The sequence below is a fragment of the Pyrus communis genome, chromosome 13, assembly GCF_041283825.1.
Source record: "Pyrus communis isolate YQ-2024b chromosome 13, ASM4128382v1, whole genome shotgun sequence".
Taxonomy (NCBI): Eukaryota; Viridiplantae; Streptophyta; class Magnoliopsida; order Rosales; family Rosaceae; genus Pyrus; species Pyrus communis.
Window position 1 is genome coordinate 22,134,554 of NC_142577.1, and position 60,948 is coordinate 22,195,501.

Sequence of the window (60,948 nt, forward strand, 5' to 3'; positions counted from 1 at the left end):
AGGCTCATAATATAATTATGAGAGGTGATGGATTTGGATATGGCTACCCTAATTTAATTAGGTTGGATACTCAAGCCCACCCAGAGGGGGGGTTGTGTGAGCATTCAAGAGCTGGTGGAACAATGTATGAGATAGGAGCCCGCTACACTTGACAGACCCCAATTATGTGAGTCATCTTCATCTGGTGGCCAACATAGTAACCCAATAGTGCAGATGATCTTTATAGACCTATCCCCGAGTCTTGTAATCTCTAATATGGCTATTCCATGTAAGGTGGAGATAGCCCAAGGAAAGCCCAATATCTTTGAATAGATGGGTTTGAAGCAAAGCAATGACAATAAGTCTTATCTGGGAGTGCAATCTCCCAAGAAAAAAGCCAAAGCTGGGGAAGACATCATAATACATGGAAGAAGGAAAAAGAGTTATTTTGATGGTATGTTCCAGTAAGAACAATAGTCTGCAGTTGAGAATGCGATCCTTGTAAAGGAGGACCTGCAAGATGTCTCAGTGATAGAAGAAGACAATATCTAGAACTACCTTGACAGTATTGCTGAGGATGAAAGTCATGAGCGAAAGGCTGGAAAATAACCCCAAGGTGGAGGCGGCGGCTGGCCTCAAACAGCCGCAAAATCGATATGATGTGTCACATCCCAGCCTGGGCCCCCACCACATTTCGGGTTCAACTCCACCGTAGCACGATCTTGTCCACTTTGTACCCCAACCACGCCCTCATAGTTTTGTTTCTGGGAACTCACACGAGAACTTCCCAGTGGGTCACCCATCCTTGGGATGCTATCACGCGAACTCGCTTAACTTCGGAGTTCCTACAGAACTCGAAGCCAATGAGCCCCCAAAAGGCCTTGTGCTAGGTAGAGATGGGAATATATAAAGGATCCACTCCTCTGGGCGATGTGGGATGTTACAATCCACCCCCCCTTAGGGGCCCGACGTCCTCGTTGGCACACTTCCGACCAAGGATTGGCTCTGATACCAAATTATCACATCCCGGGCTCAACTCCACCGTAGCACGATATTGTCCACTTTGGGCCCCAACCACACCCTCATGGTTTTGTTTCTGGGAACTCACACGAGAACTTCTCAGTGGGTCACCCATCCTGGGAATGCTTTCGCACGAACTCGCTTAACTTCGGAGTTCCTATAAAACCCGAAGCCAGTGAGCTCCCAAAAGGCCTCGTGCTAGGTAGAGATGGGAATATACATATAACACATAGATGATCCACTCCCCTGGGCGATGTAGGATGTTACATGATGCACCTCTTATGGATAGTGGTTTAGGGTCGAACATGGTGGTTTGAGCCATTCACGAGCTCATACGGAAACATAGACCCTCTGTGGTATTTTTATTTGAAACCAAGAAGAAAAGCCATATATTACAAGGGATGAGAAGGAGAATGGGGTATACTCATGGATGGGATATTCCACTGGTGGAAACGATTGGTAGGTTGAGCCTCTGGTGGAACGATCATGTGGAAATTCATATCAAAGTTATGACTAAGAATTTGATCCATACCATGATACAAGAGAATGATCATTGTGATTGGTTTCAAGCCTCATGGATATATGGCACTTCTTATAGGGCAGATAAGAGGGAGTTCTGGGATTGGCTTACTAGGGTGCTGGAGCCCATTGCTGACCTTTGGTTTTGTGGATGAGACCTTAATGAGTTCTTATGGGAATTTGAGAAATCGGGCAGTAGGGAGGATTTCCACACAGAACCAAGATATCTTTAGAAGTTTATGTCTACTATGAGATTGATTGACTTAGGTTTTAGCGGCCCAAACTTCACGGGGCACAAGGAATAATACCCTGGTGCATAAACGTCTCAATTGGGGCCTAGTTAATGGAAGTTGGCAATCTCATTGCATAGTGCGTGGCTCAGACCACTATCCATTACTCTTGAGCACGGAGCCAGCTATTCCTAAATGAAAGAAACTTTTCAGATTTGAGGCATTTTGGCCTTAGGAGGATGAATGCAGGGTGGCGATTGAGAATAGTTGGAGTATCAGGGGTGGTCTAGGTGAGGTGGACCATTGGCTAAGGTGCATTAATTCTTACAAGGGGAATCTTCTGAACTAGAGTAAATCTCGTTTTAGGAAAAGGCAACAGGAGATTGGGATTCTTAGCCGCTATCTGGAATAGCTGCAATGTAGATGGAAAGACAATGAAGATGAGATTAAAGGTGTCACTGCTCGGATGGATAAATTGGAGGAAAAAGACGAGAATTTCTAGCATCAACAATCCCGTATCAAATGGCTGCAAGTGGGCAATTCGAACTCCTACTTTTTTCACCAAATTACTATCCAACGCCGCCGCTTTAATAAAATTGAGAAAATGTAGGATGCGCAAGGGAATTGGAAGAAGGGATCAGTCGATATCTAACGAAGTGGTCAATACGCATTTCAAGTGTCTCTTCACCTCTTGGGCAGTTGGGAGTGGGGATCGGTTTTGAATAGTGTGCAACCATCTGTCACTGAGGAGATGAACTCTCATTTTTCGAGCCCGATTGATGGCTGAAATCAAGGCGGTCATTTTTCAGATGGGTAGTCTGTGGGCCTCGAGCCACAATGGTTTCCAGGGGGTGCTTTTCCACTCCTACTGGGATATTATTCAAGGGGAGGTAAATGCAATGGTTCGTGCTTTTGCTAATGGTGATGACAGCCCAAGGAAACTTAATTCAACCCATATTGTTTTCAGTCCAAAAGTTGCAAACCCGATTTCGGTGGGACAATTCCATTCGATTAACCTCTGTAACTATTCGTATAAAATCTTTTCGAAGATCTTGGCTAATCGATTGAAGCCCTGGTTTCCATCCCTAATATCCTCGAGCCAGAATGCCTTTGTTGGGGGAAGACAAATTCATGATAATATTCTAGTAGCACACGAGGTCTTCCACTTTCTAAAACTCTGAAAAGTCAAGACGAAGTTTGAATTAGCAATGAAGATTGATATGAACAAGGCCTATGACAGGATAGAATGGGATTTTTTTTTAGAAGCAGTTATGCTCCATATGGGTTTTAGCCAGTGGTGGGTCAACATGGTGATAGGATGTGCATCCATGGTGGATTTTTCTGTCCTTATCAATGGGCAGCTAAGGAAGAAATTTAAACCGTCAAGGGGCCTCCGACAAAAGGGATCGTCTCTCACCATAGCTTTTCCTCATCATGAGTGACGTCTTGTCTAGGCTAATACAAGGGCGGTGAAGGATGACTTTTTGGAAGGAATTTGACTTAGTATGCACGGCCCCACCCTCTCCCACATATTCTTTGTCAATGATACCCTCATATTCTTGCAGCTTCGACACATAAATGCCAGAACATTGTGAGGATCCTCGACTCTTACTACTTAGCGTTGGGACATGAGGTTAGTATGCAAAAGTCATTTGCATTTTTTGGGGCCAACACCCCGCTCGCGACTCGGATGGAGTTATGTGGGGTTTTGGGTATGCAAATGGTGGAGGACCCTGGATTGTATATGGGTATGCTGACAATTTGGGGTAAATCTAATAGGTAGGATTTGGCGTTTATCAAGGATCGAGTTACGGCAAAAATCCAAGGTTAGAAGCAAAATTTCTTATCCCAAGTTGGCAAAGAGGTGTTAATTAAGGCTGTGACTCAAACCATTCCTACATATCCGATGAATGTATTCTACTTCCCTGAAAATTTGTGCAACGATATCGATTCGGTGGTTGCCAGGTTTTGGTGGGGCCAGAAGGAGAGGGAGCTCAAAATCCACTCGATGAGCTAGGCTTCTATGGGCTTGGAGAAAAGGAAAGGGGCATGGGTTTTAGGAAACTGCATGAGTTCAACCTCACCCTATTGGCAAAGCAATGTTGGCGTCTAATACATGAACCCAATTCTCTATGGGCTCGGGTGATCAAAGCAAGGTATTTCCCAGACTGTATAAGAGCTAATGCTAGAATAAGTTACATGCTACTTTAGGGTGTAAGTAATCTGTTGTGTGCTGTGTGTTAGACCACAAGGAAGGGGAAGCCTGGACCGAAAGTACATGGAGTAATGTGGAAGCAAGAATAATTCTTTCACTTTCTCCTCCTATAGTAATTTCATTGTTGTCTGTCCCGCTCAAGTGAAGAAAATGGCTCATGTTGGCCAAGAAGTTATGATCGTTGGGGGGTTCACATTCATTGCATCACCATGAGAAATTGCCTATTGCTGTTTCAAAAGCTATGCGAAGCCATTCGCTGCAAGAAACTAAGATTGATGGATGCTTCCATGTTGGTCAAATTCATTAGTCATGCTTCTTTCCTCGTCGTACCATCAGGGTGGAACTTGAATTAGTGAAGTTATATCTACATTCTAATTTTATTTTATTTTTTTCCGATTGGAAATGCTCATCCTAGGAGATGGAACGGAACGATCTGCTGATGTGCTTGCTGCTGGTTTACTTCAAGTGGCTGACCCATCTCCTAAGAAAATGATTTAGTACTGATGTGCTTTTATAAAAAATAGGTGTAAAAAAAAGATGAGATTAAAAAGATGTTTGGTAAATACTTAAAAACAACTTATTTTCATAGTTTTTTGTTAAAAAAAAAAACTGAAAATATGATGCAGTAAAAAATAAGTTTATTCTCACAGCACAACAAAAGCAATTTTTTTTTTCAAAATACAGCAATACCAAACCGGCCAAATAAAAGTCGGAATATATCAGAAATAGCTTTCCAGGCTGCATTATTGGTGCATCAAATGTATTCAGAACCCAGTGCTGACTTCATCATCTATACTTTCTCACTCCAAATAAATATATATTTTTTAAATTAAAATTCTTTAAAAAAAAATATAAAAAAAAATTAGAGGGATCCTCAGAAACCATGCTTATAGTTATCATCAATTCCATGATCAGGTCTCAAAGATTTAATCCATCATCGGAGCCCCCACTACGCAAATCCAAATTCTTCAACAAATCAATTTAATATAATATCAGATGCAAAAAACAAACAAACAAACAATCGGAAGGAAAAAATAAAAATAAAAATTGGAAAGGGGATTTGGCAGGGTGTTATTCACTGAGCCTGGCAATTGTTCAAAGGCGAAGCGACTCAACGTTCCTGCGCAAAATCTACCTCCTCGTTCTTTATAAAGAATATAAAACCCTAAAGATCCAGATTAATGGGATCCAAGGCTTCATCAAGAGGCGCACGATAGCAAACAGCACAATATTTTCTCTCCATTTTTATCACAAAAACCAAAAGAATAAAATCAAAATAAAAATAGAGCAGAGAGGCAGAGTTGTGGGTTTAAATCCTGGAATTTTTATGGAGGATTAGGGTTGTGGGGAAATGAAATGGTCGAGATTTATACTAAGAAAAGCCCCTTCCTGTTAGTGATATTACGAATGAACCAGTACATTCGGCCCACTTGGATCCAACATAAACAGCCCAAATCCGGAACTGCATACCCAATATTTCCTGGACCACATATGGGCCTACAGAAAAAAAAAAAAAAAACAAAAAAGGAAGAACAAAGCCCAAACGTTTAGGAAAATAAAGTAAAATATACCTTACAGAACTCGAACCCAGAATCTAATTCCGATGGAATTTATTGAGCCACACCCGTTGATGTGATAGTTTGGGCTCGACCATTTTATTTTTGGAAGTTTTAACGAAAAATTCACGATACTGTTCACGTTAATGAAAAACCAAATTTTTACACTAAAAAGTCAATCCTGATACTATTTACTTTATCCCTTATTTTGTCTTTGTCATTAAAACTCAAAGTTTTCAAGCTTTTTTCATTAGTTTTCCTTTTATTTTTTATTAATAAAAAAGGGGGAAATCCCAACTCATGAGGATATAAAATGGTACAAATCAAGTAGTGTGGAGAATCAGATACCGTTTGAAATGCAAATGTTTTGTTGGTTTACTTCTAAACCCTCTACATACACACATAATAGACGACAAACATACTCAAGGCTCGTCTGGTAAGCCACATTGGACTATACAGATTTGGTTCGTAATCCTTTTAAAAGATTGTAGTTCTCTTTGAATTTTTTTTCACAAACGAAAAGTGTTAGTGAGCTAAATTGTTAGTTGTTAGGGTGGAGGAGGGTGTTAAGTAGGAATTGAATATGCACAAAAGTGCATACGCACTATTGTTTTCTACTATTGCGGTAATGTGTCATCATTGTAATTCCATTTGAATCACATTTAACAAAAAATCAATGGTATATACAAGGGAGAAAACAAGGGAATTAACTATTAAGTAAATAAAAGTCAAATATATTAATATGTCATAACAGACAGTGGCGAAGCCAACATGGGGTCATTGGTTGTCATTGACCCCAACAACTTCAGAAGACCCATGTATATTTGTTTTGTATATTGTATTTGACCCTATAAACACCAAAGACAAACTAAATTACAATCTCCTCTTCATTATTCTTCTATTTTCTTCTATCATATTTATCTTCCTTTTCTCTCTTCTTCTATGAAATACTTTAGTTGAAAAGTCTTGGCATCCTTCAACATTACTCTACATTATCTTGCATCCACCTTCGACAAGTCTCTAGAAATAATAGTAGTTGTCGACATATGTTGGCATAAACTTTCGGCATATATTGATAAGAATTGGCAGATGCCTACTAGGTGCTCGACGAAATTGCGCAATGAAGCTTTTTTTGGTTGATATGATGACCTATACGCCACTGAAAATAGATGATAGTATCTGTTCGTTTTTTATGGAAAGAAAAAGGTGGAATAAACTTGTTTTGGTAAGTCAGTTTATGCTACTAATTTGAGGTTTAAACTTAATCAAATCAAACCCTAATTCATCATTAATTCAATAATTACCACCATCTCATATCAATGTCGTATAATTCAAAGTTCAAACTCAACCGTGGAAATGGGAGATAAAGACATCTTGGTCTTTGGCTGGTTCTGCACCGCTCGGTGTTGTCAATCAAACTCCCAACAAACAAACAAACAAAACCTGCCAGTCCCCCCACCATTCCAAAGAAACCCTAACACTCATGACGTCACTCTGTACGCATTAGTCACACGGAATTACCCACGTGGCAATTCACTGTTTACTCTCGAAATCTTGTCAACCACGCAATTGTGGCACCAACCTTTTCTGTCTATAAATACCCGAATGCCGCTCACAAGGTCCAAGTTGCATTCCACAAGCTCCACGCAGACATCGTTTAACACACAGCGCCTTTCGCATCGCAATGTGTCCCTCCGGCCGAACTCTCAGCGCGCAGACGGAGACGACGGCGCTCACCTCGGACTTCCGTTCAGCATTCGACGTCCTGGACGCCGACCGCGACGGAAAAATCAGCAAAGACGACCTCCGAGCCTTCTACACCGGCTTCTCCAGCTCCGGCGTTGACGAAAACCTCATCGGTTCGATGATGTCGGCGGCCGACTCCGACAACGACGGCTTCGTCCAGTACGACGAGTTCGAGCGCGTTTTGGCGGGCGGCCGCCGGCCGAGAAGCTCGGGAGTGATGGAGGACGTGTTCAAGGTGATGGACAAGGACGGGGACGGCAAGCTCAGCCACGAGGATCTGAAGAGCTACATGAGCAGCGCCGGCTTTGCCGCCTGCGACGAAGACATCAAGGCCATGATAAAATTGGGCGGCGGCGATGAGAACCAAGGGGTTACTTACGCTGGCTTGCTTAAGATCCTGGCCGTTGATCAAGTCGGCCAAGTCCAAGTTGCTAGGTCTTAATTTTTGGCTCAAATGTACCGATAATATAATTTACTAAATATTCGATTCGATAATAGATGGAGAATAAAGCTCCAGCAAGTTTTTCGCTGTATTTTCCGGCAAAGTGGTGGGAAAGGGGATTACGGTTTCGTTTCAATCTTTGTGATGACAAGAGCACAATTGATGGGGTGGGTTCCAGTTTCGTTTTGGTCGGTTTTGTCTACATTTGTTTGGAATATTTTTTTTGTACTAATATTCGATGATTTTTCTTTGGTTATAACTTGGTGGTGACATATTGGCAATGAACTGCATACCATTTTATCGGAAAGAGGATAACTGTAACTTATCATTAGTCATCTCTCTTAAAACAAAAACAAAAACCAAAAAAAAAAAAAACTTTTTCTAATACTGCACACTGCGATTTGTCATCGGAAACTTTCATGTTTTAAAATAAACGGTCAAAATTATCACTTTTCAAATATCAGCTGTGGATATCAATTTATTAATATATCGTCGACATTTTATTTGATTTATTTATCAATTTCGAATAAATTGTGATTGGTTTTGATCAGTTAAGAGATGATTTCTAATAATTTTAGTTGATCTCCTCAAGACCAAAAGTAATCCGGGCCGGATAAAGACTACAGAGAAAGTAATCCGGGCCAGAAAACCACAGCCAATATTTGCACCTACTTTCACAATACACAACTGTGAGTGTCACCAGTTTCTATTGGAGCCCGGCTACGAGCAGGAAATGATTTTTGTTGATATAGGAAAAACGATGTTTCACTTCAATGCTACGTTACATTTGATGGTCTGAATTTACGAGACCCAAACTCATTTTTGTTCACATTCGCCCTCCAAACTCATTTTTCTCTAGCCTCTAGCCCATCAAATAATATTTATCCGAATAAAACCCAAAGATTAGGATCCAACTAAGCAACTTACCAAATTAAGTTTGTGCATCCGTTTTTATATTTTTTGGATCACTAAAATACCCCATCTAAGCCAGTATGGAAAGTTCTTGTAATTTTGTTTTATTTGATCACGTGCATTGAATTTGGCAAGGTCTTGTAGCCATGAAATATGGTTCTAGGTGGAGGAATTAATTTGGATTTTTTTTTAATTTGGACAATAAATTTCAATTTGAATATACCTAATTTAGTGTTTATTTTCAACAATATGTATTGTTTAATTTTTTGAAAATAATTTACCTACTATATAATTACAAGAAAAAATTTACCTACCATGAAAGTTAATTTTTGAAAACAATATTCATTGTTTAATTTTATGAAAATAATTTATCTACTGTATAATTACATGAAAATTAATGTGCCTACTTTTTAAATTTGTAACAAAATTAATTTACCTACTTCTTTTTATGGTATTAGTATACTTAAAGGTAGAATATACGTCCGTATATATTTGATCTAATTAGGTTTTGGATTGGAGGAGTTCACACAAATTAAATGTAATAAACACAAATTGATGGACATCTTTTATCCAACATGACATCATATTTAAAATATGGGTTTTATTTAGAAGTTATAATATATGTGGGTTTTTGTTTAGAGTTTAAGAGTTGCAAGGCTTAAATCTAAAGAACCCTAATTCCGAAAAACCAGTAGATGTACCACTTCAAGCCCTACCATGTCCCTCCATCCCTCCCCCAAAACCCCTTTCACTAACATCGAAAAGAATACCAATTGCGCACAACGAACATTCTTAGCCAATGATAAACGAAGAGTACATACAGATCTTGCTAGGGAGAAAATCGCTCCCCTAACTTGCACATTGATAGTTTCTTTTGAAAGAAAGGCACCGCAACATTAATAGTTTCCTAACAAATGTTGCAAAGCAGTAAGGCGGAGAGACCGCAGAATCATCTTTGGTTTGAGGATTTCATCATTTTCAACATTCTACGTAGAAGCACGGGATGTTGCTCAGAAACTCACTCCCATGACTTGCATATTCTTTTTGGCTTCTGAAGAAACCGGTCAAGCAGTGAGGTGCTAGATGGTGCTCAGTATAAATCAATCTTCCCTTCATCTACGAATTTCTTCACTGCTTTATAACGTACAAAGTATAACACATTAGGCTCCATTTCAAACGGTTCGTCCAATGGTCTCTGGCTCGCACTGTCACAAGGGGAATTGAAACCGGTAAGCGAAAAAAACAAGACACAACAGTTTCTTCTATAAGAGTAAAAATGTTTATGAATATATGAGTTGCCTGCTATCTGATTCTCCATCTGCATTGTCCTCGAGCTGGATATGTCCAAGATAGTACTTGGTTTTGCAGACAACAAATGTATCCAAATGCGGTCTCGGCACTGAAATTCGAACAGACAGAACATTGTTAGGGTTCAGAAGTCCAATCTACAAACTGCCTAGCCTACCATATGATCAATATAAAAAAAATCTGTTTGGTAGAAAATAATATGCAGTTAAAGCAATTCAATTCGGTTAAAGCAAGATATCAAGAACAGTAATAACAGAGGAAATACCAAGTCTATGCGGGAAAGCTAAGAATTTGTCAAACAAAATAATGCATTTGTTTCTGATAAAAACTTCGTTATTAAACACACAAAAGGTTTGCAAATAAAGAAAAAACAGTAGAAAAAAAATCCTTGGTTCAATACACTAGCTTGTCATTGGATACCTCACCGCGTGCTAATGTTTTAAAGTTCTTCTAAGCAACAATACCGACCATTTATCACATCAAAATTTATAATAGTATAGTGCAAGTTATGTGGATCTGCCGAACAATATCAGAAAATGCAAGCATCTTAGGTAAATTTTCGAAAGGCCACCACATAACTAGATATATTCGAATGAAAACTTTAAGCATTAACCATAGCACTGAGCACAGCATTTGATTGGAACTGATCTTGGGTAAATGAGCTGTTACCATAATAGATACACATGCACATATAGGGTGGAGAGAGAACAGAGATGCATCACGAAAATCTGAAAGGATAATGTGAATGTTTACCCATGTCAGTCTCCTTTTCGCTTGATTGACGGAATACAGACTGATAAGTAGAAGGCAACTGCAACAGAACGCTCCTTTCAAGATGCGTCTGCATATCAGCACAGCATCTGCAACGCATAACCATGTCAACTCCAAATCACAGTAAACCTTAAGCATGTGCGTCCATTAATAGAGTATAAAGTAAGGAGATAGTTGGAGCCCTCACCTTTCAACAAACACCTTCTCCTTATCAGAGAGACGGCTTTCGGCATTATCCCGGATGTGAAACATGTATTTCTCAATCTGCAAAACGAAGTTTCATGAGAGACAAATCACAAAGCAGAACCAACGCGGACTTGAAAAACCTGCCCTACTTAACATCATGAAACATAGTGAATGGTCATCTCTCTAATACCGAAAAACAAGCAAAGAAGCATACAGTTGATTTCAAATGCAATGAAAAAACAAAACCAAACATACACATTAAGAACAAGGAGAAAAGATTGCTACCTTCTGCAAACGAATTCGGTAATAAGATCTCAACAAGAATTGAGTCCTGTCCAAATCCATCTGGTAGAGTGATACGGTAAGCGGATCAATACCACTCTCAGTGAACTCCTCTACAGTTTCTTCCTGTTAAATCATATATCCAATTGGGATTAGCAATAACACAAAAACACAAATTACTAGCACAAACTTCAACCGAATTAACACAGTAAACTAACGGTAAGATTATTTCTTCACTCTCTTACCGAATAATTAAAGTTAAAAAAAAAAAAAAAAAGGAACAAAATCAATTGAGAATTTGAAAGACTTTGATGGATTTATAAATCCAGGATCTTTATGGAGTTTAATTGATTTGTAGAGATTCCATAAAAATTTTGATTCAATTCTCTCGAAATCTCATGGGGAGAGGTGAGATTTGTGGATGATTAAAATACACTACGAAATCTCTCCAATTCCCTCCAATTCCTCGACTTTCTCAAATTCTTTAAAATCAATTTTTAATTGAATACACCTGAAATGTTATAAACTTCTTTAAAATCCTAATTAAATACATCCGAATTTCTAAGGATTTTAATAAATTATCTTCAAATTCTAATTGAATATAACTTGAATTTCAAAGAATCACTTAAAATACTGATTGAATACCCTAGTTTCATTAAAAGAATTAAAATCCCTTAAAATTCCAATTGAATACTCCCCTAACTTAACATTTCTCCTATATCCACTACGGGCTTGTAACTCACCTGGTTAAAAGTGTCTATCTGAATCCGAGGTCTATTCGGTTCCCAAATACCGTATGTATCGACAAGAAATAAACATTTCTCCCGTATTCATTTAATTTCCAATATCAAAATTTTTGTAGCTCAAATTCAACCAACTCAAGCATGACAGTAAAAAACAGAAATTAGGGTTTTGTTTGTTTTGGATTTAGGGAAATTTACCATCAATTGGATCTGCTCTACGATTCTCCGAACCAAAGCACTCTCGAACTGAAGAATCTCCGGAGCGGCCTTCTCCTGCCGCCACGCCCTCTTCAGAAGCTCCACGTCCGTCTCGTAGACCTCCGTTGACCCCGAATCCAAGCCTGAGTCCAAACCCGAATCCATTCGATCCGATTCCCAAATTTTCCAGGATTCTTCCTCTCTTCGCTAATTCTCTCTTCTTCTTTTGAGTCTGGAGGGAAACAAAAACTGATTGAGAGGGAAATGTGAATCGAAACTGGCGCCAAAAAGCTAATATTTTCCCTTTGGAAAGTAAAAGTAATTCAGAAAATTAAACAAAAAAAAAAAAAAAAGATAAGGTGTTGATAGAGGAGACTGATCACGAGTTTGTGCGTGAATCTAACACCGTTGGATTATCTATCAAACAGATGGACGGCTAAAAGGGGTTCGATTCACGCACAAACTGGAGATGTGTCCCGTCTGATATGATCTGATGGAGAATGTGGGAGAATGGATATGAAGATAAAGGGTTGGGAAATGTTTGCCATTTATAGAAGCGGGGGAATTGGGAGGAGATCGACCGACACCCACCTCGCGATTTGAACCAAACACTTGTATGTTTACGTGTACCCCAAAAAAATAACGTGGAAACCCACTTTAAATTTGAACTCTCCTTTTTTGCTAAAAAATAAATTTTATTAAGGTAAAGAGAATTTACGAGAGCACCTGGAACTCATACAATTAAAAAAAAGTGTTTGCCCAAATATAAATATTTTCAACATTATGACCAGCAGAAGTAATGGCATCTGCGAGGAAGTTAGTTTTTCTAAAGATTTGTTGCCCTTGAATAAAATATAAAGAGTTTATCAGCTATGTGATGTCCTTAACAATAGTTCCGAACCTTAAAGAGATCTTGCAACGGCGAAGAATCCCATCATTAACCATCTTGGGGTCACATTCAATCACAACACCTTTGATATTTCTCAACTGATCTTCATCTTCATTTTAACATAAGGGACAATTAGGCGAGATATTTAGATTGAATCTACTCAATCTTTTTGTAGTTTGTAGTCTTTCACGAATAAGAATCCAACTAAAAGTTTAACTTTATGTGGAATAGAAAGTTTCCACATTTTTGCTACAAGCTCATTTCTCGTGAGCATTTCTACTTTCCTCGATTTGGATCCAAGCAGTGGTGGAGCCAGAAACTTCTCTGAGGAGGGGTGTTTGAGAAGTATCAAGAAATTAGACGAAATATAGTAATATATTGGAGAAAATTTTAAGGTTTCTTCTTTTTTTATTTTAGCATGAAAAATTTATCGATGGGGATTTAAAATTTTATGAATTTTATTGAGATGATTATATCATAAGAACATAACTTATTTACGAGCTTTAATAAAAAAAGGAAGATTCAAACAAAAAATTAAGGTCACAACTCAAAAAATATTACTATGAGATTTTAATTTCAACATAATTAATTGGATTTTACTCTAAATTATATAGAACTTGTCATATATGAACAGACTAAAAAAAGAATTAATTTTTATATGGTGAATAGAAGGCTAATTATAAGGTTCAGTTTAAAAACAAAACAAAGGTTGTTGACAACAACTTTTGAACCCCATGGGATTGTAGAATTGTCAAACTACACTCACGAATGCACTACAAGCTCTTGATCGCAAAACCTAGCGGACACCAAATATCAATTCGTAAAATTTCAGAATGGGTCTGGGCTACCTGGTCTCTATGAGGCTTCGTCCTTGGATTCAAGTAGCAATTTTGACTAATAACTAACTTTAAGATTCCAGTTGGTATTTAATCTCTGATCTTCTGGGGCAAGATGGAAAAGTGAGAAATGAAAAATCCAATTATAGGTCCAAAACATAATGTTTTGACCATTTCCTAAAACTCACCGCATCCCCTTAAAGAGTACAGTCCTAGCAGAGAGGATTCTCTTTCATGCCAAAGAATGATTTTGCTGAAATTTAGTGGCAAGCAAATACAGTATTATGGCAAGCTCATTATAAGACTTAGCTGTAACATCCTACATCGATCAATAGAGAGGGGGTGATGTACCTTATATGTACATGCCCACCTCCATATAGCACGAGGCCTTTTGGGAACTCACTGGCTTCGGGTTCCATCGAAACTCCGAAGTTAAGCGAGTTCAGGGGAGAGCAATCCCAGGATGGGTGACCCACTAAGAAGTTGCTCTTGAGTTCTCAAAAACAAAACCGTGAGGATGTAGTCAAGGCCCAAAGTGGACAATATCATGCTACGACGGAGTCGGTCTAGGATGTGATAGAATGGTATCAAAGCCACTCTGCCGTGTGGTGTGAGTGTGTCGACGAGGATGTCGGGCCCCTAAGAGGGATGGATTGTAACATCCCACATCAACCAACGGATAGAGGGGGTGATGTGCCTTATATGTACATGCCCACCTTCATATAGCACGAGACCTTTTGGGAATTCACTGGTTTCAGGTTCCATCGGAACTTCGAAGTTAAGCGACTTCGGGCGAGAGCAATCTCAGGATGGATGACCTACTGGGAAGTTGCTCGTGAGTTCTCAGAAACAAAAATGTGAGGGCATGCCCAGGGCCCAAAGCGGACAATATCGTGGTACGGCGAAGCCGGTCTGGGATGTGACATTAGCCCACTCCCTCACCCTCTTAGTATAAATACCATCGTTTGTTCAAAACAATATATATATTTTTGTATAATTGAAAGAAAAGAAAACTCATGAGCATTGAAGTAATTTTGCAGTAAAAATTGTGTTTTTTTTTCTTTCCTTCACACATGTTATCAAAGCATGTCTCTAATTTAAGAATAAAAATAACCGCCGTTTCACTCTTGCTCTTTCTTTCTCTCTCACATTTCTCTCTTACTTTTCTTTCTTTCATATTATAATGTTTTTTGGAATTGTTACTGGCACTCTAAACTTTCTATAGTTAGAAAGAAAAATACATTTGTGAGTTAGAAAGAAAAATATACTTATGAAGAGTGTAGAATAAGACTTTTAAGTGCTAATAACAAAATTAAAAAAAAAAAAAAATATATATATATATATATTTAGGAGCTCCATCTAGCATGTTCTAAGCTTTTTCAACTTTGTCAAGCACGATGAAAGTGCGTAGTTGGCCACTGCGGAAGTGGACTCCACGAATTTATCGGTAACAAAACGATGTACAAGTTTCCAGACATTTTTTTTGTGATTTGTTAGTGTTTCTATACCTTTTATCCCCATAATAATAATAATAAAAGGCCTAAGTGAATTATGAGTCTCCATAATAATAGAATAGTCGAAAGGTGGTCCATAAAATGAAAATAAAATAGGGATTTAAGCTCATGTGATGAAGTTTGATAAGATTTAGGTTGAAAATTGAAATTTCTGTCAATTTTTCATTAATTATTAACACGTAAGCCACACATATAAGAGTAAATAAAACTCTCTGGTAATTGTTTGTGAGTCTATATGTGAGACTAACTTTAGCTAACTTTATCTTTTTAGCCTTATAAGTGAGCCTTATGTGTTAACAATAAATGAAAAGTTACGAAACTTTTAATTTTAAACTTAAATTATAACTGATTTCATCACATAAATCTAAATTCTAAATTCTTTTACGACATAGTTTATCTTCCAACTATTCTATCACCATTAAAATTATTAATTCAATTAAGCCATAAAATAAGCTTTGTGAATTTGTAAAAGAAGAGAGGCGAGGGCCTCCCTCCAAAAGCCGTTGTGATTTGTATATGAAAATCGTGCTAATTTAATAAGCGGCAGTCTGCAATGCGTAGTTAAGCATTCACAAAAGTTTGAGCCTTCAGGATTCACGTGTTATGGATCAATCTTGTCTATAAGGAAAAAGACAAGATAGCTGAGAGCCATACTAACGTATGCACCGCTGCACGTATGTGATACTTTTTTAGTCGAATAATGTTATTCATGCTATATTTTTATACCATATTTTTATATCATTTTACGTGATATCTGATGTGGACAGCTACATCATTTGAAAAATTTGCAAAATCCAAGGAAAGAAATAAGAAAGACTCCTTGTATACCACAATCATCATTTAATTAACTAGTTTTTCTTAATTATTAGTTTATTAAATAATGAACTAAATTTAAAAATCTGATTAATTCAAATGATGTGACTGTCCATATTAAATGTCACCTAAGATGATATGAAAATATGGTACAAAAATACAATTCGAATATCATTACTCTTTTTAGTCTTCAGTGGCTAGTTTATGATTTTCCGATGATCTAGATTCGAACACTTTCTAAGCTTCTACCACACATTCATGGTTACAATCTTTTTCGTATTTTTTTTTTATTATTTTGTTGTAACGTACTATACTTCTCAACTTTTAAAAGTTAGTCTACAGGAGCTTTTGGTTTAAATACCAAATTTAAAATAATTTAACTTGAAATATTATATTTTTAGTTTAGGTATAAAGTCAAATAATTTGCTAGTTAAAATGACAATAATGCTCAACCTTAACATCATTAAGATGTATAAGCATAATTACTTTACGTAATTAGATTATAGGATTCTTTCCGATTATTGATTGATTAGGAAAGTAATTTTACAAACTAAATCTTATGGAATACATTGCCGTTGATTATTCAAAGGCTTTTGGTTGGGATTTTTTTTCATGATCCCATTGTTATTCCTAGTTCTGCCACTGACTTTAGTGCTGAAATGCGGTTCATTTTCTAATGATGATTACAAACTAGATACGATGTGTTGGTGCAAAATTTGAATCAACTTTTATTAAGAAGGGAAAATTTAGCAATGTCGTTAAACTTACAATCTTCTTCTGATCTGCGATTTGACTTTCAATTAGGTTTTGAGCCTTGTAATTAAATTACTCTACACTACAAAGAGTGAAAAGGATTGAACTCAGAACACTTTAAACGAAGAGAAAGACCCAAACCACAAGAAAAATCGAACCGAGGCATATTTTAAAACGTCCTTAACCGAATGGAAGTAATAACCCTCAACGTAACTGAAAGTGGGCCTGTAGATTTTCTAAGCCCATCTTTAGTTTAATTGGGCCATTTTGTGATGGACCTTTTGCTATGTCTGTTCTTTCTTCTGCATTTTAGGCCCATATATAACATCGTCGCCCAAACGCGCTCTTTAAAAAGAAAGGAAAATCAAAACTCGTTTTTCTCCCGCCAAGCAAACGAACCAGAGAAAATGAGAGAGAACCGAACACCGCTCAAGGACCAATCCCGACCTGTGAAGCTCGCGACTCCCGTTCCCAAGAAGAAGGTACGATTTCGAAACCCTAATAGTTTCCTCACCTCAACATTCGATTTCGATCGACATTTCTGATTCGCCGAGTTTCTCTCGCAGATTCCGAAGAAGAGCTTGAACACCGTCTTTTCTGCAGTTTCGGAAGACGAACCGGTGGATAATTTCAAGATTTCAGTGGATTCTACTCCGATTTCTGAGAGTTCCAAGATTTCAGTGGATTACACTCCGATTTCTGTGATTTCTGATGTGGATTTCACCGAGGTAAGCTTCAATTTCAGTCCCACTTTTTGAAAATTTTCGTTTTAAATTTCAGTCCGAGTTTCGTTTTTGATTTATCGGTTTTATTTCTCTTGATTTGTTGTACGTCTTAGCTCAGGTCGATTGGATTTGAATCGATCTTAATGTGCCTGTTTGGTTACTGAGAAAATGTCCGAATGAAATGAAATATCTGAATATTTCTGTTGGTTTGAAATTGACTGTGTAATTGTGATTGTGAGGATTTTAATTGCATATTTTATCGTTCAGAGTATGATGCTGGTGCCGGATCCAGCTCTGTCGATGCCATCAGAGACATTGCTTCCATCCAATGTCTCACTGTCTCCGGAGGCCAGTGTCAATAAGGATGGACTGGGCAATGTCTCTCTAAGTAGTGGTAAATCAAGCGAATTTGATGGCTCGAACTTTGGTTCTATGGAGGCTGACATTGTGGAGAGATTTCTCAGGCAAGCGCGGACTCAGGTCTTGAATTCCGAGGTGGATACTAAATCTAAGAAGATTCTGGATGCGCTGGTTGACATTGTCTTAGAGGAGCTCCACACTTCACCTGCAGAGAGGGACTGGGTAACTGAACTTCTGTCGACAAAAATTTACATAACAATGGCGTGTTTTGTGCTCTGGATCATTGCATTGGCTGTCTGGGTGTTCGGCTCTGGATGCCGAAACACTTTTCGTGGACCTCTGCCAACTTGAGCAGTAAGACCTCTTGTCTTGGGGCGTAGCGGTTTAGCTTTTATTCTTCCAATTTGAGCTGATTTAATCCTCTTGTTCTTGGCATTGTGCTCATGGTTGTGGGCATGCACAGTTCACAATGGATAGTTTTATCAATATCTGAAATATTAGTTGTGTACACATATATGCTCATGGCTTTAGTATGGATAGTTGTCCACTCCTATCCAATCCTCGTCAACAAACGAGCCCCAAATGTGATATTCTAGTATCCCCATTCCAATCTTAGTAATTTTGTGTTCGTGACTTTTAGTCTTTCAGCATGCCAATTTTCATTAGTTTGTGACTTGTCGATGGAGATTTACTAGAAACTGGATCGTACCCTTTCTACTCATTTTTACAAGGACATTCTTGAGCCCTTCTGTTGTACAATTGTTTTTTCTTTTCTTTTGGCCCACAGAAAATAGTTAACATGTCCAATTTTGTGTACTGGATTGAGCCCAGATTTTGGCCCATATGTACACATGCTCCACACTTGTGCAATCTTATCAATGCATTGAAGAGGACTTTGATGCCCTAATGTTAAGTTGTTTAGGTTAATGCAAGTAAAAGAACTCCTGATATGAGCATCTGGTTTTTCTTGTCTGGAAAGTCATTCTGAAAACTAGTTTGGGTACCATACTTTATGACGCATAACTAGTTTTGACACCGTACTTTTGACGACACATAACTAATTGATTTAAATTTAACCAAGTTAGTATGATCAAGGATTTTAGTTAATTGGTTCTGTGACTTCTGTCCATCGTCTAGCAGTTTTGTGTGCCCCAACTATGAAATTCCAATATACTAACATTTGAATCATCTTCTGTAATTATTGGTAATGCGAAAACCGGTTGCTTGAGCCCTCCAGTTTATCCACCAACTAGTTTGCTTAATTTGTCATTCTGTTAGGATTGGGGTTTCATGTGCTCATCATTTTGTCTGCTTAATTTGCTGTTTATCGTTTTGTTTGCTCTCTACCTATATAGACATATTTGGAAAAAAAGAGAGGTGGCGGATGTGTTGATTGCTGATTTACTATAGCTGAATCTTAGTAATATATTAGATTAAAAAAAAGACATATCCACTTGGTGAATCTGGTAGAACACATTCTTGAATGGTTGAAATCATCATTCATTAGCCAAGCTAGGTCTGTGATGACATAAGCAATGCGATCATACCATCTTAAAAAAAAATCTGTTAAAACTAAACTATGATGGTAAGTTGAATTTCAATTGGAACAAGGGGAAGAAAAACCAGTCAAACCTTAGGGTCAAAGATTCGTTCTAATTTACAGCACTAAACAATCTTAGGGAATAGATTAATGGAGGGGAGGTGAATTTTTAGACGACAGCTATAAGTTGGTTTTTCAAACGCTTGTCGTCCTTCTAGTTATTAATTATTTCCTTCTAGTTAAATCTTTTGTCTTTAATCCTCATAAATTGACAGCAGAGGCCTAATTGCTTTTATTTTAATGTAACAAGGACTCCGGAGAACAGATGAAGAACGGGATAAACTTCTACTGTGAGAGCAACTTGTTGGAGGGAACCAATCAAATCGCGCCGACGAATGGTCCGCAGGTAAATGTCTTGTTTTTAAATCTTGAAAATAATTTTTAGTTTAGTGACAGTGCAAGAAGGAGAGAGCTAGCTCTACTGAAAATCAAAGATTCTGATTTGGGTATAATTCCCAAAGGAAGGAGAGTTTGTTGTTGTTTAAAGTAGTGATTAGCATAATTAGAGGGAAAAACACTAGGAGCCATGGATGAAGATTCTGTGTTGAAATCATTGGTTTGGTTATGTTCAATCTTCCCATAAACAAATTTATCTTAGTGCCAAAAACCTAGTTTAATCACATAGTAGGGCATATGTAGGTGTCCAATTAACATATCACAAGTTTTCTTTTGTTTCCTTAGAATTTAGTTACATAATACTTATATGAGAATAACTTACATGTAACGGGCGTCTACTTCTGTTTATTTGTATCTCTCATCATGTGATTAGTCACATTCTAGGAGATGTAGAGATAGTGGGAAGAAACTCTTTAACGACCTCTACTTCTCTCTCTACATCCCACAGCACGTGATAAGCCACATCTTGAGAGATGCAAAAAGAGAAGTTTTTGCCGACTAGGTTCATACAGTATTTACTATAGAGATTAGAGATCTAAAAAGATAGATATTTAGTGATAATCTAGTGAGATATTTATAATCATAGTTCACACCAAACCACCACAACCATTGGTCAGGATTCATTTCCGGAACCCTTGATTTGAACCCATATTATTCACCCTTCCAACCTTCAACATTCATATGTACCTATCTTTAATTTTTTGGGTTTTTCCGGTGCTTTTTCCATCCCCTCTCACTTTTTTGTGCCTCAATTGTTTGATTGTGTCTGTCACAGGGGAGGCAATCCCTCTGGTGCATCATAATGCCATCTTGTGGTGGGTTTTTTTAGACTTTCAAAAGCATATTTTAAGGTTTCTTAGTATACAATAACACATGCCCACCATGATTTATGATGAGAATTAGGATTAGGTTCATGATTAACAAAACTTTAAGACATAAGCTAAACTAATCCCAAAACCATAAGTGATATGCGCATCTGGGCCTTCGTTTATCCCATTGTCAGGTTGTTGGCACTATTTGTCGTTTAAAAAAAAAAATTGTTTATTTTTGGTTTTGGACCAAATAATTGTTGCTAGATCTGGCATTGGAATTATGTCGACGGTGGTGTTCCTCCGACTTGTGCCCGATGAAATGTTCCTTGGATAGGAATCATAGGGATAAATTAGGAAAATTCATTATTTTTTTTATTTTCAACATTTTTGCTATATTTTAATTTTAGAGTTTAAGATTTAATAGGATGAAATCAAAGTAGAGTCGAGCGAAATAGGATTGTCCAGTTGTGTTTCGATGCTTGTATTGTATCATTCATGAAATATGTTATGCATGCGTTAGAAGTTACCACAAGTTACGGTAAGGGAGGAAAATAAAATGGATTTAGATAGAGAAAGTTTGGAGTAAATGGTTGTTCAATTAGCTATTTTATTACCCTTATGTGAGGATTCTCTTAGTATAAGGTATTCATTAAACTTAACCAGTCCCCATAGTTATGCATAAATTTCACATTGCACTATGAAATTCACAACGCTTCTTTGGCCAAATGTTTTGTGTCTCAATTTGTCATTCAGCATCAATTCTGCCAACAATTCCGTCAAAATCGAAGACACAACTCTCTAATTTTTTTTTCACTTGGGTGCCATGTTAGTGATTTTGACGGAGTTTTTAAGGGAATTGACGGTAAGCAGTAAACTGAGATATCAAATATCAATCAGGAAAGCAATGCTATTATAATTTTCGGTGAGCAATGTGTAATTTGACCAGCGCTACAACAGTTCTATGGGTTATGGAAGCCAACCAAAAACAAAAGAGAGGGTTTTCTTTTACTTTAAGAATATAAAACGATAATTATGTCGCAAATTGCGATTATAGTATGAAAAATATCTTGTTTTCTTAACAAAATAAAAACATTAATAAAAGGAAGAAGCCCTGTCGGGAGGAAATGCGGAGGTGGAGTTGGAGCATAACTGCATGTTTTTTTATAAACTCTCTGATACTTAATGTTTTTTTTTATAATACTGTATAATATTTATACAAAAACTAACGTTAAATTATAAAATGACAAAAAATTCGTAAATAATTTCGTTTTGAGAGACTCCTTTAGCATTTCTCGGTACAAATACGAAGGCCTGCGAAGGATACCAAAAGCGCCTGAGAATGCAACCCACATTGCACATGGATTTCCCCTTTGTTTATCATTTCTTTTCTGGATCACCACCATTCAAAAAATCATTGCAGGGAATGAAAACAAAACATTTTATGTGGGACCCCCCGACCTGGTCAATTAGTGGAAGCCAACACCACCACCATCCCATCCAATAAAATTGTTACATTTATATGCCGCCTTAATCTTAATCTTCAATCTTTAATCCTTAATCTATACTTTCATCATGTGTATCATTAATGTATTGGATGGTGTTTGTTGGGTTAAGTTTCCTCTTCAATCAAATTTTAAATTATTTTATTCGGTGGCCTTCCTTTTCATTGGCAGGTGTTACTTCTCACTAAATTAAACTTTGTTTTTCTCTTAATTCTTTTTTGAATTTTTGGTATTACTTCTCACGTTTTCTTGAATTTAAATGTTCCTTGGGTTTTGGATTTTGTGTGTTGGCTTAGTTTAGCTACTAATTAGGAAGATAATTAATTAATTAAATTATTCAAATTAGCATAGTTGTGTGACTTGTTTTCTTCTAGAGTAGATGTTAAATTTAGGTAAAGGGCTTGATCACAAAAGGGACAATGGCAAAACTTTGTTTGTCAAAGGGAGGTCATTTAGGTATGCCATACAACTTTCAGTAAATTTTAGGGCATGCTTATAGCCTAATAGGGTTAAAGGAACAAAATTGGACCTAAGCAAAGAAGGGGCAAGGTTGATAGCAATGCATAACAAGATCAAATTTGTTGGTTTATGATAAACTTACAGTATTCAACTTAAAACTAATTGATACGAAATTTTTACAGTTTTTAAGTTTTTTTGTTTCCATCTTAATTAGCTCGTCATTTATGATTGATTTGGAACTAAACGTGTGGTTTAATCAAACTTAGCAGCATAAAACCACATGTAGACAAATTGAGATAAAGATACGCACTTTTATGTATAAGAGAAATTTCGTTGCGCTTGAATACAAAATTCAAACATTTATCATGTTTTTTATTATTAACTTAAAATGTCTATCTAGTCATATTTCTTTTCACATGTAGAGAAGTAAAATTAAATAATTACACAATCCTATTTCACTATTACCGATATGGTATTGAGGAAACAGTTCGTTAAAAAAAATTCATAAGAATACTTTAGTTAGTTAGACTTTATATCATGCAAGAAAATGAATTTTGAATAGAAAAGTTATAAGAACATTTTATCGTATTTTGCAAGTGATCGATTATTTTGATATATAAGATTGTTCTGTTTAATTCACTGCTTCTTTAGCATTGTGGTACCTCCTTCTTAATGGTAGATTAGAGTATATATCGGTAGTAAAAATGGTATTCGGAAAAAGAAAAAGGAAGAATAAATCTAAGAAACGACATTTCCCAACAATAACTAGTGAGTGCGTTTAAGGAAATCACGCGTGCTGTCATCTGATTCCTTTATAAGCCTCTTCCCACCGTTCCTCCTCTTCTTAATAGTCCCCACCTTCTCTCTCTCTACTCTCTCTCTCCATCCCTTCCACCCGCAGCCACCTCCGTTCCGTTCCGTTCTCTCTCTCTTTCTCATTCCTCTGTTGGAACAGAAAACCGAAATCCCCTTTCAAATACCATTCCAATTCCTCCGTTTGATTCCGAATCCTCACACTCTCAATTTAAGGGGAGAATCAAAATCCATGGCGTCGACTCTGATTTCGAATGCCGTAGCCATCTCCGAACGAGCCCGGGATCCTTCTAGAAGGAAAAAGAAGAAGAAAATCCAATCCAAACAAGACCACCTCCACCACCAAGAACCCGCCAACAGCCACACCAAGTGGAAGTCCGAGGCACAGCAGCACCTCTACTCCTCCAAGCTCCTCCACGCCCTCAACCAAGTCTCCATTAACCCCGCACCCGACTCCTCCGCCCCCGCCGCCAACTCCTCCGCTTCCACTTCTACTCCGCCACGCGGCCGAGCCGTTCGCGAGACTGCCGACAGAGTACTCGCCGTCGCAGCTAAGGGTAAGACCCGCTGGAGCCGCGCCATTCTCACCAGCCGCCTTAAAATCAAGTTCCGCCAGCATAAACGGCAGAGATCCGCCGCTGCGTCAGGGACCGGGTCGACCCGGCCCAGGAAGACCAAGTTCAGTGTTCAGCGGCTGAAAGGGAGGGGCTTGCCGGCCGTGCAGAAGAAAGTACGGGTTCTCGGCCGTTTGGTTCCCGGTTGCCGGAAACAGCCGTTGCCGGTGATTCTAGAAGAAGCGACTGATTACATCGCGGCTCTGGAGATGCAGGTCCGAGCCATGAGCCGGCTCACTCAGCTGCTCTCCGGTTCAACTTCCGGCTCCACTTGATTGAACGGGGCTGGCATGTTGCCATGGGTTCCTATGTCGATCAATCTTCTTTTTTTTTTTTTTTTTTTTTTTCCCCTCTTTTTTTTGTCTTTTTTGGCTCTCAGTGCAAGTAATTGTCATTTACCCTGTTAAAAACATAATGTCTAGCTCTTCTCTTTTTCATTTTCCAGTAATTCTATTTCCACCCACACCACTACGAAAAAAATGGAAGAAATCTTCAATTGAATAACCAAATTATTATTATTATTATTGGATAATTTAGGTACGTGTTTATTTGGGTTTATCCTACAACCCGATTTTCACTCTCTTAGTTTTAGGTACCAATTTTGTTCTTAATGTAGCTGTCAAGAGAAGAAGGGTTTGTTTGCAAGTGTTTTAAAGAAAATGTTTTTGGATTTCAAAAGCATTCAAAGTGCGTTTTGAAAGAAGCACCTAAGCTTTTCAAGTGTTCTTTCAGTATTCACTTGTTTTTTTTATTAAAAATTTGTTTCAAAAATATTTTCATTAAAATTATTTTCTACCGTTTTAAAAATATTTTTAAATGAGCTCTAAAACTTTGTGAAAATGATAATCTTAATCTTCAAATTGTACAAAATAACTTGTGCCTCATTCTGAACTATAAAATAGAGCAAATATTGTGTTACTATCTATTTATTAAAGATATGAAGGGTAACTAATTTTCTCTTAGTTCAGCGGTATGTATAAGAATTTGAGAATTCAATTCAATTTTAATTGGCAATTCGTGGTGAGACTCTTTTAAGCAATCGTAATAAATACTATTTAGACGTACAAAAATGCATCCTTATGTAAAAAATTTATATATACATTGACAATGCCACTAGTATTATAAAGTATGTGAGCTATGATGTCTCATTTGTGTCTTAAATACCCATTATTCTTCACGCAGTACCAACAGGTGGATGGTTCTTATTGGGTGACGTGCGCATGTTATATCGTTGTGTTTGTCACATTTATCATCTGTTTTTATACCATGTTATAATGTAATTATCTACTCGTTGTCAATTGGTTTTAACCTGAAAGCGGCAACAACATTTGGGTAGCAAGGATAGAACTCTATGGAGCTATTGGGTTAGTTTTGACATGACCGATCACTTGCAAGTTTGGGGACACACACATTGTAACCACTTAGAAATGACAAGACCTTTTTGAATGTTGTGGAGGAAGAAGGGAAGAGGGAAGGGGCAATTTAAACATGTTAGGAAAATGAATAATGGAATCCAATATCGTATGGGGTTTTGGTCATACACCTTACTATAGTAGGACTGTAGGGGGTAGATAAGTAAAAAGAATGGGGGTAGAAAGAAAGAAAGCTGCCGAAAGTGTCAATACAAATAATTTGACAGAAGACTAATTGAAGAATGATGAGATTTTTATGGTGTTTCAGAGTATTAAATATTCTGATTTTTTAAAACTAAAATCTAACAGTTTATTAGCATGCGATGATCCGGAGCAACATAGAATTATTGGGAAGGAGGTGGTGGGTTAAATTACAACATATATATATATATATATATATGCATGTGCGTTTGTCGTCCCCACCGGACAAGAGCACACTAGTCCCGATTTGGGGCGATTGCTGGTTCTATCTGTGCCCCCTTCTGTGCTCACCTGCCCCTCTTCACAGGGGTAACATATTTTGGTTAATACGTTTTTGGACAAAAACTCTCATTTTATCACGGGGTATGATTCTTTCCACTCTAAATCACTCTGTTTTTCAATTCTCTTATATTTTTACAGTCACGGTTAAGCAACGTCAATATCTAATGTTGATTTCTTTATACAGAGATAGAAAAGGGAAGTAAGAGACGAAGAGATCGGATGGGAGGGAATCATACTTCTTTCATCACTCACTTTGCTGGCTAGCAGTGTCACAATCCTTCTCCACGTGTCCCTCCACAGAGAGAGAGAGATGAAGGGGTCTTCAACGCACACACGGGTGTTTATGTTTCATCGCTATCAGTGGGATTGGATTAGGGTTTTTGATGATTGAATTGGACTGACTGGGGAAGGATAACTAGCTCCCTTGTAATAATATTGTTCAAAAAGGACCACATGCACCACAACAATTGCTCATACTGTCAATATATGCATACGACTCAGAGACTCAGGGGTTTGAAAACGAAAACGAAGCGTGTGTGTGTGTGTGAGAGAGAGAGAGAGAGTGAGAGAGAGAGTGAGAGTGAGAGAGAGAGAAGAGAAGAGCAGAGGAGAAAGAGCACATGGTGGCATTGATTTCATTTGGCATACAAACACCAGACTACACATGCAAGCCATGTGCATTATTTAATCCCCCTTCTCCTTATTAGTCCTTTTGAAGACAGTTGTTGACATGTCTTGGCTTTTGAACGTTGATAATACATCGGTAACCTCGTAAGTCAAAGCAAAACTAATATCGACATCTCTTGAAGCTGATAAATATCAAATTATGAATCGCTATTAGGTTAAAGTATCGATAATATCAATTACATATTCATTTGTCAAAAAAGTATATTTAAGCGCACTCGTAGCCATATAAATATCAATTTTGAATTGCTGTTAGGTTAAAGTGTCGATAATATCAATTACATATTCATCTACGAAAAAAAGTACATTTAACTCGTAGCCTTGTATACTCAAAAGTTTTACACCACATATCTTCCAAAGAAACAATCTTATGTTAGGAACGTACAATTTTTGTTTGTCAAATAATAGATTTGTTAGATTAAATGTTAGATTAGAGAGTCGACAGAGTTCGAACCCATGTCTCCAAAGAAACAATCTTATGTCAGGAACGTACAATTAGATGTACCTAGAAACCGAGTGTCGTTGCATAATTGGATGTTGAATTTGATCCAACGACTTAAAAGTAGTAAGAGATCTTATATTATATTTGAGGCACTGGTTGTTACACAATTGACTGTTGGCTTTTGATTTAATAGCTTAAAACTGATAATCGCGGACCATTAGATTTGATCTAGTGGCTTCAAAGATGTAGACCTTCAATACATGTAGATACTTAAGAAAAATATTTATAATTGCATTGGTCTTCTCTCCCTTTTGGGGGCGCAAGTGCAATTTTCAATAATATCAGCCTATAAATCCATTAGCAATAATACATCGCCCAATTACTCTCTCCACTTACTTAATATATTCCACGAGTGGTATGATTTCATATTGATGATGAATAACCTTAAAATTATCATGGTGTTTATTGAGAGCTAAGAAAGCATCTGTAATCAGTCCGACATTCAACAGCAAATTGCCTTTGTTGTTAAGTTTAAAGGTTTTCCCACCCACCACACCAAATGCACCAATCTACTCATGCATTTGACAACATTTGGTTTCATATGATTATCACTAACACAATGTTTTGTATTCCTTGTGAAGTCATCGGAGTCTTACTAATTCAAGTATTATAATATGATTAATATGAGGTTTATATATATATTTTTTAATACATCGATATTTTTTATACTAAAGAGGAGGGAGAATTCAGTTAAGCCACACAATGGGCAACCTAATTTGGTATCGAATTCGTCATCCATGAGATTCAAACCTAAGACCTCTCATTTCCAAGTGAAGATAAATATCACCAGACTGTAGTAATGAATGACAAGAATTATATTTAGAGTATATCTATATCTATCTATCTATATAAAGTGAGAAGACTAAAAAGGTGAAACATTCAAAATGCCAAAAAATGCCCCTCCCTAATTAAGAATTCCACAACAAAACAATTTAATTAACAAGGGTAAATAGTAAAACTAGATCATTTTGAAAATTTCAAACAAAGCACCCACGATGTGGGTGGTTACTTGATGAAATTAATATTACTATATTTGACAAAAAAAAAAAATCAATTAGCATACACGTAAGCATGTAATATGGGGCTAGTTATTAATAAAAAGACCGGTTACAATATTGCGGGTATCATAAAATTATCACTAAAACCATGTCTACTCATGCATTTGAGAACATATTTGGTTTCATATAATTATCACCAAGAATGTCTCGTAATCCTATTATGGAGAAGATCATAGTGTTACTAATTTAGGGATTATATTATGAATGGATGATAATGTGTATTTTAGCGTATGTATTATTAATACATAAATTACGTGTTATAATATTAGTGTAATTTTGGAATTACATTCTTAACTGTTGATAGAGAGAAATAAATGATGGAAACACCTGGTTTATAAAAATTTACAAGATGCACCACATCTATTCATATCTAATCTTACAATCAAGATGTAAGGGATTTTGTTGCTCAACTCGTTAAGAGCATTTACTCGTAAACTCAACTTTGATTCTCATTCAGTCATCTTTATATCTCCCCGATTACTATACAAAACAAAAGATCTGTTTGCAGAGATGGCGGAGTTGTTAGCATGCATATTAATTAGCCCCGACCCACTCAAAGATAAGAACACGAAATTAACGTCCATACATGTTTACTTTGCCCAAACTCCATGAAACCTAATCATAAATCTATTGGAGGTTGCCGGCTCCACAAAAGCATCATTTCATTAGTCGCAAGCATGTGCTTCTCTTAGCAGTTACATCAGTAGTATTGCTCAAGCATGCATGTTTCTGCTTTATATATATATATATATATATATATATATATATATTGAATTTTACCATGAAATAGTGAATTGAATGAGTCTGCTTTAGAACAGTAAAGTCAATTGCTTTTGAAAGGATATAACAGAATAAGTTGCATTTGCAGTACTATATTGCACGCACTTGATTAATTTGTTTATTATTCGGAGTTGGATAGATATGATGTTCTTTGGCCAGCTAGCGTTGTAAACCAAGTTAGGTATATAAATCTTTGTTCCAGGCATCCAGCTAGGTTACAGAAACAAATAACATTGTTTATATCTTCCACTAATTTTATATATTCTTTTGCTAACTTTTTTTTTAATATTGAATCAAAGCTCAAAATGATGTTATTTTAGTTGCTTTCAATTGAGTTTAACCATATATATCACCAGTGAGACAGTTTCCTTCTTTCACACTTCACATTACCAATGCATAATTCTCCAAAAGGTTGAGACGGGACCATATATATAGTGTCATAGTGATTAGATTTGTAGACGAGCAATTTATGTATGAGTGGTATAAATATCAAAAGGGCATTATGTTTGCGATAATGGCTCTGATGTGATTGTGATTTGTATATACTTATATATATTGGTTGAAGTTCCATCGACGGTGAAGAGCTATTCACACATGATCATGAAGACGAAACCCTATTTGTCATACAGAAGCAGCAGTTTCCTTCAAATATGCAACCCTAATTAAGTTCTAATGAGAAAATTGCATCTAATTCTCAGCTCAATGAAGCAACAGACAGAGGAGGAGTAGTATTGTTGGTACTGTGGCAAAGATATTCTAAGAAGAGATATATATATAGTGGCACACATGAGGAAAATCGTTAGTCGCATGTGATCTGTCAAGGCATAGACCAACAACATAGATCGGTATTGCATTGAATCACCTTTAAATGTCTTCGACCATGTAAGTAAGCAACCAACCAATGATTAATGCTAAAGAGATTAAATTTGCAAACTAAATTATGTATCACCAATAAACAATAAACACATTAATCAACACTTTAGTAATAATTCAATCATCAACTTTCATATATTTAGTTTACAAAATTTCATTTACAAATTTAATCGCATTACCCTTTTCATAAATATGGGTCTTGCGCCATGTGAGTACAAGAAAAGCCAAGGGAAGAGAAAAGGACATGCGTTTGAAAATCGTATAGTCTAGACTATTAAAGTTGTTTAGACCACATGGAGGTGTCGTGGGTTTGTCCATTAAACTCCAATAACAAATAAAGTAAAAGAGAAAAAGAAAAAGTCGTGGAGAAGATGGCAATTCCATATGGTCAGCATTACCTACCTAGAGAGAGAGAGAGAGAGTTGATTCATATGATAATCCCAACTGGGGTTATAGTGAAGCAAATCAGGTTCGTCGTCCTGGATGGCGACAACTTCTCTAACCAGTGTCCATTGGTTTTTGAAGGTAGGAAACTCGGGGGGCCAATGGCCAACCATCCTATATATAAACTTGAAAGTTTTCTTCCAATATATAAGACGTTTAAATTGTGACAATGTGTGTCTAATCAATCTATTTCTGAACATGAACTTTGACAGTAAAATTTAGGGTTTATTTGATAAATTACTTTGTTTTTAATTTTTATCTTTTGTCATTGAGATATTGGGGAAAAAACATATGCTGGAAATGAAAAATGAAGAAGGGTGGTGCGAAAGACAACGAAACAAACAAAGAGGAATGAATGAAAAAAAATCTTGAAAGTGAAACCAATTAGTTTAATACAGTTCTTTCTTTCCATCTTGTACATTTCCTTACTTCTAGATGTACTTCCTCCACTCTAATACAAAATTTAAAATAAAAATAAAATGATCATCAAATGAATTCTTTAAGGGTTAGGTTTCATGTCTCCTTTCCCTCCTCACTTGTATGTTTTTGTTTTCGTTTTTAGATGATTAAGGTGACTCTTAAAGTTTAAATACATTGATCCGCATATAATAACAAGTGAAAAATGAAAACACATAGCATTGTTTAAGTTTCATACCATAATTTCTTCTAATGTATTGTATGATTCTGTTACAGTTTGAGCTCACATTTTTATTTTATAGAGAAGACCCTATTTATGGTGACATGCACCAGGAATTAGGGATATTTTTCTTCAATTTATAATATTCAATCTGAATTAGAGAAGAGTTTTAATGAAATACTCTTGTTACTGTTCATTTTTAACAAAAAACCATATTTTTACTTTTTTTTGTACCATTCACTACACCTTTATTTATCATTTTTCATTAAAACTAAAGTTTTTTTGGACTTTTCGTTAGTTTTCCTTTTATTAAACCCATAGGGCGATGATTAATTACTAAAATAATCCTAAATAGTAACTCCAATTATTGTATATGGAGTATGGAGGGCAATTTCTTGTACACTAGAGCACTTCTAATAGGGTCGACAATCGAGTAGACAAATTTATTTTGATGAGCTACATACGCAAAAACTACCTCTAATGGTATAGGCAATTAAGTTTGCAAATGGATAGTGATTTTAACACTCTTTTTATATTGTACACACCCTTTGTTAATCGTAATTATTGATTTTACTTTAATTGTTTAATCTAACGGCTACAAAACTTGAGGGTTGTATATGAGGTGAGAAAATGTGTGTAACAAGCAGTAACCATCGCAGATTTTGCCTATTCTTCCAAAGTACGTAGGCAATGTTAACTACAATACCATGAGCAGGCCAATGTCGCCTCACATCTCCTTTTATAGTAAAATATTCTATGTCACAAAACTAAGAGGTAAAATTAAATATTATAGATGAAAGAAAATAATAAAAATAATTTTGCCTATTTGGTTTGTCTAAACTATTGGAGTGACAAACTTTTTCCATGAAGCAATTCAGTAGGCAACATGTCACGTTAACCTTTATAATACAAGTTTGCCTACTTTGATTGCCTGTACCATTCGAGATGCAATTAGGATTGGCCACATTAATAATACCGACCTTGAAAATAAGCTCAAGTTGAGGAGAAAGATTTAAATAATACATGTACATTGTCATCATAGTTTCTCGTGATAATAATATAAAGATATATTTAATTTTTCTATATATAACGTTGACACGAAACGTCACGATAACGGGATTTCCATATCATACATAAGTTGCTTCCCAAGTTGAGAAGCTGGCTGTACTCTTCTTTTCTCTGGTGCAGGGCCATATTAATTTAGGTGACCTTTTATATTGTTTATGTCATATATAGTTACTAATTGATTGGATTAGACAAGTCTTTTTCTTTAGTGCGTGACAAGGTTTTTCACAAGCTTTCAAGGGTTTATATGCATTCCGCTCAATTAATACAATGCGCTAGAAACTAAAAACTGATCATGCATGGCTTATGATTTGATCGATATTGAGCATGAAGATGCCAATTTGGCTTAACATCTGAAAAGCTAATAATTAATCACTGTACTATTAATCTTCCGAGATTAGCTAACTAATGTGTGGTTTTAGACTTTTATTAGTTTATGAATTATCACAGTATAGTTAATAAACTAAACCCAAAGAAAAATTGCTAACAGAGCAATTTAGTTTTAAAGAAAAGAAAGTAAGGATAAAAAGGAGTATGATGAGGGTTTTCATCTAGCTTGCAGTAGCAGGATAAAAAGGAGTATGATGAGGGTTTTCATCTAGCTTGCAGTAGCAGCAGCAGCCATGCGAAGCACGTACGTTTTGATGAGGAAATTTCATTTGCCTTTCGTAAATGGATGCATGCATGCACAGATCTGCCAAATTGTTTTTTACCTTCAGAATTCGGATACAAGAAAGATGGGTGGGGGATTCACTTAAATGGATAGGGGACCAAGCTAGACATTTCTGCAGGTACCTTATGCATGTATAATTAAGTCACATTTTTCTGCCAAAATATTTCAAACTTTAAAGCGTGTGTGTATATATATATATATATATATATAGATATATGTACGAGATATCGAATCTCCATATTTAGGCTTTGTGCATTTATTTGCATTTTATTCTATCTAAGCCATTATATCAAGTCTAACGATTTAAAACTTGACACATAAGATATATATATATATATATATATATATATATATAGGTTAAAAGTTTAACTGTAATTTTGTATAAGGGGAAAATATTTCCCTTTTAATGTGTGTTTCACTGATCTGTCTTAGAAGAAAGAAGGTATGCTGTTTTCATTGAAAGCATTCGTTCACGTCAGGGGCCGAAGGGCTTGTACTTAATTTTGTCGAGATTTAGTTGGTGATATGGCTCTTTATTTTACTTACCAAACATCTATTTGAAAAAAAGAGAGATGAAAATGATCGATGCCGATAGCAATGCATAATTTAATTCGAATATCTGAGCCCTAAAAAAGATCTCCGCTCATTCAAGGGCTATGATTGCCCATACTCTCTCTATAGTCTCTGGTTCTTTGTGTGTGCATTTGGCCTGCTGAAATTTTTCTATATATCTTATTAGTTTCGGACTAGGATCCCCTCCAGATCTTTTTGTACGGAGCCTGCAGACCAACTAATCTCATCCATTGACGTTAATTGTGCGGTTGTAAATAAGATCACGCTAAACAACACCGTTTTCTCTCCCTCACCATGCGAGATGTATCTCCCTTTCTCTCTCGAGGGCTCTGATGCCCGTACTCTCTACAGGCTATAGTTCTCTGTGTCATTTGGCCGGCTGGGATTTTACTAGATATCTTATTAGTTTCATGTTATGGGTAGAAGTAAAAAAGAATTGTTTTCTTACGAGTTCTTTTCAAAATTCGATAAAAGAAACATGCATGTTTCTTTCGCATGGTCTAATTGTGGTCAAACATAACATCAACAATAATTGGAGTAATGTTGTCGTAATTAATCGGTTTAGTTGTCATGCACATAGATAATTGTATTCAATATCTTCTTGCGGGGACCAAACAAGTGTGTGATACAGTGACACAGCAGCTACCTTGTCAAAGAGATGAGAGGACGCTCAAGAAACGATGCCAAATTTTCTCACTTTTAAACTCTCATCTTATTAAATTAATCTTCAGTTGAAAAAAATCTGGACTGGAAATTTTGAGTTTAATTAATTCCTACAAATTGTAACCAAGTTCGCATGGTAAGTTGGAGAATCTGAGTTCTACAGGGGTTGAGTCTGACTGTTTAAATTACAGAATATATTGTTTAGTTTAAACTCATATAAACCGTTGTAAAAGACTTTAATGAGGAGATAATTTAACCATCTCAACTCTTCAAGGGCTATATATACATATCATTAGTATCTTCTTCTTTTTTTCTTTTCCAATTTAGGTTTTGTTTTGATGCATCTATGTTGCATAAACCAATCCTATAACATTGCATGCAACGATAGCCAATAAATGAATATTGTGCAAACAATTATATGGTGTTTCAGAGTATATACTTCAAATGTTTTAATCATTGAATACTTCAAAACACCATAAAAATTCGAGAACAATTTTATGGTGCTTCAGAGTATATTACTTCAATCCTTTTAATCATTGAATACTCTGAAACACCATAAAAATTCCTCTAATGCGTTATCCAAGTGCCCTAGCTGCCGTTGACCAATATATATGATATTGTTACGTAGTCTTCGGGTTGAGCCAACTTTGACTTACTTCCAAGCTTTGAGGAAATTAGAAAGTAATATCCAGATATAAAGCTCGATTGTAAGACAGTGTCACAAGCAAAGAATGTTATTGTTCTATCATGACCACATGTATAAACCAAACCCACCATACGATTCTAAGACTAGTGTCGTATTCTTGTTATCCCCAATTCATTCAAACCACATATATATATGTGTGTTCACTGAATTTGATAAAAGATGGGAATAATCTATCTTGTCTTGGATGCTTTACAAAAATCTCTATTATTAAGCCTGTGGAGCTCATGCATTTCATCTCCATTTTTCTTCACTTGGAACGCTTCAAGTAGATTTTTTCGCCTTGAAGTTTATGTCACATTTGACGAAATGGAACTCTTAACCTATATATCATCAATGGTCAAAGGTAGTTTTAAGCTGGCATGAGTTGTATCCCAACGCAACATGGAAAATAAAATTACCCTTTCACTCGATCTAGCATAAATTATCCCACCCTACACTAGCCTCTACCGTGACAAAACTCAAGTCAATCATCCACACACTATGAACAAGGTAAAGAAAAAAAATCCCTCCTTTAAAAGATCCTTTGTCATAAATTATCGTCATTCTCTTTTATAATTCGGGTTAGCTCTGAGGACTATGCATTTTATTTAGAGTTTTGATATTGGAGGAAAGTCAAAAGTTGCCTACAAAAAGAAGTTTGAAAATTAGGGGAAATGACAAATCCTCGTTATGGATCAAATATTGACAACATCAACATATCAACAGAATCTGAAAAATGGTCATTTTAATAACTGAAATTTTCCAAATGGGTTTAGAAATGGAATATCTTTTGGGTGCTACAACACGCAATTAGTAAGATGATTGGATAGAGCCCACATGCAAAATCCTCTCAAGTTGGCCCAATATCTATTGAACCCTAATAACGGGCTTTTGAAAGCTTGAATTATGGACTTTTTGTTTACTAATCCCACCGGCCCACACTTGACTCAAAGATTGCAGTCCAATAACACACTCTAAACCAAAAGTGACGTCGTTTTTCGGTCTTCCTCCTCCATCCCTGCTTCTCAGCTCAGTCAAAACTGTGGAAGCATCCACAACTACAAGTTGTTTCTCCGTCTGAAATTGCAATTATCCTGAGAGTGTGAGAGAGAGAGGGAATGGCTACGGAATCGTCATCATCGTCGTCTGCGGCGGTGACAGAGCGGAGAGGAATACCAGGAGCGCAGTTCGTAGAGGACGTGCAGACCTATCTCACTCAGTTAGGCCTCGACGTCAACTCTGCCCTCGCCTTTCTCCAAGAAAGGTTCTGCCCATTTCGATTCACTCCTTTATCTATTGACCCTTTAAAGTAATTTTAATTCTGTGATCGGATTTTTGATTCGTACGTTTTAAATTTGGATTGAAATATATGAAAAGAGCTATTTTTCCAGTACTTTTTTGCTTCAAGGAATAAAAACTGTTAAAATGGATGCTTGTTAATGTCTTTTTTTTCCTTTCCCTGTGTGATTGTTGCTTGCAGACTTCAGCAGTACAAATTGGTTGAAATGAAGCTTCAAGCTCAGCAGAGAGATCTTCAGGTTTTCTCGGCAAAGCCCTTTTCTTTAGATCATAGCATTGTGTTCTTTGTTATTCGATTAGTCAACGTGGCTCGTGTGTTGTTTCGAAAAGCACACAACTACAAGTGATTATTAGACAGTGTGTCGACAGACTCAACACCATTGCATCTGACATAGTTTTTACCCCATTTATAGCTTTCGCCGGTACTTATGAAATTTGATGCTACTTGGCACGGTGGCACGTTGGAGTTTGCCTTTAAACCTTGAGTCTAATCTGCAGCTATATTGGACTTTGCCCGTGAAAAAAAAAAAAAAAAAAAAAAAATCCAAGTTTTTATAGTTAACTTGACCCCATTTCATCACCCTTGGGGTAAATTCTAGGCGTCAGAGAAAATGATTGTAGTGATTTTTCATGTTCTGTTTATAAAAATACATGTTATGGAATTGCTTCACTCATGATTGTACCTGACCTGTGACTTCAGTATCTGAAAAATCGGATTGATGTATTTTATATCAACTTATACTGTTTCTCCAATGTTTTTTTTTCCTTTTCCCATGTATTAATTTTGAATTCCTTCATTTTGATTATTAGGCAAAGATCCCTGATATTGAGAAGTGCTTAGACGTTGTTGCCACTTTGCAAGCCAAGAAGGGTACTGGTGAGGTTCGTTTTTTGTGATTCTCCACCCTTTGCAGTATGTGTAATACTATACTTGTTCTATCTCTATTTGTATTTGATGGACCTGTTTAGCAGCATGATTTTCCCTAGTGATGTCCCATTTGCGAAGCATGTTTTCTCGTAACACATGCAGTTTTACTCAATTCATGGTTTGAATTTTACTCTCATACATGAGCTTAGTGATGGTAAAAATTAAATTATTGGTGTATGATTGATTCTTTATCTTTTTTACATCTCCTATAACTTATCTTCTTCCATCTCCACTTGTTTCTCATTTCTTTCTTTCTCAGTGAGGATCTACCCTGCAATTCCTGTTTAGGACTAAATGGCTTAAATATTTTTGCCTTCCTTACTGTGAATTTTGTACTGTCCCTTTAGGCCTTCAAAGAGGTATTCTTGTTTAATTAACTACAAACTATGCTATGTAATTGAGAACTTTATAGGTTTTTCTTACATCTTTTAGGATTGGAGTTGTGTTTAGACTTAGTAAAAGTGCTTTAGAGAGTTTGTGTGTGAGTGTGTTTTGAGTGGTGGGTGGGTTCTGGGGGTTAGGAGAGGAATGATATTTCCATACTTTATGTAACCAGCAGTTAAAGCAGTATCTCAATATGGCAGATTCTGTGAGTCTTACTGAAATACAAGATAATTAGATCTAAAATTACAGATTACAGAATACCGTTGCACTCTGCCGTGTGATTGCGATTACCATCAGGATAGTTGAAGTTGTAGTCATGGGTCATTAAACATAAAATTAGGTGTCTAGTCAGGTAACATGTTGATGATGCCAATTGATCACAAATGTAGAGTACACACCATTTGCTCATATATCAAAATTTCAGCTTTCAATTGAAGGAAAACTAATGAAAAGGGCTTGAAAACTTTGAGTTTTAACGATAAGGACAAAATAAAGGGTAAAGTGAATAGTACCAGGATTGACTTTTTAGTGTAAAAATGTGGTTTTTCGTTAAAGTGAACAGTACCAGGAGCTTTTCATTAAAGTTCCCGTCAATTAATTAGATCATTTTTTCTTCACACTGTATTCGGGATGCAGGAACTTATTACAGATTTTGAGGTATCTGAAGGGATATATTCACGAGCTAGCATTGACGATACTGATTCAGTCTGTTTATGGCTGGGTGCGAATGTCATGTTGGAGTATTCTTGTGAAGAGGTAAGCCACTTCTTATATTAGCTGTTTATTGCTTTTGAGTTTAGAACACTAGCATCAGTTCTGTAATATTTTGATGCAGGCTACTGCTCTTCTCCAAAAGAATTTAGACAATGCTAGAGCCAGTTTAGAAGTTCTTCTTGCTGATCTACAATTCTTGAGAGATCAAGTGACAATAACCCAGGTACTGAATTTGAAAGAATAAGTTCATGGATTCTGTGCTTTTTATGTGTGGATACTATACATTGTTTAATTATAGGCATTAAAGAGTATGAAACTTGCTAAAGTCTAATGTCTATAATTACCAAAAGAACAAATGTGAAGGAAAAAATCTAAGGTCTATAACAGCGGTAGTGGCTGATGAAAGCAATTACTTCTTAACTTGTAATGCTTATATGTCTCTGTTTAGTAACCAGTATATATTTCTCATTGCTGGAAATCATAACGCTTTGACTACTATTAATCAGGTAACAATTGCTCGGGTGTACAACTGGGATGTTCATCAGCGCAGACTTCGACAATCTTCCCCTAAAGATTTGTGAATTGAATTTTCACCACCAGCCGGTTGGGAATATGGTTCAGTTTTAAGTTCTCTAGTGACTAAACTGTCCATCGTCTATTTACTTGCGAGAATCATACGTGCTCTCTTCATATTCGCGCTTGAAGTTCGTGTTCTGCTTAGTTAGAGAACATTTGTTCGTGGCAGAAGATGTTATATTTATTTAGGACCAGTTTTGATACGTGGTGGAATATTTGTGCTTGTTCTGTAACGTGTGAAATTGCTACAACATTAAATTGATAGGGCGTGCTTTGTTGTGAAATGCATATTCAGTACCTTGATTAACTCTTAAGTTTGGTTTTCATGTTAGTGCACGCGTTAATGAATACTCTTAATCTAGGGGCAGGAATCTACGATTTAAATTTGAAACTTTGGGATGGAAAATTATGTTATGGACCCACGGAAACTTCGATGTGAAAGAAATTTGTCGGCAAACCTAAGCAAAGATTGAGGTGTTATGTGTGGATGTGTTGCTGGGTCTGTGGTGATGTCAGTGCACATCTTATCCTTTCTCAAAAGGGTCGGAGATCTGGATGGTTGCTGATATAATATTCGCAGTCCTACACTTTTAGTCAGAAATGACATGATGTTAACACCTTAATGTGTGATTAAGTCAACTAATACAATGATTTGATTTTTGAACAAGACCCTAGTTGTTGCCTTTGAAAGGGGGATAATTATCTTCCTGTTTGTATATTGTAGGAAATGTTATCTTTTCGAGCAATTCCTGTTTAATTATCGAGTTAGTACCGTTTCTGTTCTTGACCGAATTCGATTAAGTTGGTGGGATTGCACTTAATGATCGCTTAGCTTGACACAGTTCAACAAAGTTCGAACCTGAATGATTTGTGTTAGTATCAATCGTAGTGCAATATTTGCCATTAATTTGCTTGGAACTCACATTAATTAATAATAGATATGGTGTGTTGCGCTTTTATGTGCGACTACTGCTAGCATATTTCGCTATATAGTATTTCTCAGTGATTTGTGTGAGAGTTGTATTAACTAATAGTAAACATTTCACTGCACTTCTAAATGCAAATAATGCTAGCATCTTTCATCATTAAATAGGGATTCAGAACTCAGGCTGCTGTTCTTTTTTACCTTCGTAAAGCATACAATATAAGCATGTCATTGCGCACCTAATGTAAAAAGCATTAGCAGTTCTTTTTATTTTTTGGTAAACCAAGCCACACTTCAGTTACTGTTTTATACATGAGAGTTTGAGATGGGATTTTTTCTCTTGTATATATATGGGTTTGAGTTTTTGCACTTTTGCGTAAAGAGTCGGCTAATAAGCCCATAAAGTTCATTGCCTATCTTCTTTTGTCAAACAATCTGGGGTTTTTATGTTCATATTGTAATTCTCCTAACATTTCGAAGTCCTTGTAAGAGAGGATTATAATTTGAAAAGCCAAACTATTTCAAACATGGTGTGTTCCGTAATGTTTTTCAAATGAATAAAAGCGTTTTTAGATAATGAAAAGTGTTTATAACGATATTTTGCGTAATCAACTAAAAAGATTAATTCTCAATTGTAAAACATCTTCCCTCACAAAACAATAAGAGTTTAGGAAGCAATTCCAAATATTTTTTAATAAGCATTATTTTTGTTGTGTTTCTTATTAAAATGGCACATGAGTCGACGTATTTCTTACAAAAAAACAATCATAAACAAGTCAGTGGAGATTTTTTAAATTAATTAATACAACTTAGCTTGTACTCAGCAGTGATCAACCAACAAGAAAACTTTATTGCTATACTAATAAAAAGATATATCAGAAAAAACTTTTGGTGGTCTTGTGGATTAGTTTAGTTTAGGTTTAGGATAAACAAAACCAAGAGGACCTACACAAAATCCAACGGATCACACAGTTTTGTTCCCGTGAACCACCACCACCACCACTTACAACTCAAATTAAACAACCTTCATATGTGTATTTAGTCCAAGTCAAGATTCCATGTCCATATAACTAAGAACTTAATTAAGTTTGATTTTTCTTTAATTTTTTACGGTGACAAATTAACTAATAAATTGATCGTTTCCGGTTGATCAGAATAATCCACCAACCAACCAACAAAACAAATCTCAAATTTTTCTTCTAACATTCTCGTCCATATATCCACCTCCTTGCTTAATTGTATTTATGTTTCTATTATTTATAAGAAACTCTATATATAATAAATATAGATGGTCCATTCATTGGACTAAAACACAAGTTGATCCTCTAATTGGTTTTGACTCCATCAGAATCCGCATTGTGGCAAGGCTTAAATGTTTTCCTTCTCCTTTTCAGGAAAACAAGTTGCAAGTTCATGGATTGTTCTTGTGAGACTTTCGTTTTCTTTCATGACTTTGACTTTTTATATCAATTAATCCTTGTTTCATTTATTATTATATCAGAAATTTGAAATAAAATTAGAATTAATGTAAGGTGGACTCTAACATGAATATTGTGAAATAGAAGTTAGATATATAACCAATAAAAAAAAATTAAGATATATAACCTAATCACATTGTTCTAAAAGTCTCCGCCTAGGTGCTAGGCGTCTGTCCACCACTTCAATTAATCCTTATGTGTTTAAAAATTAAGAAAAGGCACCTAGACCTATCTAGGCTCCCGCTTAGGTCACTCTCACTTAAACAAAAAATAGATAACTTTCATTTTGCATTCTATTTTCTCCATGTTTTCAATATGTTCTAATACTTTATAATCCTCATGCCATTTTTATTTTGCAAATTTAAATACAATTATTTATTTATTTATTGTATAAGTAGACATTTATTTATATATTATATAAAAAATTTAATTAAAATTAAAAAAACCACCTAGACCCTTGCCTAGATGCCTAGGTGCTAGGCCCCTACCCACCGTCCGACTAGCACCTAACGCCTTTTAGAACCTTACCTAATCATACAAATTTCTTCGCAGTGCAAAACAAGCACCTCAAGTTTCACCCTAAAAGAAATTAAAGACCACTCATAGATAAAAACATCTCAAGATCTCATCAAGTAAAAATGATGGAGAATATATACATGGAGAAATGGAACAAAGAACAACTTGACATGGTAAAAAAAACTTAATATATTTAGTTTATAGTTTAAATTCCAATCAAATACATAGCTATACTATTAAATTCTAATGTTTACTAGGTCAAAATTTATTTTTAGGTTTTAGGCGTATATTTGGAACTTTGATGTATCTATATTATCGTATTTTTCTTTGAATTAGGAATCTTACCGAGTCTAGAGTTGAGATAGGTAGGTATAAAAGGATACTTTATCATACCAACAAGTTTTGAGGTTTTCATATTTTCTAGTGAACTTGGGACTTTGGTTCTTATAAAATCATCCTTTTAAAATCATCGATAGATTCTATATATATCCATGTTATCATAAATTGAAGAAATTATGCACAATTACGCAGTTTATACCAGTGGCAATTGCCCAGAGTAAAATATCTTTCATACCCTAGTTAGTTTTTTATTAATTTTTTTTGCGGTCAATAACCTTAAAAATCTAATTTCCAATATCATTTGGTCTGTAGTTTTTATATTGTTCTGGGTTAATTTCCGAGTTGAAAAGTTGGAACAAGTGTAAAAAGAAATTTACAACAAGATAGAAAAAGAGCGGGAAAACAAGTACGGTTTTACGTGCGGATGCGTAAATATGCCATCATGGCTCGAAAAGGAGAAGGAATCACACACAAATATTTTATAGAGCCGTGCACGCAAATCCATGCGGGTTTGTCCTTATTGCCTAGTAATTAAAGTCACTTTGTCGTTTTGTTTCTATAAACGCGTTTTAGCATTGTTCCAATTAGATTAACTTAATACATTTAGTTCATAGTTAAACAAAGAAAATTGTTGACTTTGACCTCCCATGTGCGGCCAAGATGTTAAAATCACAAGATGGAGTCTAAAAATAATGTTATTAAAAATTGGGGTCTCAAAGTGAGTGATTAAAAAAATAGCAAAGAGGGATTAGGGTAACTTTAATTCGCCGCAATCATCGTTGGGGTGTTCACTCATCAAACGTCTAGAAAGTATTAGACAGTCAAAGGCTTGGAATTGGCTCCACACACGGTATATGTCACCCAATCATATAACTATACATGATATATTAGATAGATTATGATATAAATATGGTAATATTTGCTAAAATTTAGTTTGCATTAGCTTCAATGGTTTTTCTTTGCAGTATTTTCCGCTTCATTAGCTTCAATGGTTGAGTTGAACACTTTGTACTTTGTACTATTCGTCGGGTAAAATCTACTACGACGATATTTGTATGACAAACATTGCCTGATGGAATATTGTCGAGCAAGATTATAGGCGACGAAACTTTATTTGGTCCGACGAAATAATTTCGTCTGAAAATGATTTTCTTTTGTAGTGAATATGAGTTTAACTCACATCATTCGTCTTTTTCAGCATTTTTTATCAAGCTTAAAAACATGGTCACTTTTTTATACATTTATAATAAGAGTTTGACTCTCGTTATTCTTTTTTTTTTTTACCATTTCATATCAAGCTTAAAAACACAAATTGTTTAGCCATTTATGCGATTTAATAGAGGTTTTGAGTCTATTTCTTAATTCGATATCTAATGCACTAAGAAGAAGTTTTTGTATGATATACAACTAAAAGAAGGGTATTTCTCTTCTACAATGTTCAAAGAGGTCTCAAGTTAGAATAATTCACCCTGCTTAATGAAAACAGAAAAATGAGGGTTTTCTATTACCATTGATGATTAATTTATATATATATATATATATATATATATCCTTTAAATATGATATGCACTGTGTCTTTTAGTATGATCTTAGCATCTTAATTATTCAACGGTTTTAAATTTTAACATTGCATCACCGTTGGTCCCAAAAAATGGAGAGAACTTATTTGTGGATGTCTACAGAAAAAAATATTATATTGTTGGTCAAGGGTCATTAGGTCGACCATCAAGACCTTTAAACAACAGTCTTATATATTGTGGTATTGGAGGGGTTGGAGAAGAGAGACTTCTAACTTCTAAGAAGGTATTGACCTAGTGAAAGGATAAGTTCAGGGGTCCACAACTATGACTTTAATATTCATAATAATTAAATTAAAATATAATTTTTTTTTTTTTAAACGAAAGGGTTAATATGTTTAACTTTTTGGGTTGAAGGGTTAAATTGTTAGTTGTTAGGGAAGAAGAGGATTGGTGATGATCGAACTGCATCAGAGTGCATTGACATGATTGTTTTCTCCACTGTGGTAAAACGTCATCTGTATATATAGTATATATGTTAATTAATAAAAGAAAATCTTTCAGGATCTTGTTTAAGCTTAACTAAGAAATATATATAATGAAGGAAGAATAAATGGTAGTTCGCTATATAGTTTTAAAAAATTGCTTTCTGTAAACCTAAGCTCCAAGTTCATTTTGCACCATATAATATTAATAAATGATGTCAACATTAATCTAGAAAACGAATCCGAGAAAGTGACTTCTAAACCAAATAAATTTGATTTGGGTTATGCTAATTAAATGATCAGCATTAGTCATCTTTAAACTTGTTTTTAAAGCACCAAAATGATTTTACTTTCATATTTTTTTTATTCTGTCAAAATGGGAATCAAATGGGCATTCAGAAAATTCTAAACTAATTTGATAGACGTCGACATAGTAAACCTAATTTAGTAAGCCGATTCCAAACATTTGGTTTGAAGTTTGCTTTGTGACCGTTTACCAGAAAAATCCAAAGGCAATAGAAATGTCGAATGCATGCACCAGAAGGTCCACAACCGTTCATTATTTCCAAAATATATTTTGTTTGTAAAATAATTATAAAGCTATTCAAACTGCAGGTTAACTATATGCATGTCAATAATTCGGTCCAATCTATCTTCATACCTAAAATTTTAGAAAACAGTTGAAGCCATCTAAAACTTATGAAAGTTCACACCTTAGATTCTGAAACATATATGTAAAGATATGAAGTATATAATAAAGTGGTCGGTGATAAGATAGATATATATATATATATATATATATATATATGTTGGCAGGTTTGATAGAGCTCGAATGTGGCATTTGGAAGTTATAATTTTTAGGGCTTGATCGATCGATGCTGCCTATAATAAAGCAAGTTTGCAATAAGACAGCAGCCACTAATGATTCCTCTGCTTTTATAAGCAATAATGTGGAAGAGAAAAGAATCTTAGCCCTTTTAGTTTATTGAGAATGCACAATAAAAGGTGCTACTGAATCGTTCTTATTCAAACGGCCAACTGCATGCAATATCTTGATGCCTTTTAGTTCAAGATATTAAAAAGAATTTTCTGAAAAAAAGTTAGGGTTTGTTAATTTATTGAAGTTGCATTCATTCAAGGTACAATGAATTATATAGTATCAATTAATTTATACGTGAACATTGTTCATGGTATATATTCAGGTTTGAATTTATAATTTTTATTGTTGGAGGTATTAATTAAGGAAAAAACATACATACAAGGCTATATTGGGCAATTTGGGCTGCCACATAATCTAAAAATATAATCTTCCTTCAAGACCGTCCTTTGTATCACATCCTATTGCATTATACATGCATGCAATCGAATGAACAAATTAAATGATGTCACATCAACTTTTAGAGGTTTATCTCTCCTTTTCATATATGATGTGGAACGAATTTTAATCACACAAACAAATATCATGAACACTGTTAGAAGATGCATAATTCTTATTCATTTGTTTGAAAATTCTCTCTTTTTTTCTATAACTTAAGTTGTATTTGGAGCATTTTGTTTCATGGAATGCAAAATCATTTTCATGCACTTTTATTGTCCTTCAACACATCCTTGGTTTTTTATTTTTTTATTGATTTTCTGTTAATTTATTCAGTTGTAAAGCTAAGAATAAACATGAGTACGCACAGAAAAAAGTGTTGCGTAGATAAAATTTCTCAAAACAATTAACATTACTAAATATGTGTAGTTAATCCTGTTGGATAGTTTTTTTTTCTTTTGACAAATCATGTTGGATAACTTGACACTATCAAAATGGTTTAACTTACCAACTCCGTATTGGTTTTGAGACATCATATAATAAAAGGAAAATTAATAAAAAAAATATTTGAAAACTTTGAGTTTTAATGATAAGGACAAAATAAAGGGTAGAGTGAATAGTACCAGGATTGACTTTTTAATGTAAAAATATGATTTTTCGTTAAAATGAACAGTACCGGAAGCTTTTCTTTAAAGTTTCCTATAATAAAATGTGGTCACCACTAACTTTATATCCCTCAACCTCTTTCATTTTCCTAGTAACTTGCTCATTGACTTCTTGTTTAAAAACAAACCAAAAGAATACAATGCAACAGATATGTAAAAGGCATGAAATATTGTTATCCCCATCAATACATATTAGAAGCCTTTTAAGTTTTAAGGAAAGTTTAAGCCACCCCAAACCCCACATTTAATTAAAAGGGCTCGCAACCAAAGCTGTTTTGAGTGTATTCTGTGCAGCAAACAAGAAAAAATAAAAAGGAAAAGATCAAACTTCGCTGTTTTGGTGTCGTTGAAGAAACAAATATTCAAAGATTTGACTATTGACCTATGCGTTTTGAGTTTTTCAGATCCCCACACACGACATGCATATCGGCCTGTACAGCATCTGACTCGGAAACCCTTTAGTCAAACGTAAATTATCGGTCACCTTCGATGTGTCCTAGGGAGTCTAATACGAACATGTATCAGATCATCAGTCAGTCACCACGCCCCCAATGCATATCGTGCTTTACACGATCTCCAAATAGTAGGGTTTGTGTTTATAATTATTTGGTGCTGTTGAATGCATGTGAAAGGAATATATGTGAAAAACCCTGGCTACGCTTTAGGAATTTACCCTTTGTTTTTCGGTCTGATCTCACGTTCGCCCAAAAGCTTACCTACTAAGCAAAACAGAGTCAACTAGGTCTCGAATATGGAGTAGGATTCTTGCTCTTTCTCTTTTTTTTTTTTTTTTTGCTCACATTTTATTTTTTGTCTTTATAAGAAATTAATATAAAATGTTAACGTCACTTAAAGGTAGCCGTTCAAATAAAAAGGAAGGGAAGGAGAAAGAAATTATGATGAGAAAGAATCTTCCACCCTATAAAATATAACTTTTCACAGTGGTGTGATGTAATTATGAAAATACATTGTACATTAGCAAGAGAATCTTACTTGCAACAGATATTACATATACTAGCCTTCATGCACGCATTCATGCGCGTGCAGAAGACATTTTTTGAATCACAGCGTGCTACGCGTGACTTACACATTTTGAATGTATTTATATTAGGGTTGGGCACGAGCCAGGCCGGGCCAGGTCAGGTAGAAGGATTTTGAGTTTGGGAATCGAACCTAACCCCTGGCCCGTTTCAAATGGGCCAGTTTGGGATAAGTCCACGGGTCCAATTACCTTTTTTTTTTTTTTTTTTTTACGGTTTTGGAACGGCACCAATTTGCTGAGCAGAAGCAGAAGCAAAACCAACCATTTTAGACACTCATTTGCAGTTTGCACTACTCATAACACATAAAAACAAATCCTACGAACATTTTTGCACTGCATGTGTTTAAACACAACCAAATCAATGTATATACTCCGCACATGTTAACGATTCTTCCATGCATGTCACGAAGTAAATAAACCATGAAATCCCAGATCCATAGTTTCTAACAGAACCCATTACTCTTACACACAAAACTACATCAAATCAATCTCACAAGTAATCAAATTGTTCAAATCAGCAAATCAAACCAGAGACGTCGTCTTCCTCATGGATCCACGACCTCCACCTTCGCCATTACAAATTACACTAGTTGATGAATCAAAACAAAATAAAAAACCCACAAAATTCCAAATCAGAAACCCACATAATTCCTAAATTAATTGAAAAACTTATGCAAAAACCCTAAATTCCTAAATCCGAAACCCTAATTGATAAATTACCTAGGGATTTGCTGGATGATGGTGGTGTTCGGCGAGGATGATGGTGATGGTGGTTGGCTGATGTGATGTCGACATAGTCGAGGTCGACTCAGTCACTACAGTGGGAGGGAGAACAAGAAAGTGTGGGGAGTCGATGTACAGTGTACGGAGATGGGAGCCTGGGCTCGAGATTAAGTTCTAAGACGAGAGAGGAAAGGAGATTCAAAGGAGGAGAGATTGAGGGAGGAGACTCGGAGTGGTGTTGGAGAGATCAAGGGTAAGGGGAGAGCTGATAGTTGAGTGAATAGGTAGAGAGATAGAGGGTTATTCATTTAGGTAGACAATGAACGGTCCGAGTCGTGCCCGTTTTCTCCAATTTTAAGAACCGCCCTGCCCTATTATTTATAAGGACCCGGCTTGCTCCGTCCCGTTTTGTATTTATAATTTTTGGACCCGCCCCGACCTGCAGGTCCAGGACACGTTTACCCACCCCTAATTTATAAGGAAACTCAAATATCTGAAGTAAATGAATAATTTTAGATCATGTTATAAGAAACCCTTTATAAACCAATTAAAACAGCTGAATTCACATAATAAAAATCGGTCTTTATAAAATTTACATTAAGAATAAAGAAAATGATATTTAATAAACAATTGATTGAATCACATTATTGTTAGCTCATTATGAGGCTAAGCCCACCCTTCCCCTTTAGTGTAGATAATATCGTTTGTTTAAAAAAAAAAAACAAAACAATCATTTCACAATTAATTTAATTACATTATTATCTGCATGCGAAAGACATTTTTTTATAACCAGCATTACACGCTTCTTAAAATGTTTTGAACGTGTTTAAAATAGGGAAAATAATATTTAATAAACAACTGATTGAATCACATTATTGTTAGCCCATTGTGAGGCTAAACCCACCCCCTCCCCTTTAGTGTAGAAAATATCGTTTGTTAAAAAAAAATCATTTGACAACTTATTTAATCACATTATTATCCGCGTGCGAAAGACCATTTTTATAAATGGCATTACACGCCTCTTAAGATGTTTTGAACGTGTTTAAAAATAGAGAAATTGAATCACATTATTGCTAGCCTATTGTCACATCCCCGCCCGGGCCCCCACCGCATCCCGGGCTCAACTCCACTGTAGCACGATACAGTCCACTTTGGGCTTTGACCACGCCCTCACGGTTTTGTTTCTGGGAACTCACACGAGTTCCCAGTGGGTCACCATCCTGGGAATGCTCTTGCCCGAACTCGCTTAACTTCGGAGTTCTGATGGAACCCGAAGCCAGTGAACTCCCAAAAGGCCTCATGCTAGGTAGAGATGGGAATATACATATAAGGCTTACAGGATCCTTACCCCTGGGAGATGTGGGATCTTACACTATTGTGAGGTACTAATTAAAAAAAAAAAAAAAAAAACTGTACCAAAATTAATTATAAAAAAACACTGTTAAAGTGACAAAAAAATGCCCTTGCCTTATTTAATGCATTATTTTAGGATGCCTTTGAAGTTTTTTTGTCTTGGGGGCATTTTTGTTCAAAATTTTTTATTGAAGCTTGGTGACACCAAAAACACTGTTCACCTTTTGTGTTCTCTCTTAACAAAGTTAAGGAGATTTATATTTATTAACACGGATCAATTAAGAATAGAGACTACACATAAAATGAGCGCAAAAGATTTAAACTCGTTTGTGTCAACCCCAAACTTGAAAACACAAAAAGCGATAGAAAAATATAATAATTGAATAACTCATATTTTATATTTATATGAGAATGTGTGATCTTTTGTTGATACAATATTAGTAAAAGTGTTAATCGTGTTGTAGTATTCTGTAAATTGAGTTTTATGTTTATGCAAGTTTGAGTCATATAATGTGTCATAAAAGAAGATGTCGGAGCTTCCACCTATGAACATGGAAGGAAGGACCACGTTCGAGTGTAATATTTGCCGTCCATTAATGTTAAAAAAAAATCATTTGACGACTAATTTAATCACATTATTATTCGCGTGCAAAAAAATCATTTGACGACTAATTTAATCACATTATTATCCGCGTGCGAAAAACTTTTTTTATAACTGGTATTACACACCTCTTAAGATGTTTTGAACGTGTTTAAAATAGAGAAAATAATATTTAATAAACAAACGATTGAATCACATTATTGCTAATCCATTGTGGTAGTCCATTGTGAGGCTAAGCCCACCCCCTCCCTCTTAGTGTAGATAATATCGTTTGTTAAAAAAAAAATTATTTGACAACTAATTTAATCACATTATTATAAGCCCACCCCTCCCCCTTAGTGTAGATAATATCGTTTGTTAAAAAAAATCATTTGACAACTAATTTAATCACATTATTATCCGTGTGCGAATGACCTTTTTTATAACTGGCATTACACGCCTCTTAAGATGTTTTGAACGTGTTTAAAAATAGAGAAAGTGAATCACATTATTACTAGTCTATTGTGAGATACTAATTAAAAAAAAAAAAAAAAAACAAACAAACCACAAAAAAATTTAATTATTAAAAAAATACTGTTAAAATAACGAAAATGCCCCTGCCTTATTTAATGCATTATTTTGGGATGCCTTTGAAGTTTTTTGTCTTGGAGCATTTTTGTCCAATTTTTTTTTTTTTTGTTGAAGCTTGGTGACACCAAAATCACTATTCATCTTTTCCATTGGCTTTATATATAGAAGATTTGTGATTGTTTAACGTATCACGCAGTCACATAAAAAAGGATAAATACAAAGTGTTAAACAGCTCGTTACGGATAAGTTATTCGCAGCAGCTCCTTGCTCCTTAGCCAGACACCAGAAAAGGAGGAAAAGAGCGCACACATATTACCCAATAGTTTTATGATATGCATACCTCAAATCTCGTGGAATATTGCAAGTTTGGAAAACTTGTTCAGTAAACTAGGTGGTATATAGTGAGGGTACATATATTAGCTAGCTATATTTCAATCTTAATATCGACCTTTTTGTTGCATGAAACCCCAAGAAAGCACCATCTATCTCATGTGTTAACTTTTGAGCTTAGCCAAAAAGATGGCATGCATGACGACCCTCGCAATCATTTACAACCGAAATTAATCCACCATAAAAGGTTTGTTTTTGGAGTGTCTTTGTACATATCAAGCAATTTTTCTTAGTCAGGTGTGTTTTAACAGGTATGTTTTAGGTATGTGTTTATTTATCAATGTAAAATGTTCATCTTAATGTAAACATCAAACTTATTACAGTATTAACAATGTCATTCTATGTTGTTAACTTTAACATTTTGCGATTGTAGAGTTGTGTAATATTACATTTATTGTAATTCATATATTGATGTTAATCATGAAAGTATTGAATCCAAAAGTAAATAATGATGATAACGTCCTCTAATAAACAAAGGTACCGATACCTTCTTTTTTCCGTAAATGATCCAATGAAAAATAATGCTTTTTTGGTTATTTCTTACACTTCCAAAACACACCCTAAGTCGAATTAGCAATCTAAGATATGTGCTTCTAGGAAGCTTAACACAACAAGTCACTCGAATATGCACATGAGAATAAACATTATTAGTTAATTACATAATAATAAGTTCATAAGAAAATTCTAACAACGGTCAGTTAATTTGAGGAAAGGATGATGCATCATTAAATATTAAATGACATTTGAGATAGATCCATTACTTCCATAACGTAGCTTGACCATAAAGAAAACCACAATAGTCATTGGTGTAATATTGCTACGAAATTGATGTACAGAAAAGAAATTTCCCAGAAGAGGAAGAACAACAAGAAAATATGACATTTGAGATAGATCTATTACTACCATTTGATGTGATAAATGATGTTTACATATCATGTCAATTAATAAATTTATATGATTAAATGTTGGTTGTATGCATCACTTATTAGTATATTATCGTATATCAATATGGTAAAAGAAATGCTAAGAAAACTCTCACAAAATGAGACTCTCTATGAACTCTGTCACCTCACAATTTAACTTTAACTTTCATGCCAAAATCTAAAATATTGTGCAAACAAATATAAAACGATAGAGAGTTCATTAGAGGTTTCTTAAGATTTCTCATACAGTAAAAATATGATCTTTCTAATATTAATCAAAAAGAAAAGAAATGAATAAAAAAAAAAGAAAAAGGAAAAGACAGTGTAGACAATAGAGGGCGTGTAATGGAAGCAATCGTAGAATATAATTTACTGAAACCGCGTAAAGTGCATGTGCTTTGAAACTTGAAAGCCTGATCAGATAAAGGTGAACCTTTCGATTTGACACGTGGGATCCCTTAGCATCCCATCGATTTCCTTATTATTTATGCTCCACAACTTTAATATACATAAATAAATAAGTTGTTTTTTACTTGCATAAATAAATAAGTACGTATGAATCGTTACATGTATTCTATGTTTTACATTTGATAAATTTAAATCTCTGTGTCAAAGAAAATCCAATATATCTTAAAACTTGCTTTATTCTGCTTATTCATGTAATTAATTCACATATGAAGAGGCAGAACTGGCCTCCATTGTCCCACATCGAGTTCTGTAAAAATGAGGACTTGGGTGCCAATGTCGTAGCAAAGGTGGGTTATATGAAAATAAATTACAGTAAATTCTTTTTTTTTTAGAGTATGATTACAGTAATATTTTTTTTGTCAAAGTATGGTTACAGTAATTCATTTCTGTTAAAATTAAAAATTGTCTTTAACAAAATTACTTGTGACGTCCAATAAGTGTGAGGTTGAAGAGAAATTTATTTTGTTTCGAGAGACTTTCATATATAGATGGGATCATGTTGAGCCCGAATGGTTGTTTAATACTTTTTTTTCTAATGTAAACATTCATGCCTCAACAATTCGCTCTGATAAAAATATACATGTCCTTTTCGTTTGAAAAAAAGTTAAGTGTGAGGTTGAAGAGAAATTTTTATCAAGTTACATGCTTCAACAATTTGCTGGGATAAAAATATACATATCCTTTTCATTGAGATTACGACACTTTTTGAAGCTCCAGCTATTTCATTGCAGGACGATATATATGTCCAAAGGATACACTTATCTTGATGAAAAGATTTTAGTGACTGAAACAAATTATGGAAAATATTTTCTCCTTCAAATAAAATGAAAAAATGGTCGCATACAGAAAACAAAACAATCTTCAACTTTGTCTTTTAATAAACTAGACAACAAATGGATTCATATAAAACGTTACAGGTTTTCATATTGTCATAAATGTCATATAAACAAAATAATTTCACGTTTACTGTATTATTGACAGTTTGTTTAAATTTGAAAATTTTCCACACCACTTCAGATATTAACGGTGATAAATACATAAATTTAAGAGAAAAGTAATTTCCAAGTATAAAGCGAAAAAAGAAAAACTTACTTTGTCTTGTAGTCAGCGGCAATCTCTGTTTGACCTTTTTTTATTTTTGTGAGGATGTGGAGGTAAAAAAGTTTAAAATGTTGGAGTACTCTCCATATTGTCAATTAGTATTATGGTGAAACTTCAACTTTCTTTATTTCTCTATTTCCTTTCATGTTTTTTCTTTCCTCTAATCATCTTGATCCACCATTATGTCGATCTTTTTGCTCCTGCAAGAAGAGTTTTGATCGCTCTCTCGCTCTGTTGAGAAGAGTTTTCGTATTACGGCTCTAACTTGGTAGTTATACTCGGAGCTTTGTTGGGAGATTGTTGTTCAAAGTTGAGGTGGTGGATTAAGTTTTACTTGTGGTTTGGTGCATGAAAAATGACTGAGGATTTCTTCGAGTCGATTTATTGTAGTGCACCAGAGGGCAGTGTGGTCTTTTCCTCGTGTTGCCTTTTCGATGGTTGTACAACTTGCAACTTGCAAGTTTCTTTAGATATGGGCTGTGATTGGAATTGCATCGTGCTTTAATGAGTTTTTACTTGTTAATTTCTGTTGTTTCTTTTGATGTATGCGATCTCTTAGTTCTTTTTGACATTCTTACCCTATATACGTTATGGATCATTACTACTAAAATTACATTTTATTTCCAAGAAAAAAATCAATTTCAAATTTTAAAGTATGATATCTTTAAACCTTAAAGTGTAAGTTTAGGTTTTTTATTGTACATTTTGATTTGTGGGGAGAGATGAGAGACACGTGGCCCATGTGGTTTATATAAAAGATACATAACAATTGATGGCGTGAGCCATGAAGAAAGTGACATTCATCGAAAATAATTATACAAAACAACTCCACAACGAAAAAGACATGCATATATTAATAAAAATATTTTTACCCGAAATAAGGAAGTCATTTTACTTCATTAGTTAATTTCTCACAAGTGCTCATTTAGTGAATGTGCAAAAGCAGGGTATCAACCATTGAGTCTAAATACAAAGATTAACATTAACCCCAAAAAGACAAATGCTAATAAAATTGAACTTGAACTTAAGTTTAATATCGATCATTAGATTACTTTTATATAACGATCAACAATGATGGATTCTTGTGATCAGGTGATTTGAACTTATCACATTAGGCTGCTTATTGAGAAAAAAAAAAAAAAAAAAACTCATATGGTTTCTTTAAGCTTAAAGATTCGGAAGTAATTTTAGCAATCCAATTTTATTTTCATGCACTCTTCTTTTTTTCTACCTCTTACAATCTTACTTGGTTTAGCATGTTGTGCACGTCTATAACATACTGTTGCAATTTTTTTTTGAATACATAGTAACTTGATAAAAAAGGAGTTTTGTGTTTCATTTTTTGTTGTTAGAGTAGGTTTTGGCGATTGAAAGTTAAAACCTAAAAGGCAAAAGCCGCGAAAGAAACTTGAAATGGTTTTCGAGATAGCAGCACTTGCATGCAGAGAAGTGAAGCCTTTTTGATCGCCCACGTGTACCTGCAGAGGCCAAAGCCCCCGTCCACATTCCTACGGACTCGGCCGGTTCCCCACCAGTCAAAATCCCGCGTTAAGAAACGACTGTGGGCCCTCCTCCGCTCCGAAGGGGTCCACGCAGCATCCATTAATGCTCGGCCACCGTCCCGTCCACAAGCTCCGTCCGCTCGAACCCCACCGACACGTGTCGGTTTGGGTGGGAAACGTCTCCGAGCCAAGCTGTTCTCCAAAATCCCTGCCCGAGTCCTTTCACACTTTAAAAAATAAGAAAAACATTTCTTTTTTTCTTCTTTTATATTTTGGTTTTTATATAATAAGGCAAATAAAAATCACTTTCTCTCTATCTTCCTTTCCACCTTTCTCTCTCTCCTCTCCCCTTTCTCTCTCTCCCCTCCTCCATCTCTGTCTCTCTCTCTCTCTCTCTCTCTCCTCTCTCTATATCTCAATATCTGAGAGACTTGGAGAACAAGTTCAAATGGGGAATATGTGCTTCTGATTTTTAAAAACAATCCATGGATGGTAGGGAAGAAAAGCTAAAGACCACCGATCGTAGCAACAGCATGGCAAATTCGGCAGTTTTCTCCGACGAGATTCCGACCAACTTTCCTTCATTTTCCGGCATATTCGACCTGCCATCTTCGTGCGAAGATCAAAAGGGTTCTCTTGGAGGGTTCATGGACTTGCTCGGAATCCCAGACTACGCTTCTTCTCTATTCGATTTCCCTCAAACTACGTCGTCGCTCATGATGATGCCACCTCACCACAATCAACAACAACCACTTCCCTCTCCAGCATCTACTTCTACAGTAGTAGCGCTGCCGGAGAGGGAGAGTGCTACTACTACCAATACAACCTCGGAGGTTTTGAACAGCGGTACGGCTCCGACAACGCCGAACTCGTCTTCGATCTCTTCGTCGTCGAATGAAGCTGCGGCGAATAATAATGAGGGCCAAATGACAAAAGTGCAGGAAGAGGAAGCCGATGAGCAAGATCCAGAGAAAACCCAGAAACAGTATGACCTACTTGCTAATTATTCATTTGATTTTTTCTAAAGTTTTTTGTGTATGTTTTGTCCTGTCTAATATAGTGCAGACGGCTAACATATAGCCAGTATGGTTTCAGATTTTTTTAATTTCTTTTTATAATCAACTTTTTGTGTAAGATAATAATTTTCCTTTGTTGATGGGTCATTGGAAGTCGTTGTTTCCTTTTCTGATTTTTGTGATGGGAAAGTTGAGTACTAACAAGTTGATTGATGATGGAAATACAGATTGAAACCGAAAAAGAAGAACCAAAAAAGGCAGAGGGAGCCGAGATTTGCGTTCAAGACAAAGAGTGAGGTTGATAACCTAGATGATGGCTACCGATGGCGAAAATACGGCCAAAAAGCTGTCAAAAATAGCCCTTATCCCAGGTATACATATTTTCTCAAAACCCTCGACGGAAATCACGCAAACTTGAGCTTAGTCAAGTTTGACAAAAAAATTGTGCTTTCTGCTCTACATCCAAAGTTTGAAATTTAGAATAATTTTAGAGTAGACTACCGGTTGTTTAAAACAAAAATCTCTCCAAACCCCTTACCTTCATTCTCAACCCCCTATTTCAATCATTCACTCATTTGTTCAGTGTACTTATAGTTACTATACATGCATTTGTGTATCAATTGAATTTCACCCTCAATTTCTTATGGGGCACGTAATGATTAATAATGTTAATTAATTTGTAATGTATGTATGTCTACGCAGGAGCTATTATCGTTGCACCACTGCGGGCTGTGGTGTGAAGAAGAGGGTGGAGAGGTCGTCCGACGACCCGTCCACTGTGGTCACCACATACGAAGGCCAACACACGCATCCAAGTCCCATTACACCGCGTGGCACAATGGGAATTGCACCACTGCCGCATCAGTCTACTGGGTTTATATCTGCTGCGGAGGCGTCATCAAATCCCTTTGGTGTTCAGCAGTTTTTACCTCATCATCATCACTATCAACAACAGCAGCAACAGCAATATGCTTATATGTATCAATCCTCCCCTTCTTTGAATATCAGCTCTTCCACCTACGGTGGTGGTGCTGGTGGCGGTCCTTTTAATCCCTCCTCATTTTCTACTAGTTTACTTCAAGAGAGATATAATTTTGAAGGACCCCCTTCTTCTTCTTCGGCTACCAATTTTCTTAGAGACCATGGACTTCTTCAGGATATCGTGCCGCAGATTCGAAAGGAGCCCAAAGAAGAAGATCATCATCATCAACATCAATAGAATGGATCATAATATTGATTATTGTTTTATGTGTTAATTGCTGCCATGGTATTTAATTCGATCTCTAACTGAATAGCTAGCTAGTGTACCTTCAGATTCTCAGTCGTACGTGCTTGAACTTTTAATGTTATTCTTTGGACTTAGAGAGAGATTTATATCGTCGTGGAGATATTACTTTAATTTATTATATATTTATATGCTTTTGTACATAATTTTTCTTTTTGATTCTCTTCTCATTAGCTGTTCATCATCTTCTTCTTCTTCCTCCTAGTCTTTGTTTTCTTTCGTGTTTAATTTCGTAGGACCCTTGCATCCGTATAATGAGGGGAACGGAGCTGGAGGGTGAATTTATAACAATTATAGATAACTAGGTTTAGGTTTTCATATTAATCAGCAAAGTGATCAGGTTTGGAAATCTTTACCATGTATTTCCATGTCTACTATCCGTAGGACTTTATGGGAAAAAGGTGGAATCTAGAATGAACATGGGAACTTGATCCTATACTTTTCGGTCAGTAATGGTAGGAAACCCTAAAAGGTTATAGTATACATTGGTTATGAAAATTCATTCTACATAACCAATTAAATGCAATACCTTAGGGCATGCATTGAGAGATATATGAGAAATAATTTTCAGACACTTATTTTCTTACTCTTGTTTGTTTTTTTCTAGTGATTCTTTTTTTATTTATTTAATTCAATAGCCAGAAATTAATAAAGGTGTGTAAGGAAAGAGAAAGATTGTGTGGAAATTACTTCTGTAGATGAATGAATGTGTAATATATGCGTGTATCATTAACATTACTTGACTGCCATGCACCAGTACTAACTTTTTTATTTAGTGACATTCTCTTCCTCTTTGAGTAGGCGATCGATATGGGGTTTGTTTTTCATTTAAGAATGGAGTGAGCTTCTTGGCAGGGAAATAGGATTGGGTTCTTGATTTTAGAGGATGGTGTAAGATTTTGGTGTGCAAGTGCAATGTGGATTGCTTTTAGGATTGTTGAAGATAATATGGGTTTTCTTACCCATTGGAGATCATGAAGTCCTCCATATCGTGCTGTTTTCGCTAGCTAGGGGATGGTATTAAATTCTTGTGCCACTTAAAGCCATACAGGACTTTAAGCCACATAATCTATGTGTAAGCTATATATATATATATATATATATATATATATATAGGGAATTGTTATTAGCACTTCAAAAATCTCATTCTACACTCCAAATTTTCTATATTAGGAAAGAAAAATACACTTGTGAGGAGTGTAGAATGAGATTTTTGGAGTGCCAATAACACTTCCCTATATATATATATATATATATATATATATATATAAATGAGAGATAAGCATAGATGCAAGCTTTCAGAGAATTGCACCATGCATGCATGTGTAGCTAGCCTTATCCCGATTATTCCTGGGATATACTTTTTTGAGTTTAAGTATTTATGTATGTGTAATACATAGATTAAATTACACTTATCTGATGAAAATCAATATGGTGATGATGCTCACTACTAATTTAGGACGGTCTGCAAAATGGCACTGCTAATTTTCTATTTTGGTGCTACGTACCAATTAACTATCAATACACGTGATTCTGAATAAAACTATATAAACATGTATATATAGTAATAAGTAAATGTAAGAAGGATTAAGAGTATGTTTTAAACTTAACCTTTTCTTAGTAGGATTAGTGCATCAGATAAACTGGGGAACCGTACGTGTGTAGCAGGATTCATGTTGAAAATTTGTAAAGTTCTTGGAGGTAATTTCTTGGCGGTCGTTTTGTGCACAATGTCTTGCTCGTGCTTTTCTCAGTGTCCACACCAAAGGGATCTAATAACCATGGAAAAAGTTTGTCAAATTAACTATAGCTTTTCTACCATTTCAAGTTTCGAGTTTTTGTTTCTTCAACAACTGCATTTTGCACTAGATTGTCTGCACGCATTTGTACATATATACAGGGATTTCGTGGGTCCAAAAGTAGAATCAAATCTAATATTTATAGTAGTAAACCAACAACTGTATATATTCTGTGTTTGCAATTGCGAGATATGGGTGGATTTCTTAATGTACAATATATACATATATATAGTTAAAAGGCTTTTGTTAATTTGTTTGTTACATTCGAGGGTTACAAATCCTGGACTTATCACCCCAACACTTGGCTAACCCTAGTGGGCTTAAATAGGTTTTTATCAGTCAAACGGAAATTATGAAACATGTGGCCAAATTGCAATTTCAAATTAACCGTTGAGCACATAAACTATATATATATTCAGAAAAGTTTAAATATTGGTTCCACATGCAGCGGTGCAGTAAGTTTAATGCTGCCCAGATAATCAGATGCCCAAAGGATCTGATTATCAGAAAAAAGGCGTAATAATATTTGGAGATTCTTTGTGTAAATTTGATTCAAACAGCAGAGAAATATGCTTTCAAATATGACTGGTTCGATTCCCATTAATTCACTGCTGCATGCCACCTTACTGTTAGACCAAAGTCTTTCTAGCTGTACAAAATCTCTGTAAAAAGGGGATCCAATATCATATCAGATGCCCTTCATGCATGATATTCTTTTAATTTCATGAGAGTTAGAAATTAGGGAAAAGGAAACAAATTATAATGTTTTTCAAGTTACCAATTAGTCAAAAGTTGATCCCTTATGCAAAATTGGTTTGCAGTTTATTATTAATCTTGAAAATAGACGAGGGCCAATATATACACCTGCAGCGATATAGCAACAAAAGGCAGCTGTGCTCCATCACTTGATGTTTGTGATAAACAGATAATCTAGGTCTAGGTTACATATGTAATATTTATGCTTTATTGTCCAGCATGACAAAGAGAAGAATAAATAACATTATTCTTGAAAGAACATAAATTACGGAATCCACCGGAAATATGAGAAACCTCAAAATTATAATTGAATAATATGAAAGATTGTCAAAATACAACCCTAAAAGTTGTTTATATAATCTTAGAAAACCCTAACACTAGTAGAAAAAAGAGTTTGCACGACGAAGAATATTTTGTCACTCAATACGTACTTGCGCAACAAAAAATACTCTTCGTCGTGCAAAATAGAAAAGATAGGAGAAAAAAAAAAATTGCGCGGCGAAGAGTTTTGTCTCACAAGAACACTTAGCGCAACAAATAAATGTTGGCGTCACGTAAAGCCAACAAGAAAACATGGATTAATTTTGTTTGGTGCGAAAAACTTGCGCGACGAAAAGGGGCATTTGCACGACCAATAATTCGTCGTGCAAGTTCCTGTCAGTTTTGACCATTTACTGCAGGTGAATCCGAGGAATTAATACTACATTTAACACAGGTGTTTGCGCGACAAAGGATTCATCGCGCAAAGGTCCTAACATACCTATAAATATGTGCTTCTGCTGTCATGATTCTTCACAATTCTATTATCCTTATTTTTCAAAATTCTGTTTGTGCCAGGATGGCAGATAAGAACAAGGATGAGAGTGTACGCGATGCCAACCCACATGATTTAAGGGATCATTTTGAGTTTGCGCATGCGATCACTGTGGCCATGGGGAATAATTGTCTCATTGCTGAGTGACGTTCTTGGGAAGATGTGCCCGGAAATGTGAAGAAGGTTGTGATGGTTGAAGTATTAGTAAGTATATTATTGTTGATGGATTAATAATTAAGTTAGTTAAATTTTTAGTTATATGTTGGAATTAATTATTTGTATATATGTGTAACAGGGTAAGTATACTCTTGATGATGATACGAACGAACATTTGATAAAGTGGATGGATAATGCATTGGAGGGAGGTTACAATCGATGGCGTTATGAAGTCTTGCGGAATGGACTAGGATCATCCAAATAATAGTTTTAAATTTATGTTTCGTATGACAATATTTAAATTTAAGGTGTTTTTTTTATAAGTTATGTATTCGGACTTAATTATGTTTCAATTATGTATTTGGACTTAATTTGGTTTCAATTCATGTTGGTTTTTTTTATTGAAACCTAATGTAAGCACCCTATTCTCGGTTTATATGTGTTTACAATCTTCAATGAATATCGTACTTATGCTGAAAATAATTGTATGGATTAAGTCATTAATTATATATAGAATAAATATTTAAGGCATTAATTATATATAGGATAATATTTCAGGTATTAATTATTTATAGAATAAATA

At 35.5% G+C, this 60,948-nt stretch overlaps 6 protein-coding genes and 2 non-coding genes across 9 annotated transcripts; 5 read left to right on the forward strand and 3 right to left on the reverse strand.

Moving 5' to 3' along the window:
• Nucleotides 1-4,679: 4,679 nt before the first annotated feature.
• LOC137738544 (small nucleolar RNA snoR118) lies at nucleotides 4,680-4,757 on the reverse strand. Its single transcript, XR_011068987.1, has one exon. It is a non-coding gene; the product is annotated as a small nucleolar RNA snoR118 (small nucleolar RNA).
• A 76-nt stretch (nucleotides 4,758-4,833) lies between these two features.
• Nucleotides 4,834-4,905, reverse strand: LOC137738534 (small nucleolar RNA R66). Its single transcript, XR_011068977.1, has one exon. It is a non-coding gene; the product is annotated as a small nucleolar RNA R66 (small nucleolar RNA).
• A 2,226-nt stretch (nucleotides 4,906-7,131) lies between these two features.
• Nucleotides 7,132-7,966, forward strand: LOC137737916 (calcium-binding protein CP1). The gene has a single exon (XM_068477500.2). The coding sequence runs from the start codon at nucleotides 7,204-7,206 to the stop codon at nucleotides 7,705-7,707; it is 504 nt and encodes a 167-aa protein (XP_068333601.1). The 5' UTR covers nucleotides 7,132-7,203; the 3' UTR covers nucleotides 7,708-7,966.
• A 1,426-nt stretch (nucleotides 7,967-9,392) lies between these two features.
• LOC137736793 (DNA replication complex GINS protein SLD5) lies at nucleotides 9,393-12,626 on the reverse strand. Its single transcript, XM_068476062.2, has 6 exons — nucleotides 12,108-12,626; nucleotides 11,170-11,292; nucleotides 10,886-10,962; nucleotides 10,681-10,787; nucleotides 9,919-10,018; nucleotides 9,393-9,824 (listed from the first exon to the last, which is right to left on the reverse strand). The coding sequence occupies exons 1-6, from the start codon at nucleotides 12,270-12,272 to the stop codon at nucleotides 9,710-9,712; spliced, it is 687 nt and encodes a 228-aa protein (XP_068332163.2). The 5' UTR covers nucleotides 12,273-12,626; the 3' UTR covers nucleotides 9,393-9,709.
• A 4,650-nt stretch (nucleotides 12,627-17,276) lies between these two features.
• Nucleotides 17,277-26,825, forward strand: LOC137736794 (uncharacterized). 2 transcript variants are annotated; one of them, XR_015954735.1, is made up of 5 exons: nucleotides 17,277-17,394; nucleotides 17,479-17,640; nucleotides 17,905-18,351; nucleotides 19,848-19,943; nucleotides 26,273-26,825. XR_015954735.1 is itself a non-coding variant. In XM_068476063.2 (4 exons), the coding sequence occupies exons 1-3, from the start codon at nucleotides 17,320-17,322 to the stop codon at nucleotides 18,346-18,348; spliced, it is 681 nt and encodes a 226-aa protein (XP_068332164.2). In that variant the 5' UTR covers nucleotides 17,277-17,319; the 3' UTR covers nucleotides 18,349-18,351; nucleotides 19,848-20,169. The 2 variants fall into 2 exon arrangements, 1 of the variants encoding a protein (XP_068332164.2); XM_068476063.2 differs by lacking the exon at nucleotides 26,273-26,825 and having other exon boundaries at nucleotides 19,848-20,169.
• Nucleotides 23,592-24,630, forward strand: LOC137736795 (transcription factor bHLH147). Its single transcript, XM_068476065.2, has one exon. The coding sequence runs from the start codon at nucleotides 23,812-23,814 to the stop codon at nucleotides 24,466-24,468; it is 657 nt and encodes a 218-aa protein (XP_068332166.2). The 5' UTR covers nucleotides 23,592-23,811; the 3' UTR covers nucleotides 24,469-24,630.
• Nucleotides 26,826-35,736: 8,911 nt separating the features above from the next.
• On the forward strand, nucleotides 35,737-38,940 carry LOC137736796 (prefoldin subunit 3). The gene is made up of 6 exons (XM_068476066.2): nucleotides 35,737-35,989; nucleotides 36,206-36,263; nucleotides 36,835-36,906; nucleotides 37,973-38,092; nucleotides 38,172-38,273; nucleotides 38,557-38,940. The coding sequence occupies exons 1-6, from the start codon at nucleotides 35,844-35,846 to the stop codon at nucleotides 38,629-38,631; spliced, it is 573 nt and encodes a 190-aa protein (XP_068332167.1). The 5' UTR covers nucleotides 35,737-35,843; the 3' UTR covers nucleotides 38,632-38,940.
• Nucleotides 38,941-54,854: 15,914 nt separating this feature from the next.
• Nucleotides 54,855-56,986, forward strand: LOC137737752 (putative WRKY transcription factor 48). The gene is made up of 3 exons (XM_068477305.2): nucleotides 54,855-55,524; nucleotides 55,783-55,926; nucleotides 56,258-56,986. The coding sequence occupies exons 1-3, from the start codon at nucleotides 55,025-55,027 to the stop codon at nucleotides 56,772-56,774; spliced, it is 1,161 nt and encodes a 386-aa protein (XP_068333406.1). The 5' UTR covers nucleotides 54,855-55,024; the 3' UTR covers nucleotides 56,775-56,986.
• The last annotated feature ends 3,962 nt before the right edge of the window (nucleotides 56,987-60,948 follow it).

Bases quoted from the DNA above. Each gene is read 5' to 3' on its own strand.
- LOC137736793 (XM_068476062.2), bottom strand. From the start codon at position 12,272: ATGGATTCGGGTTTGGACTCAGGCTTGGATTCGGGGTCAACGGAGGTC. The intron at 10,963-11,169 runs GTAGCAATCTTT...TTCGTTTTGCAG, and splicing joins ACCGAATTCGTTTGCAGAAG to ATTGAGAAATACATGTTTCA. The intron at 9,825-9,918 runs GCAACTCATATA...CCCTTGTGACAG, and splicing joins GATGGAGAATCAGATAGCAG to TGCGAGCCAGAGACCATTGG.
- LOC137736794 (XM_068476063.2), top strand. From the start codon at position 17,320: ATGAGAGAGAACCGAACACCGCTCAAGGACCAATCCCGACCTGTGAAG. The intron at 17,395-17,478 runs GTACGATTTCGA...TTTCTCTCGCAG, and splicing joins CTCCCGTTCCCAAGAAGAAG to ATTCCGAAGAAGAGCTTGAA. The intron at 17,641-17,904 runs GTAAGCTTCAAT...TTTATCGTTCAG, and splicing joins CTGATGTGGATTTCACCGAG to AGTATGATGCTGGTGCCGGA.
- LOC137737916 (XM_068477500.2), top strand. From the start codon at position 7,204: ATGTGTCCCTCCGGCCGAACTCTCAGCGCGCAGACGGAGACGACGGCG.
- LOC137736796 (XM_068476066.2), top strand. From the start codon at position 35,844: ATGGCTACGGAATCGTCATCATCGTCGTCTGCGGCGGTGACAGAGCGG. The intron at 36,907-37,972 runs GTTCGTTTTTTG...TTCGGGATGCAG, and splicing joins CCAAGAAGGGTACTGGTGAG to GAACTTATTACAGATTTTGA. The intron at 38,274-38,556 runs GTACTGAATTTG...ACTATTAATCAG, and splicing joins ATCAAGTGACAATAACCCAG to GTAACAATTGCTCGGGTGTA.
- LOC137736795 (XM_068476065.2), top strand. From the start codon at position 23,812: ATGGCGTCGACTCTGATTTCGAATGCCGTAGCCATCTCCGAACGAGCC.
- LOC137737752 (XM_068477305.2), top strand. From the start codon at position 55,025: ATGGATGGTAGGGAAGAAAAGCTAAAGACCACCGATCGTAGCAACAGC. The intron at 55,525-55,782 runs GTATGACCTACT...ATGGAAATACAG, and splicing joins CCAGAGAAAACCCAGAAACA to ATTGAAACCGAAAAAGAAGA. The intron at 55,927-56,257 runs GTATACATATTT...ATGTCTACGCAG, and splicing joins AAAAATAGCCCTTATCCCAG to GAGCTATTATCGTTGCACCA.